The sequence below is a fragment of the Anoplolepis gracilipes genome, chromosome 14 (assembly GCF_047496725.1).
Source record: "Anoplolepis gracilipes chromosome 14, ASM4749672v1, whole genome shotgun sequence".
NCBI classification, from domain to species: Eukaryota; Metazoa; Arthropoda; class Insecta; order Hymenoptera; family Formicidae; genus Anoplolepis; species Anoplolepis gracilipes.
In genome coordinates, this window is record NC_132983.1 from 10,601,524 (window position 1) to 10,673,612 (window position 72,089).

The 72,089-nt window shown below is 40.3% G+C and overlaps 1 long non-coding RNA gene and 1 pseudogene across 1 annotated transcript; one reads left to right on the forward strand and one right to left on the reverse strand.

Annotated features, from left to right (window-relative positions):
- Positions 1–12,430: 12,430 nt before the first annotated feature.
- On the reverse strand, positions 12,431–14,363 carry LOC140673527 (uncharacterized). The gene is made up of 5 exons (XR_012048070.1): positions 14,077–14,363; positions 13,843–13,935; positions 13,325–13,475; positions 13,100–13,242; positions 12,431–12,559 (listed from the first exon to the last, which is right to left on the reverse strand). It is a non-coding gene; the product is annotated as an uncharacterized lncRNA (long non-coding RNA).
- Positions 14,364–20,283: 5,920 nt separating this feature from the next.
- On the forward strand, positions 20,284–21,802 carry LOC140673531 (uncharacterized; annotated as a pseudogene).
- The last annotated feature ends 50,287 nt before the right edge of the window (positions 21,803–72,089 follow it).

Sequence of the window (72,089 nt, forward strand, 5' to 3'; positions counted from 1 at the left end):
CCACGCTCGGCAATAGTCTGCAGAAGTAAATCCTGCGCCCGCCGAGCATGGTTAATATTTGCTTGCAGGAATTTACAAGTCCTCATTCACGCCGGTATAATGGGCCCCCGTTGTTTCAGTCCCCCCGCCACCGGGCCATGGAAGGGGAGCTCCATCAGTGTCCGATGCTGCATTACTCACGTTCTCAATTGCGCCCGGGGTAGGGGTGTCTTCTTTCTCGTTGCCTCGCTTAGTTTTACCTAAGCGTGGCTTCCTTTGGGGCTTGGGGGAGTCGGAGCATAGCTCTTTGCCCCCCGCACCCTCCTCGTTTCCTTTCCTGACCGAGTCCGCGCGCCGCTTGCGACACTCCGATGTGTCTATCGGCGCGGGCGCAGACTCGGTTGGGACCGTTTGATTCGCTTGTGGGATTTCTCCCACAACGACCTCCATCAAAAACGGACTTGGGATTTCCTTATCGATTCCCCCCTTCACCCCTCCCGCCAACGGGGTGGGTTTTTTGGAGGGAGGAATCGATTTGGCCTTCTTCCTGTTGAGTTTTTTCGGGGGGTGGCAATTCATGCCCTCCATCCTGTGCCCCGCGGGTGCCCCAAGGTCAGCACAGAGTGCGCAGTGCACTCTTTGTTCTGAGCAGGAGTTGGCCTTATGGCCCTCTGTCACGTCCAGCGCCTCCGCTTGACACCAGTCGCCGTCCGTTGACTCCATACGTCACCTGTTAAGTAGACATAGTAAGCGTTAAGCACCTATAAAATTCTTTTACTTTCCTTTTCTTTTTTATATATATATATATATATATATAGTTATTATCAAAAATAGATTAAGCCGATAAATACCTTTTATTATGTTTCCGGCTAAAACATCCTTTTCCTTTTTTTTTCTTTTTCTTCTTTTTTCCTGTTTTATCCCCATCACTGGTTCTCCCCTATCACCTACCTAAAAATGAAGGAAAATAATTAATTAATTGTCCAATGAAAATTCTCACCTATTTTCCGGCCACCCGGTATATCACCTTCTGGTCCGCCTCCTCAGCACCTGAAAAAGAGAAGAGAAACGACCCACCAAGTCGGTCGAACATCTTAATTTTATTATAATTACCCATTTAGTTTTGTCACTCTAGTTGCAGTATCTGAAAAATAAAAAGGAAACATAATATTAAGTATGCGTCAATAGAATAACGTAAATTAAGTAATAGCGATAATATAAACCAATGTTCACTCCACCTCGTCGTCATCACTCTTACTAAACACAAACATACACGTACACATCACCATAGACACACGCATCGAGAATTAACCACCACCCGGTATAACAAAAATATAAAGTAAATCTATATAACAAGCTAAAATCACTCAAGGAAAGAGATCGTAACTGCGAATGAGCGGAAATACAACTCCCGATACATGTTCACCTTAATAAATTGACACCCGGTATATAAACTAACATTGTCATATTATCCAAACATTAGTATAAAATAGTGTTTAACAACCGACCGATTCATTTGGTTAAATTCCATAAGCTTCATATAATAAACTCCGATCGGTACTTTCGGGACACCCTGTATATGAACTTTCATTAATTATTAAAACTGAGCAAGCCAAGTAACTCGTATGTGCAATTGCAACTTCCTATGCACAGTCTAAATCACTTTTCTCAATATGTCAAAAGTTGTCGCAACATCGAAAAGCACCCAATTTTTAACGATTTAAACATCACATAAAAAACCCGCCCAGTGACCTTAATTAATTATTTCCTGGCGCCTTGACTCATAAGGAACCAAAAAAGGTAGCAACTTATAGGGCTACAGCCCCGCCATAAAAAGTTAAGCGCACATTGTTATAGACCCATTTTGCTTCAGGAACACCTCATATTTTCAACTTTAATAATTTATTTATTTTAATCCGCACCTCCAATATATAATTATGCCTTCACTATTAAATGCAGTTTTATATCCCAAAGCCGAATTAATACCACAATAACGTACATGTCTAACGATTCTGTCACCCAAATATAATAACTTGTCAATTTTACTCATATTCCACCGCAGCGCAGTGATTTCAGTAAATCCAAATTTTAACAATAATAAAAGATTCGATCAAACCCATCTTCTGCATAATAATTCCTTACCATGAATCCAATTTGGTTTGCCAATAAAAATCCGGTCAGCTATCATTTATAATTATTTCATATATCAACCATGGAGATAACTTGGTGCATGCACATATACATATATATATATATATGCGACTTGCTGCAGATATCATAATCCACAGATGTTTTAAAGGCAAATTATAATGACCTGACAAGAACTCCTCGAGGCTCAGACAATATTTAAGTAATCAATTAAAACCAATAATAATTAAAATGAACCACTCATAATACATATATATATATATATATATATATTATAGTGAAAACAATATAAATATCCCATAAAGAGTTTAAAACGAATAAAGCTCTGGAAGATAACTAAAGTTAAATAGTCACACTCAATATATACAATTACTTAATTAACTCTTACTTATACAAGGTGTCTGAAATAACTTGAACGTGATAATATTCTCAAAACTTCGTTATCATTTTATTGAGGATGAATGATAATTACAATATACATATGCATAATAAACAAAATGACCATACCTATATATACGGTGGTACGATAATACACACATCATACACTACATAAACCAAGTATAAACGCATAATGAACACCCAGAAATAATTACATAGATACACGCTCCTTAACAAACACACCATAAAATTATATAACAATAGTCACTTAATATACCCGGTGATACAAAAATACGCGCGTTATAAACTTATCATCTACACAATGTTTAATCAGTATCTGACTATTATAGACATATTATCCACCCAGTAACACGCAAATACACACACTCTATAAATAATTTATATACATAGTGACCCATTAGTACGCACAAATAAAGCACTCTCAATAAACCTATTATAAACTTATTACAGGCATATTCATATATTAACATACACATAATCAATGTATCATATACATGGTAACGCAATAGTTTCGGATCTTATAACTAATTCATACATATTCCAAGCGTATCACTTAAATTACACACTCAACCTCTCACAAATATAAACTTGTCTTAAATTTATGCATTTATACACACTTACACACTCCTCATCCATCCATTGTAAATATATCACGGCATATTACATGTGCATTTATACCATTATTACATATATATAAATATATAAACCTTTACTACTAGTTATAATGATATACATACATACATATAGTTATATAATAGCGAGTTTAACGTCTGTAGACTAATTTAGATCTTGTAATCCACGAATAACATTATGCGACATCATAGATAATTGTTAATTAATAAGTTAATTAGCGTAATGCTCTCATATCTCTACAATTATTTAAGTACAACGCTATAATACAATGCGGCGATAAGTAATTAATCAGATAAGTTATCGTAACGCTAGTAATAATTGCGATATATCTAGAAATAACGATATAGATATTACATTATAATGCTAGTCCCGAAGCTTCTAGAACATTCAGGAACCGCCGGATCACGTGAAAATTTCGGACAAACACCGTGATCGCTTACTATTGCCCGGCGCGTGATACCCGTGACAAACAAGCATGACCAGGATCGGACCACGTTGCGCGCGCTATAATTCAGAAGGTGGGAGCCCTCAGCGACCACGGGTATATAAACGGGAGCACCGTGTGCTCAGACAATCAGAGTATTCAGTTCTCGCCTAGACAGTTCAGATCATTAGACAGTTCAGATCATATTTAGTATTCGGCTTTCGCCCGACAGTAAAATCTGTTGTACGGTTCGTTCCGACCATTCAGTTTTCGCATAATCAGTATTCGATCAGCAGTCAATACTCGATTCATACAGTACCCAGTAAATTCATTGTACGTACAGACAGTCATTTATACGATTTAATAATCGGTTATCCTTATAACATTCGATCATACATACGCACTCGCAAGTTTTCGCGCAGTGTAATTAATATTATATCTTCGAATCAGTGGTTTCTAGTTCATTACGGTATTATTCACACAAAATCATTAATTCAGAGAGACTTCGAGACTAGCATATCGCGAATACTATTAATTAGCCTTCAGTTCTTACGTTTACTGTCGTATAAATCTATTCTTGATTATTTGTATCCACTGTTACTATTATATTTCCTTTCTCTTTTTCGATTTCCACGGCGCTCACAATACATATCGAATTCTATCTATCACTTTTAAAGATATTTTATCTAAATTTTCGTTTGCAGTGAATTACTTCTATCAACAATATAAGCGTATTATCTTTTCCTCTCCATGCAATTGTTAATGCCGCCTATCTATAATATCGTTTACGCGTCCGAAACCAGTCTGTGCGTGAAATCATAGTCGAAGGAAAGTTCTATTAACTAATGTTGTAATACTAATATTGTAGATCCACATTCTTGTGTACACCCGCGTTACAGTGTGCTTCCCAGTGGTTCCTGTAACACATAACAATTTAGTGAAGTGAGTACGTTGTCGTAATTATTAAGATATATTCGTGTAATCATTAATCATATTGTTTACGTGTAATTACTCGAAATATACATACTTGTGTCAGTTCGCGGCCCCTGTCCATTCCGGGCGTCGGTCATCTTTTCGGTGTCAATTCTTCTCGCCGTTAACCTCTCGCGTCTATACCTGTAAATATAAAGACAAGCTTTCTATTCTAATTTTAATATTGAAATTATCGGGCAAATTAGTGCTACTTATCTGACGAGGTCATCCTTCCTTCAAGCCTACTTCGGGCTCTCTCTTTCATCCTGCGGCGACGCGCGCCTCCTCCAGGGCGTTCTTGTATTCCCTATAGCTTCTTCCTTTATATTTTTTTTTTTTCTCTTTTCTTTCTTTCTTTTTTTTTTCTTTTCTTTTTCCTTATCCGCTCACCAGTGGCAAGGTCCGCGACGTCCGCCTTGACATACCCAGAGCCTCAGATATCTGTAACTTATAATCGAAGAGATTAATATTTTATTCGGACGTCTTCATAGGGAATGTCATTAGACAGAGAGCGATAACCATTCTTACCTACACCGTAGGGCGCCTCCTCCAGGGCGACCTACATCCTTCCTACGTAGTGTGCCTTTTTCAGGGCGATTCTACGTCCCTTCTAGCAGTGCGCCTCATTCAGGGCGGCTCTGCCTTCATCCTTCGTAGTGCGCCTCCTTCAGAGCCGGACTACCCCTCTCTAGGTCGCACGCCTCTCTCAGGGCGAACGACTCTCTTCTCCGAGGAGCGCCTCTTTCAGGGCATTCCGCCTCCTAGCGTGCAGCGCGCCTCTGTCAGGGCGATCTGCCTCCTCTCAGTCCACGAACCGCGCCTCTGTCAGGGCGTCTCTCACAATTCCTCCGATCGCTCTTCTTGATCTAAAATATAGAATAAATATTAAATTAAAGTAAACTCATTAAGGTTCACCCTGTCCCCGCAACCCGTCAGATAAGGTCAAGTCAACTCGTTTACCAATTTACTTTAACGCGTATGTTTTTTTTTCTTTTTTTTCTTATCATCACTCGCGTTACTATTACTAACCCCAGTCTATACCCCTCCGCGTATTCAACTATGGCGTTGATTATGATTTCGCTTACCTCCTTAGTTGCGTCATGGGTCGGTCACGTCGAGCAGGGCGTGCTCACCAATTGAAGCGCCTCATCCGGTCACTATACCAAGGCGGCTCCTACCTGACGGTCCGAACAGCCGCGTCGCCACCAGGTAGTCAGAGCCCAGCATCCGTCGGGTATTTCACTTACCCTCCACCGGGAACCCAAACATCGGAGTCATCAACCCCTGACCAGCTACACGACGCCGTCACTCCACCGGCATCCAGTAGCGGGGTCGTCGCTTCCTCACATAGGCCCTTACCGCCTATCGAATATCGCCCGTGGCCCGTGCCCCCGCCGTTGATAGACTTCGGGATTACGCAACCGAGGATCATTTCCTCCCAGGCTTTCTTCGGGCGAGTACGCATCCTGTCGTCCGCTGAAGCACCTATCAATTCGCCTTCCGATAACCGTCTGTGATTTAATTGTCTAATCGTCTTGAAAAATATAATATAACTGTACATATATGTTTACTATAAAATAATAATAAATACATAAAAATTAGTATACGTAAATAATCTGTACTCATTGTCTACTCACTTCACATCCTCCCTATTATCCATTATGTCCCGACCTCTAGTTTCCGGTGCACCGCTACGCTGATCGTGACAGGTTTACCGCTCGGCCACCGCGATCCGCGTACACCAACCACCGTAACCGCACCTCGCTCGCGAACGCAGAGGACGTAACAACTGGTGACAGCGGCGGGACGTAACACCTCTTTGCCGCAGCGGAAGCACAGGTTGGCACAGGATCGGTCGTTGCCGCATTGCTGCTGCACATGCCCCTCCTCCATGCACTTAAAGCATCGGAAAGGAAGCTGCGGCAACAGCTCGATGGGTAACGTGTACCACGATATCGGTACCTTTCCCATCTGTATTAGTTTGTTGGCCGCGTCTATTGGACATTGCACTAACAACGTATTGAGGCCGGTGCGGGGGGCCTTCACGAACGCTCCCACTTTGACGTCCGAGAACCCGCATTTACCCTCCCCGGAGATTGCGGCAACAATCTCCGCCCGTGTAATGGAGTCCTCCAGCCTCCGAATGCGGAGGTCGGCCATTTTCTGGAGGCATGTGACTCGCACCCCTTTGTTGTCCCCAATCACCTCTCTTACACGTTCGGCGAGTTGCCCCGCCTTGCGTGCCTTGTCCTCGCCGGAAATCTCCAGGATTAAGGCTCCGGTGAGACCTTTCCTTATCTTGAAGCTTCCTTCCTTGATTCCCAATTGGTCTATAGTTTTACCTCCTTTCTGATGGCGGCCATGTTCTCGCCATATTTCTCTTCTGGGCAGATTATCATGACCGCTGAGGTTTTGGGAACCTTCATTTTACCGGGTTTCTCTCCCGCCGCTACCTGCCCCCGCTTTCGTTTATTCTGTTCACTGGGCAGTGACCGGGCCACAGCAACAGGTACAGTTTTGGGGGGGAGGGGAGTCTGTCCTACTTTTTTCTTTCCCTTGCGTCCGACCACCACGCTCCACGGAGTTTCAGTGGTCGCAGAGGGGCCATATGTCCCGGGGTCTGTCGACTTCTTGTTGAAGGGCCCTGGGCCTAATGGTCCTCCGTCAGAGGGTGGAGTTTCAGAGGGTTCCCCATCTTGGCGAGATTTCCTTTCAGGTTTCTCATCGGCTGCGTGTACCGGCAGGGAAGGGAGGGGAGAGATCTTGGTGTTAGCACGAACTTGGCTTTCTCCCTTCTTCTTTTCCTTCTTAGCCGCTTTTTTCCTCTGGCTGCTTTTGGGAACAATATCCTGCGTCTTGGGCTGAGTTGGTGAGGGGATCTTGTGACGTCCCGCCAAAAATTTCAAACTAAATTTTTAAAATATAAACGTACCGCTGGAGATATGAACATAAAGTATGAGACATATATATCTCAACTTGAACTTAATAAAATATTTAATCAAGCATAGTATTATATAGCTATTAAATTGGACATTGCTTACTTAGAAGTAATAACAAAATAATACTGACCTTATCAGAAAAAAATAAGAAAAAATATTTGTAATCATTAAACTACTATATTAATTTTCCAAATAAAAGTTAAAATTCTCTTTGCTAGAATATATGGAAATAAAATATTACTGTAACATCAGAATCGTTGAAATTCAATTACGCGATTGTAACAGAAACACTTGCAAACCAATTATATTAGAGTTAAATCATACTAACAATCGCTTTATAAATCCTACATTTCATAAGTATAATGAAAAGAAAAAATAAAGAAAAAGAAATATTATTCAGTAAAGTACATTTTGGAAGGCATATGCATACTGGCATTGAGAACCATATATATACGCCAAATAAATTAATTTATTTAATAATATTATTAAGCTGCATTTGTATAACAACATGTAAATCTAAATGGAAGACTTTCTTTTAGTGTAATTGATGAAAAAGTAATATTCTAAAAACAATAACGCATGACACGTATTATACATATATGTCTATATATATATATATATTTATATATATATATGTAAAGGAGAGTTAGTCTCCTACGCTAAAGTGAAACCATAAGGAATCACGATAGAAAGGAATTATAAATTGAAATAACAGTATTAAAATGCATCTTCCATATAGATACTATTATAAAAGCGGATAAGTTAAGATGAAATATGTGATACAACAAGAGAGAAAATTAAAGGAAATTTAAATATAAAAGCATAAATTAATAAGTGAAAAGAAAAGAAATATTAATAATGAGACATAATAACTTTGAGAACGAATAATAACTCTTGCCATAGTTAAATTAATAAGTCTCTCTTGCTGTAAAAAGAATTATAATATAAGAGTGCGAAATTATTATAATACAAAGAGCCTTTCATTCGCATGATGACGCAATAGGCGACGGCGAGAAAGACTTAGTGAAATCGAATATTATTCTTATCTCTTGACGCAGAGACCCGATGAAACCGAATATTATTCTTATCTATCGACGCAGAGACTCAGCTTGACTAAATATTATGTCAACGCAGAGACCAGTGAAATCGAATATTATGCCTATCTCTCGACGCAGCGACTCGACGAAACTAAATATTATAACAACGTGCCTTTTGATATTCACCGCTGAATATCAACTTAAGATTAAGAAGAGCTCACCGCTTCTGACGTCTTCGAAGGCGGAGAGTTCCCTCACCAAGAGCAAGAATCCATCTCCACCGGACGATTAAGCCAACCCGGAAAGTCTTGGATCCACCGGACGCCTAGAGAGAGGTGACCCGAAAGTGGGGACGGAGCGCAGAACGTCAGTCGAGTTTGCGGACGGAATCAGTCTTTTACCACCAGTCATCTAAAACAGTCGCCAACAACCTCTCATACTAAACAGTCTTTCACCACCAGTCATCTAAAACAGTCGCCAACATTCAACCTAAAAAGTCGCCTTCCTAACTTCATAAGTCACTTCAACATCTCTCCGAAACGTTAGTCCGAAGTCGTGAAAAGTCTCTGTGTCTTTATACATTCACTGCGTCCTAAAATCAATTTTAACTTAATTTTCGTCAGCTACTTTGTGTCGTCAAAGTAGATCTTTAATAATACTTTACTTTCTCGTCTTCGCGACTCGTCTTATATTATAATTTAGAGCTTAGACTCACTCTACATTATAATTTAGAATTACTACATTATTGTTAATTAATCTCCAATTTCTGGTACAGTGCGGTTGTACCTTTTTCATTTGAATTGTGAACAACATTTGTAATCATTACTTGCAACCTTTGTAAAATCTTCAAGCTTTTAAAATACATAGTCGCTTATTTCAGAATACTTACAAGCTAATTATTTTAATACAGTGTTCCTTCACCTTCAACCAGTGTTTACTATAATTAATTTAATATCGATTAAATATTTAACGTACGTCTGGATCTTGAGCGTTAGCGAGTCCCGTGCCTGGGATAGAGCAGAGTGACGTGCCCCTCGTGTTAGTTCGAGCAGAGCTGAGACTTAGACGATGAGCTGCTTGAATGTCGCTTGATCCAGATTCTCAACCTGAATTGAATAACTTTCTAAATTAGAATAAAATTTTGGTTATAATTTATAGTAAATGCCTGGTTCTCGTCGCGCCGGTAAACGACATAGACAACTACGTGCCGCTTTACGCCGACAGAGACAAATTTCGAACAGTGATAATGGTCTCAGCCAAGTAGAAAAAGACAATCCAATTGACGTACCGGACAATCAAAGAATTGTCGTAGAACTTTTCGATCAGCTTCCTGCATCTGACTCAGTAGAAGCTCCCATCTCGCGAAGAACCTTTGAATTTATTGGCTGGCCCGGACCTTTGGTTGAAATCGAGCTGCATCCTGCCTCAACCTCTACCACTGACATCCCTGAGGGAGATCCACGACGTCCAGAGTACGAGGAAAAGGCCCAGGAAAATCAGCGAAACTAGAAACATTAATAAAGGTAAATCACTATTTTAAATACATACACTCATACGCATATGATCAATCAAGAAGAATATTACCATTTTAATAAAAAGAAAACGCACTCATATTCTAACAAAACATAATAAAAAGGAAAAGAATTCTGAATTGAACTACTATTTATAACACATCGTGTTTGACACTTATATGACATCATATCACTCTAACCACTTTAATTTTGCAAAACAATTTTAATTACAATCTAGACATATGCTCTTATGACTAATGCAATAAACTGTTCCACCCTTAAGCTCCGAAATAAAAATCTTTTATACAGCTAACTAGACATACATACAAGATATATATATATATATATATCTCACTCTTTTAAATAACTTACAGCTCAGACTATTGACTCTTAAAATTACAAATTGATTCACACTCTGATACCACTCTTAAGAATTATAAAGTTAAAATACTATACCAAGAAATTTGCAAATTTAGATGAGATAAATAATCAATCTATCAATGTAAGAGAGTTAACTACTCGTTATACTTAACTTGATAATAAAAAAGGAGCATCCTTTGCTTAATCTCTTCTTCCCATTTTCCATCGGAGACAGTGATTTTTGACAACAATAAATTATATCGCTGGCCTCCACCCACCATATTCCAGTTGTACATTTCTTTATATGTCACCTCACCACACAGTGCTGAACCTGCAAAGAACAATACTTTTAGTAACATATATATATATCTACATAAGAGCAATAAAAATTTTAATGATTCTTTCTTATTACGTGAATAGATGCATCAACGATATTTATGAGAAATAAAATCATAGTGCAACAGTTGACTTTCTCCTAAAGAAAGAGATATCTACATTTAATATAAATCCAAATCATTTAAATTTCTCAATTTAACTTTGTTCTTTATATTAAAGCAGTCATTAATTACTGAGAAATTTGCTCTTACATTATAAAAGTCGTAAATTAACCTTTCAAAACCAGTATATATTTGGAATTGCTCCGACGGTGAATTCTACTATACAACAACAGTAAGTACTTAATCCCTCACCATTACTATCACAAACCACCTTAATCCCTATCTCAATTTTAATATAATTGAAAATTTGTCAAATTAATCACAATCCATTTATAATTCCAAAACTGAAATTTTCCAACTTTAAATTGAATAAATTTAAAGCTATTGCAGATATAATTTTACAATTTTATTTTCTCTTTGATTAACTCGAGTGTCATTGTGCGTCACGTTCATTGCATACGCGATAATGGTCATGGTGTCATGGAGTTCCTAGAACTTCCTCAGCCTCTCGTTAGTGCCGAGTGAATTGCATTCTGACCACCAGACTATATCAAATATACAATAACGAGATTCAACGCGTTTGCTTACCGTTTTAATCATTTTCAAATACATATGTCATAAATTTAACCTTTTTATTTTCAACTTTCTTAATTTTTCTTGTCAAATAAAATAAAATAAATGAGACCTCAGACAACTGATTCTGAATTTCAACAAAATCCTTTCGTTGACCCTGAAGTCATATTAGAAACTCTAATCCAATTTATAGAAGAAAATAAAGAAAATATTATTTACAATTTAGACAATATCATAAAAGAGTTTTTAAATCAAGCCTCTATTATCATCATCCCAGATCAGTAAAAAAATCCTCTGAATTATTAGTTCCTAGTACACATTGATCCTGCTCTCGGCGAAGCCCTGGGTATAGCCGACTTAGACAGATTACCCAAAAACTAAATAGAGAGCAACCCTGTTATTGACACCGAGGTAGACGATAACAGTGGGTCACTGCACGTGACATAAATTGGTGGCAGCGGTGGGATAGCCAAAAAGGATCAATCGTTGTTTTTTGAATAAAAATTTTTTTTTATCATTTATAACAATCTTTCATAATGAGCAAAAATATTAGTACGCGGTCACAATCTTCCAAAACCACTTCCGAGCATAGCGAGAGTGATACTACTGTCACTACTCCTTTACAAAAACAACAAGCTGAATTAGAAATCATGATGCAACAATTACAAAATAAAGAGAGACTTGTTCGGGAACAACAAGCCGCTCTGATTATACAACAAAAAGAATTTGAAATTTCTAGGGAAAGATTTGAAGCAGAGCAAAACGCTGCTGTTGATATAAATAGCCTCAGTTCGATATTAAGCTTATTACGACAAGAAGTATCTTCATTAAAAACTTTACCAAATCAATTAAATAATTTAGAACAAAAGGTATCTGAAATGCGACAACAAGGTGCATCTAATTTACACGTACAAGATTATATAAAAAATTTGCCACCCCAAGAGCCTATTAATCCCTTACCTGGCAATATAAATCTCTCTTCGACTTCCAAACCTCCAGCTGAAGATACCAATCCTCCTCCTCCACTTGCCTCTAGAAATACCCCTTTGAATGTGGATCATATCCAACTTGCTTCACCCATTCGTATTAAAGACATAATCGATTCCATTCCTAAATATGACGGTCTTAAAATGTCCGTGTTCCAATTCTGTAAAACGTGCGAACGAGCGTTAAAATTAATCCCTTCATGGCAAGAAGAATATCTGTTACCATTAATAATAAACAAATTACAAGGATATGCTTACGCGGCAATAGAAGGAATAGAATATCATAATTTAACCGATCTGACTAATCGATTAAAGAAGGTTTTTGGTCCAAATAAATCGGTCGATCAATATCGCGGGGAACTTGCCAACTTTCATTTGGTTTATATGAAACCAAATGAAAATATTTTTGACTATATTGAAAGAGTTAAAGAATTAAGATCCGCGATTATAGACGGTGAAACCACCATTCATGGTAATATGAGTGAACAACTTCGCTATAACATTGAGACGAGAGCATTAGAAAGCTTTATTAACGGCCTTCCGCCTGATTTATTGATTCGTGTAAAGCTAGAGGGATATTACAGTCTGGAAGACGCGATTGTTGGAGCTATTCAATTAAGCAAAACCTTGGAAACCGAAAATCGTCGTAGGAAAATTGCTTTTCCCACACGACCTGTTCCTGCCCCTCGTGCAGACCTTACCTACAATCCTCGTATTCTTCAAAACCCCTCGCGTAATCCAACAGCTTCTCCCATTTTCGCCCCCAGAGTACACGACACGCGTAATAACGTCGCTCCTTTTATTAAACCATTAGTTCCTGGACAACCTGGTCCAAATTTTCCCACTGAAAAAATATGTCGTTACTGCAAAACTCCTGGACATTTGATTACAGAATGCCGGAAATTAGCTTATAGAAAATCATTCACTGGAGATATGAATCCCTCTAATCAATCTTCTAACAATCAGGGAAACGGTCAGAGCGCTCCGGTACAAGGAGGCGTTCGCCGGGACGCTGCTCAACAGGAACGCCCAAACCCCTCTCGAGTCGTGCGATTCGTAGATGCCGAAAACCAAAATCTAGAAACACAAAAAATAAATAAACATCGGCTCATAGCAAGCACTTGTGCTCCTACTGTTACTTTATCTTCTCCTGATTTAAAAGACACATGCACCTTTATGATAGATTCCGGTTCCGATTTAAATTTAATTAAGAAACAATACGTCAATTCTAATATTCTTCCGGATAAAAGAAATATTCAATCATTGCAAGGAATAGCATCCGAACCTATTAATACTTTAGGTGCAATCTATATATCAGTATTAGGGAAACCAACTGAATTTCACATTGTTTCCGACGATATACTTTTCTCGCAACACGGTATTCTTGGTAATCCGTTTTTGAAAGATAGAAATGCAAATGTTGATTTTAAAACAAAACACTTACTATTTGAAAATACTTCGATTCCATTCGACGAAGTGGAATATGTTAACATTAAACCAAGAACAGTCACTCCTTTCTTCGTTAAAATCACGAATCCTGAAATAAAAACGGGATATCTTCCATCAATAACTTCCATCAAAGGAATATACCTTGGAGACGCGATAGTTTCTAATATTCATGGCAAAGCTTACTTGCCTCTTTTTAATACTAATGATGAAGAGTATAACATAGAAATACCTTCATTCACTCTGCAGGAATTTGACACCATTGATACCCAAGAGAATCTATATTCTTCTTGTGGTGCCGACGGAACCCGAGGGTTATCCAAGGCCACAGTTCGTTGTGTCTCTGATCCTGACTCTTCTTATCAACCCTCTTCTCCTTCCGAGGAAGAAGAAGATGATTTTTCTACGTCTCATAAAGGCTTCTGCAATGTCGTTGATTCCCGAGGGCATCATCGGATAAGCACGAGCCATTCTTCAACTCATAATCCGTCTCAGTTAGACGAGATCATTTTTGAAACACCGCCAGAGAGCGCGGAACTTGCTTCAAAACTCCTAAGGTTGGAACATTTAAATATGGAAGAAAGGAATAATCTTCAGACACTGGTTTATAATAATCTAGATAGATTCCATTTGCCTAATGGTAAATTGGGAACCACTCATGTAACCCATCATTCTATCTATTCTACGGATGATTCCCCGATCCACACCAAGCAATATCGCTTTCCTCCTATGCATAAAGAAGAAATTGACAAACAAGTAACTAAATTACTAAGAGACGATATGATAGAATATTCTCTCTCACCTTATAATTCGCCAGTATGGATCGTCCCTAAGAAACCCGATTCTTCTGGAAATAAAAGATGGCGAATGGTCATCGATTATCGCGCTCTTAACGAGAAAACAATTGGAGACGCTTATCCCCTTCTTAACATAACTGATATACTTGATCAATTGGGAAGCGCTAAATATTTCTCAGTTCTTGACCTCGCTTCAGGATTCCATCAAATACCAATGGATCCGAATGACGCCCACAAAACCGCATTCTCCACTCCTTACGGACATTATCAATTCAAGAGAATGCCCTTTGGATTAAAAAATGCCCCTGCAACATTTCAAAGATTAATGGACAATGTACTATCTGGATTACAAGGCAACGAGCTTTTCGTCTACATGGATGATATAGTTATATACGCTCGATTATTAAAAGAACACGAAGTGAAATTTAATAAATTAATGAAAAGATTACGTGAAGCTAATTTAAAATTACAACCCGACAAATGTGAATTTTTGCGACGAGAAGTAGCTTACCTCGGTCATATTATCGGATCCGACGGCGTACGACCAGACCCTACCAAAGTTACCGCTGTCCATGATTTTCCTCCTCCCAAAAATCCTAAAAACATAAAACAATTTCTAGGATTAGTTGGTTATTATCGACGATTTATTCCAAGTTTTTCAAAAATTGCTAAACCTCTAACTGATTTACTTAAGAAAAATAATTGTTTCAAATGGCAAAAGGATCAAGAATATGCGTTTAATAATCTTAAAGAACAACTATGTAACAAACCAATATTACAATATCCCGATTTTAGCAAACCCTTTAATTTAACTACCGATGCATCCGGATATGCAATCGGCGGAGTACTAAGTCAAGGACCAATCGGAAAAGATCTTCCAATCGCCTATACATCTAGAGTACTTAATAAAGCAGAACAAAATTATTCGACCATTGAGAAAGAATGTTTAGCTATGGTATATTGTACGAATCATTTTAGACCCTATTTATATGGCACTAAATTCACCATCGTAACAGATCATAAACCTCTAGTATGGTTACATTCTATCAAAGATCCAACTTCAAGACTTTTAAAATGGCGAATCAAATTAGCCGAATATGATTACGATATACGATACAAAAAGGGAACGTTAAATAATAATGCTGATGCATTGTCAAGAAACCCAACTGTCCAAGTCCTGCCCTTTAGAAAAAGCCCCTCTCTTCCACCCGATCCTGACTCCGACTCTGACGAATCTCTATTTTCAATGCCACAACCCCTTGGCCAAACCTCCGTGGAAATTAACCCCCATACTCCCCCACCTGTAATAACGCATCCCAATATGCCTACAAATGAACCAATTACTGATTCAATGATTATTGAAGATTACAATAGTAATGAAAGCATTATTAGTAATGAAGATTTAGAAACAAGCAGCGATGAAAGCGACACAGAGTTAATGCTAACTGATGTTTTGCCATACGTAGAAGTACCCACTGACTCTAAAGCTAAAGTTTTAATAAGCCGTGACAGATTGTTAAAACATAATGATAATTACGTAATTTTTATAACTCTGAACGGAGAACCTCTTGATAACGGCGCAAGAGAGCTACAAGAAGCCAATCTACTACCTACATATAAAGATGTAACTTATGAGAGAGCAAAAATAAATACATTGCGCTCTAAGACCTTGATATCCCTACCATTAAAACTCAATCATCGCACGTTAATAGAGCCAGACAACATTAAAAATTGTATTAAATCATTAGTAGACGTTTTAAATGAATTACAATTAGAGTCTATCTCAATCAAGAATACTAACTTTTTTGATAATATCCCTTGGGCTTATGTAGAAAAACAATTAATTAAACATTTAAACGACATTAATATTCGCGTAACTATATGCAAGGATCTTATTCAAACACCAAATACAGAAGACAGATCAGCTCTTATCCGCGAATATCACGATTCAACAATAGGTGGACATAAAGGAATAACTAAGACTTACAATCGATTACGAACCTTCTATTACTGGAGTACAATGAAAAAGGATATTCAAATTTTTATCCGGAATTGTCGAACCTGTCAATTAAAAAAATTAACTAGAAGAAAAACTAAACAACCTATGGTAATCACCGACACTCCCGGATCAGCTTTCGACAAAGTATCGATGGACATTGTAGGTCCATTACCCGTATCTGATAACGGAAACGTTTACATTCTCACCATGCAAGATTTACTAACAAAATATTCAGTCGCGGTACCATTAAAAGAAGCCACGTCATTAACAATCGCCGATGCCTTTACTAAGAATTTCATATGTATATACGGTGCCCCACAAGCCATTTTAACCGATCAAGGATCTAACTTCTTAACAGCCTTAATGAGAAATCTAGCGAAAAAGTTTAGAATCAAACAATATCATACTACCGCGTATCATCCTCAATCTAACGGATCAATAGAAAGATCTCACCACGTCCTAACAGAATATCTGAAAACACAAATTAATAAAGACTCTAATTGGGATGATCATATCTAACATGGCTTTAGCCATGTTTTCATATAATACAAGTATACATGAAAGCACTAAATTTTCTCCTTTTGAATTAATTTTTGGAAGAATAGCACGATTACCTTCATCTAACACTATAGTGGAAGAAAATATAGATCCTACATATACCGAATATTTAACAGATTTATTCAATCGATTGCGCGACACACAAGAAGAAGCGCGGCAAAATTTAATTCAATCCAAAAACAGAAGCAAGCATTACTACGATAAACGCATTCACGTACAAGAATTTAAACAGGGAGATCACGTATTCTTATTGAAAGAACCAGCTAAAGGAAAATTTTCTGATCAATATATTGGACCCTTTGAAGTACTTGGAACTTTGCCCAACAATAACATCAAAATTTTATTTAAAAACTCGTCGAAAGTTGTTCACGCAGATAAATTGAAGATAGCTCATATTGAACCAGGATGAAATGCTAAGAAAGACTTTTTGGTTTCAGATGTGTTGGCCCCGCCAACGACCAACAATAGATCCTTTGTACAAAACCTCACCCGCCTTTTCACGGGTACAACAACGATTACACATTACATGGTGCGTTAAAGCCACCGGATATACCCACACCAGACGCGGATACTTAATCTGCGCAAACTGTTACTCCTCCCTGCTGTCCGAATACTATAGATGGTTCCATAAATTCTTTTATTGTCATTATCTTGTAATCACGAAAAGCTACGAACCAATAATATGTAAAATATGTAAAATACCCCTAGTTACGCTAAGAACATTGAGACAATGCTCTTTGTGTAACGATGCATACTTGTCGTACTCGACTCGTCTAGAAGAAGAACAAATTGATACAGAAGATAATACATTAATTCGTATAAGTGGATACTTTGAATAAGCTATTAAATAGCTATCGACTTTTGTTTTGCACTACTCTTTTTCTCTTTACAGAATGAGCTCAAGAAACCATACTACTGGGCTACAATTCAACACAACATTACAACCTAGTTTCGATCCATGTCAAATACTTTCAATTGCGCGGTGCTATAAATCTTTTGCGTATAGACACATTGCGTCAGGATTCGCTTACTGTACTCAGTGTTATCACATTTATCAACCACAATATCAAAATCAATATGAGTGGATAGTATCACACCACTTGATTTCCGGCGAACAATTCCGTGAAATAATTTGCGCGCGGTGTAATGCAGATATCACCATAGTCAAACCTGTATATCAATGCGATCAATGTTTATTAAGGTTCTTAGAATTCTTATTGTATTGCGACGACAGACAAATCAATACTTTTCCTAACCCTCTCATATTACATGTAAACGGAGCTAGATATTATTAATCAAACTCAAACAACAAAATGCATCATTCATCGCACAGTCAGCCAAATTCCTCAGAACCATCCTCCTCACACCCTTCCGTAGAAGCTCTTCAAAGATTATATACCGTACATTGTTTCAAAACTTATTCCTATCAGAAGATAAATGATGTACATGTCACCTTATGCGTCGCTTATTATACTAAACTAATACCTGAAGCAGTAAAGCAATATTACCAGGAAACTAAGAGACATCAGTGCGTAGATGGCACAAAATTCTACAGAAATAAATGTTATGCATGCGAAAATCATATGGGAACTATCCAACCCATAGCTCATTGTAATCCCTGTATCAATCGGTATTTCGAATTTACTAACGAAATGGAGCAACTACACCGCACAATTAACTATTATGACGATCCTATAATATTAGCAGTCATCGACGACTGAAAGCAAAACATATAGATATAAACATATAGTAGTAATATTAATATAGGAAAGAGAAAAAGAAGAAAACACAATAAAAACCTAAAATACGAAAATACGAAAAGAAAAATCTTACATACATATATAAGGAAGAAATAGATATAAAACAATAGAGAATAGAGATATATATATATAAGTGCTTCTATTAAAGAAATATATATATACAAGTATTATCTTTTCAGCAAAGGAATCCATTCCTTGAAGACATTGACGACCTGAGCCTGGTCCAAGTTTAATAATAATAGTAATAATTTTTGAATACATATAAAATAAGTATATATATATATTTCTACTTAGAAATAGTAATTCATAAAATGTGTAGACCTAAGCCTTATAGATATAAGCCACCTTACATTCTGACGCATTGCCCTGGAATTTTCTCTTATCATTGTTATAACGTCCAGTATATTAAAATAGAAGATAATAGATATTGCGTCACCTGCTTCAGATTAATTCAACAAAATTTTCAAGCATATGGACTTATACAATTCCATGGCATATATAGTGGTATTTTTCAAGAAGAATATTGTCATATTTGCGGAAATGACATAATTACCTATACTTCTGTGAAAGAATGTTCTACTTGCTTTATGCACTATTTAGCAATATGTGTTCTCAGAGAGAGAGAGTTAGATTCAAATAATGTAGAAGAGTTATTATATGATTGCGATAATACAGAAGTAAAAATATTATTAATGCATGAACCAACAAATGAAATGGAAATACCATAAAATAAAGTAAAAATATATTATATTCGTGCAAATATACATATACAAATAATAAGTTGTATCTGCTTACTTACAGAAATGATGTATCATTTAGTATTATTATTATTCACTGCGCAATCCTCCCTCGCCCTTCTCGGCTTTGATTGCGGAGGACGACATTTAAATATTACATCAGTTTCGTTGTTGGATGTGGGAGAATGCAATCTTCCGCATAAAACATCAAACTCTACGGATACTTATATCCAACTCCTTCAATTATCTGAATATAATCATGCGTTTATAATACAGTGTAAGGTCGAAATTTCAAGAACTATATATTACTGCGGCATGCACTCGCACGTTTCAATCATGCATAACGGACGTGCTGACTATATACATGAAACCGGACACTCACAGTGCAAACGAATGTTTCGTGATGGTATTTTTTCGCTAGGAACAAGAGTTTTAATCGATGGCATCAGAATCAACCAAACCGCCTCCTACAGCATTACCATGGCCAGAAGCGTAGGCAACGATGGAAAATGCAAAGGCACCCAATATTCCGACCACTATGGAACATGGGACGACGTTGTCGTGCAAGCTGTCGCCAGAATATCTTTGAAATCAGCCTATGTCCCCGTGAAACTAAATACTGGGAAAATAATGCTAAAATCAGGAACAATTTGTACGCTCAGTGAAGGATTTTGCATCGATTCAGAGGATGGATATACCTATTGGGAACCGATGCCTACCTCTTCGTGTAATTTTCACCAATACGACGTTCTATATGAAGGACCTGCTATCAAAACTACGGACGATATCAGTGAAGAAAAATCACCTATCGTATACAGCCTGACAACGCAAGATATAACTTTCGCCCTGACAAGAACGCGAGAACAGCCATTGTGCGGGTACACGCTTCTTCGTACAGAGCATCCCAAACTCTTTATACTGGAAACTAAAAAGGGAGACGTCTTCGCCGAACGAGGAACAATTTCAATTGATAATCTTGATATTTTCGCATATATGAACTCAAAGTTTGTATATGTAGAAAAACATATACGACATCAAATGACATCTCTTTACCACAATGTCATTCAACAGAAGTGCGAGCTGGAAAAAGACGTCATAACTAACACCTTATCATTCGCCACTTTACAGCCTGATGAATTCGCCTATCGGTTAATGAAAGGACCAGGATACATGGCTGTCACTGCAGGAGAAGCCATTCATGTAATAAAATGTATTCCCGTTGACGCTATAATTCGGAGAACAAAAGAATGTTATGCCGAGCTTCCTGTAACGGTAAGGAACGCTTCACTATTTCTAACACCAAAATCAAGAATACTCACCAAATTCGGAACCCAGAAGGAATGTAGCTTTGAACTACCAACGCTCTATCGCATAGATGATACATGGATCTAGCTCACCCCTGACCCACAAGTCATACAATTACCCCCACAACGATTACGCCCGATGACCTCTTTGAGTTGGAAATACCTCACCCCAGGTCCATTAGCCATTAGTGGGATATATACGGAAAAAGATATAGAAAAGTTACGAGATCATATTATGTTTCCTGCAGAGAAACCAGCACTTCTAAATTTCATAGCCCGTGGGATGACAGGACAAGCTGTCGTACCAGGAGAAGTCTCTATATACAGTCTGCTAGACGAGAAATCACTCCAGAAAATAGCTTCGAATACTGTCTCGAGAATTTGGGGCGGATTTGTAACCTTCGGATCGGCAACAGCCGGAATTCTAGGAGTATTTCTAATTATACGACTCATTAAATTAACTATTGATACAGCAATCCATGGATACGCCCTTCACACCGTGTACGGATGCAGTCTACACCTACTAGGCGCCGTATGGAGTTCGCTCACACATCTCTTACTTCACCTAGCATGAGGACCCGTAAATCAACGAGGAATAAAACCAGAAGAAGATCAATCTCTCCAGGAGCCAACGAGTCCTCCATCAATAACACCTACAGCACCCAAAAACGAGTCAACTATCGTAAATGCAACAGCGGTAAATACAACCACCCCTATTCCCATTGTTTACACTGACCTTCGAGAACGATTGAATGATATCGAACAAATCCCTTCGATAACATCGGGAATTCGTTCTTAAATAAGGGGGGGGATGTGACGTCCCGCCAAAAATTTCAAACTAAATTTTCAAAATATAAACGTACCGCTGGAGATATGAACATAAAGTATGAGATATACATATATATCTCAACTTGAACTTAATAAAATATTTAATCAAGCATAGTATTATATAGCTATTAAATTGGACATTGCTTACTTAGAAGTAATAACAAAATAATACTGACCTTATCAGAAAAAAAATAAGAAAAAATATTTGTAATCATTAAACTACTATATTAATTTTCCAAATAAAAGTTAAAATTCTCTTTGCTAGAATATATGGAAATAAAATATTACTGTAACATCAGAATCGTTGAAATTCAATTACGCGATTGTAACAGAAACACTTGCAAACCAATTATATTAGAGTTAAATCATACTAACAATCGCTTTATAAATCCTACATTTCATAAGTATAATGAAAAGAAAAAATAAAGAAAAAGAAATATTATTCAGTAAAGTACATTTTGGAAGGCATATGCATACTGGCATTGAGAACCATATATATACGCCAAATAAATTAATTTATTTAATAATATTATTAAGCTGCATTTGTATAACAACATGTAAATCTAAATGGAAGACTTTCTTTTAGTGTAATTGATGAAAAAGTAATATTCTAAAAACAATAACGCATGACACGTATTATACATATATGTCTATATATATATATATTCATATATATATATGTAAAGGAGAGTTAGTCTCCTACGCTAAAGTGAAACCATAAGGAATCACGATAGAAAGGAATTATAAATTGAAATAACAGTATTAAAATGCATCTTCCATATAGATACTATTATAAAAGCGGATAAGTTAAGATGAAATATGTGATACAACAAGAGAGAAAATTAAAGGAAATTTAAATATAAAAGCATAAATTAATAAGTGAAAAGAAAAGAAATATTAATAATGAGACATAATAACTTTGAGAACGAATAATAACTCTTGCCATAGTTAAATTAATAAGTCTCTCTTGCTGTAAAAAGAATTATAATATAAGAGTGCGAAATTATTATAATACAAAGAGCCTTTCATTCGCATGATGACGCAATAGGCGACGGCGAGAAAGACTTAGTGAAATCGAATATTATTCTTATCTCTTGACGCAGAGACCCGATGAAACCGAATATTATTCTTATCTCTCGACGCAGCGACGAAACGAAATATTATAACAACGTGCCTTTTGATATTCGCCGCTGAATATCAACTTAAGATTAAGAAGAGCTCACCGCTTCTGACGTCTTCGAAGGCGGAGAGTTCCCTCACCAAGAGCAAGAATCCATTTCCACCGGATGAATAAGCCAACCCGGGAAGTCTTGGATCCACCGGACGCCTAGAGGGAGGTGACCCGAAAGTGGGGACGGAGCGCAGAACGTCAGTCGAGCTTGCGGACGGAGTCAGTCTTTCACCACCGGTCGTTTAAAACAGTCGCCAACAACCCATCAACCTAATAAGTCGCTTTCGTAACTTCATCTTAATAAGTCACTTCAACATCTCTCCGAAACGTTAGTCCGAAGTCGTGAAAAGTCTCTGTGTCTTTATACATTCACTGCGTCCTAAAATCAATTTTAACTTAATCTTCGTCAGCTACTTTGTGTCGTTAAGGTAGATCTTTAATAATACTTTACTTTCTCGTCTTCGCGACTCGTCTTATATTATAATTTAGAGCTTAGACTCACTCTACATTATAATTTAGAATTACTACTTTATTGTTAATTAATTTCCAATTTCTGGTACAGTGCGGTTGTACTTTTTTTATTTGAACAACATTTGTAATCATTATTTGCAACCTCTGTAAAATCTTTAAGCTTTTAAAATACATAGTCGCTTATTTCAGAATATTCACAAGTTAATTATTTTAATACAGTGTTCCCTCACCCCCAACCAGTATTTACTATAATTAATTTAATATCGATTAAATATTTAACGTACGTCTGGATCTTGAGCGTTAGCGAGACCCGTGCCTGGGATAGAGCAGTGACGTGCCCCTCGTGTTAGTTCGAGCAGAGCTGAGACTTAGTCGATGAGCTGCTTGAATGTCGCTTGATCCAGATTGTCAAACTGAAATGAATAACTTTTTAAATTAGAATAAAATTTTGGTTATAATTTATAGTAAATGCCTGGTTCTCGTCGCGCCGGTAAACGACATAGACAATTACGGGCCGCTTTACGCCGACAGAGACAAATTTCGAACAGTGATAACGGTCTCAGTCAAGTTGAAAAAGACAATCCAATTAACGTACCGGACAATCGAAGAATTGTCGTAGAACTTTTCGATCAGCTTCCTGCATCTGACTCGGTTGAAGTTCTCATCTCGCGAAGAACCTTCGAATTTATTGGCTGGCCCGAACCTTTGGTTGAAATCAAGCTGCATCCTGCCTCAACCTCTACCACTGACATCCCTGAGGGAGATCCATGACGTCCAAAGTACGAGAAAAAGGCCCAGGAAAATCAGCAAAACTAGAGACATTAATAAAGGTAAATCACTATTTTAAATACCTACACACATACGCATATGATCAATCAAGAAGAATATTACTATTTTAATAAAAAGAAAACGCACTCATATTCCAACAAAATATAATAAAAAAAAAAGAAAAGAATTCCGAATTAAACTACTATTATAACACATCGTGTTTGACATTTATATGACATCATATTACTTTAACAACTTCAATTTTGCAAAACAATTATAATTACAATCTAGATATATGCTTTTACGATTAATGCAATAAACTGTTCCACCTTCAAACTCCGAAATAAAAATCTTTTATACAGTTAACTAGACATACATATATCTTTTTTTAATAACTCACAGTTCAGACTATTGACTCTTAAAATTACAAATTGACTCACATTTTAATACCATTCTTAAGAATTATAAAGTTAAAATACTATACCAAGAAAATTGCAAATTTAGAATAAAATAAAATAATCGATCTATCAATGTAAGAGAATTAACTATCTCTCAATTCAATTTTGTTCTTCATATTAAAGCAGTCATTAATTACTGGGAAATTTGCTTTTACATTATACAAATCGTAGATTAAAACTTTCAAAATCAGTATATATTTGGAATTGCTCCGACGGTGAATTCTACTATACAACAATAGTAAGTACTTAATCCCCCACCATTCTTATCACAAACCACCTTAATCCCTATCTCAATTTTAATGTAATTGAAAATTTGTCAAATTAATCACAATCTATTTATAATTTCAAAAAAATCGAAATTCCTCAATCATTTCAACTTTAAATTGAATAAATTTAAAACTATTGTAGATATAATTTTAGATTTTATTTTCTCTTTAATTGACTCGAGTGTCATTGTGCGTCGCGTTCATTGCATACGCAATAATAGTCACGGTGTCATGGAGTTCCTAGAACTTTTTCAGCCTCTCGTAAGTGCCGAGAATTGTATTCTGACCACCAGACTATATCAAATATACAATAACGAGATTCAACGCGTTTGCTTAATATTCTTAATCATTTTCTAATACATATGTCATAAATTTAATCGCTTTATTTTCAACTTTCTTAATTTTCCTTGTCAAATAAAATAAAATAAATGGGGCCTCAGACAACTGATTCTGAATTACAACAAAATCCCTTCGTTGACCCTGAAGTCATATTAGAAACATTAATCCAATTTATAGAAGAAAATAAAGAAAATATTATTTACAATTTAGACTATATCATAAAAGAGTTTTTAAATCAAGCCTCTATTATCATTATTCCAGATCAGTAAAAAAATCTTCTGATTTATTAGTTCCTAGTACACATTGATCCTGCTCTCGGCAAAGCCCTGGGTATAGCCGATTTAGACAAATTACCCAAAAACTAAATAGAGAGCAACCCTGTTATTGACACCTAGGTAGACGATAACAGTGGGTCACAGCACGTGACACCTGCATCATCTCAACAGTCAAATATCCCTGTGTTCTTTCATCATGCGCGATTACTTCGCATTGACATCCTGAAATTCAATGGTTCTCCTTCTGACTGGCTTTCTTTCAAGGATCTTTTTAGTTTTCTGATTTTAGCCAATCCAACTTTATGTCAGTGGAGAAACTTCAATATTTGAAGACAAGTCTAGTTGGATCTGCTTCACATCTTTTAAAAAATACAACTCTCACAGCGGACAATTTTCAAAAGGCTTGGGAAGTGTCGATATCATTCTACGACTTCTAGTGAACTCTGTACTACATTCTTTGTTAACTCTCAAGTGGATGACGAAGGAATCGGCCAGTAAGATGAAATAACTGTATACCAATATAATGCAAATTCATCGTACTCTTGAAACATTAAAACGACCGATTCATCACTGGGATGATTTTTTTGTGTTTCTTGCAATGTCTAAACTCAGAATCTGTTAATGATTGGGAGTGTCACGTCCAGCGCCTCCGCTTGACACCAGTCGCCGTCCGTTGACTCCATACGTCACCTGTTAGGTAGACATAGTAAGCGTTAAGCACCTATAAAATTCTTTTATTTTCTTTTTTCTTTTTATATATATATATATATATATATATATATATATATATATATTGTTACGTCCCGCCGCTGTCACCAGTTGTTACGTCCTCTGCGTTCGCGAGCGAGGTGCGGTTACGATGGTTGGTGTACGCGGATCGCGGTGGCCGAGCGGTAAACCTGTCACGATCAGCGTAGCGGTGCACCGGAAACTAGAGGTCGGGACGTAATAGATAATAGGGAGGATGTGAAGTGAGTAGACAATGAATGCAGATTGTTTACGTATACTGATTTTTATGTATTTATCATTATTTTATAATAGACATATATGTACAGTTATATTATATTTTTCAAGACGATTAGACAATTAAATCACGGACGGTTATCAGGAGGCGAATTGATAGGTGCTTCAGCGGACGACAGGATGCATACTCGCCCGAAGAAAGCCTGGGAGGAAATGATCCTCGGTTGCGTAATCCCGAAGTCTATCAACGGCGGGGGCACGGGCCACGGACGGTATTCGATAGGCGGTAAGGGCCTATGTGAGGAAGCGACGACCCCGCTACTGGATGCCGGTGGAGTGACGGCGTCGTGTAGCTGGTCAGGGGTTGATGACTCCGATGTATGGGTTCCCGGTGGAGGGTAAGTGAAATACCCGACGGATGCTGGGCTCTGACTACCTGGTGGCGACGCAGCTGTTCGGACCGTCAGGTAGGAGCCGCCTTGGTATAGTAACCGGATGAGGCGCTTCAATTGGTGAGCACGCCCTGCTCGACGTGACCGACCCATGACGCAGCTAAGAAGGTAAGCGAAATCATAATCGACGCCATAGTTGAATACGCGGAGGGGGATAGACTGGGGTTAGTAATAGTAACGCGAGTGATGAAAAGAAAAAAAAAAACATACGCGTTAAAGTAAATTGGTAAACGAGTTGACTTGACCTTATCTGACGGGTTGCGGGGACAGGGTGAGCCTTAATGAGTTTACTTTAATTTAATATTTATTCTATATTTTAGATCAAGAAGAGCGATCGGAGGAATTGTGAGAGACGCCCTGACAGAGGCGCGGTTCGTGGACTGAGAGGAGGCAGATCGCCCTGACAGAGGCGCGCTGCACGCTAGGAGGCGGAATGCCCTGAAAGAGGCGCTCCTCGGAGAAGAGAGTCGTTCGCCCTGAGAGAGGCGTGCGACCTAGAGAGGGGTAGTCCGGCTCTGAAGGAGGCGCACTACGAAGGATGAAGGCAGAGCCGCCCTGAATGAGGCGCACTGCTAGAAGGGACGTAGAATCGCCCTGAAAGAGGCACACTACGTAGGAAGGATGTAGGTCGCCCTGGAGGAGGCGCCCTACGGTGTAGGTAAGAATGGTTATCGCTCTCTGTCTAATGACATTCCCTATGAAGACGTCCGAATAAAATATTAATCTCTTCGATTATAAGTTACAGATATCTGAGGCTCTGGGTATGTCAAGGCGGACGTCGCGGACCTTGCCACTGGTGAGCGGATAAGGGAAAAGAAAAAAAAAAAAGAAAGAAAGAAAAGAGAAAAAAAAAAATATATAGGAAGAAGCTATAGGGAATACAAGAACGCCCTGGAGGAGGCGCGCGTCGCCGCAGGATGAAAGAGAGAGCCCGAAGTAGGCTTGAAGGAAGGATGACCTCGTCAGATGAGTAGCACTAATTTGCCCGATAATTTCAATATTAAAATTAGAATAGAAAGCTTGTCTTTATATTTACAGGTATAGACGCGAGAGGTTAACGGCGAGAAGAATTGACACCGAAAAGATGACCGACGCCCGGAATGGACAGGGGCCGCGAACTGACACAAGTATGTATATTTCGAGTAATTACACGTAAACAATATGATTAATGATTACACGAATATATCTTAATAATTACGACAACGTACTCACTTCACTAAATTGTTATGTGTTACAGGAACCACTGGGAAGCACACTGTAACGCGGGTGTACACAAGAATGTGGATCTACAATATTAGTATTACAACATTAGTTAATAGAACTTTCCTTCGACTATGATTTCACGCACAGACTGGTTTCGGACGCGTAAACGATATTATAGATAGGCGGCATTAACAATTGCATGGAGAGGAAAAGATAATACGCTTATATTGTTGATAGAAGTAATTCACTGCAAACGAAAATTTAGATAAAATATCTTTAAAAGTGATAGATAGAATTCGATATGTATTGTGAGCGCCGTGGAAATCGATAAAGAGAAAGGAAATATAATAGTAACAGTAGATACAAATAATCAAGAATAGATTTATACGACAGTAAACGTAAGAACTGAAGGCTAATTAATAGTATTCGCGATATGCTAGTCTCGAAGTCTCTCTGAATTAATGATTTTGTGTGAATAATACCGTAATGAACTAGAAACCACTGATTCGAAGATATAATATTAATTACACTGCGCGAAAACTTGCGAGAGCGTATGTATGATTGAATGTTATAAGGATAACCGATTATTAAATCGTATAAATGACTGTCTGTACGTACAATGAATTTACTGGGTACTGTATGAATCGAGTATTGACTGCTGATCGAATACTGATTATGCGAAAACTGAATGGTCGGAACGAACCGTACAACAGATTTTACTGTCGGGCGAAAGCCGAATACTAAATATGATCTGAACTGTCTAATGATCTGAACTGTCTAGGCGAGAACTGAATACTCAGATTTTTGAGCACACGGTGCTCCCGTTTATATACCCGTGGTCGCTGAGGGCTCCCACCTTCTGAATTATAGCGCGCGCAACGTGGTCCGATCCTGGTCATGCTTGTTTGTCACGGGTATCACGCGCCGGGCAATAGTAAGCTATCACGGTGTTTGTCCGAAATTTTCACGTGATCCGGCGGTTCCTGAATGTTCTAGAACCTTCGGGACTAGCATTATAATGTAATATCTATATCGTTATTTCTAGATATATCGCAATTATTACTAGCGTTACGATAACTTATCTGATTAATTACTTATCGCCGCATTGTATTATAGCGTTGTACTTAAATAATTGTAGAGATATGAGAGCATTACGCTAATTAACTTATTAATTAACAATTATCTATGATGTCGCATAATGTTATTCATGGATTACAAGATCTAAATTAGTCTACAGACGTTAAACTCGCTATTATATAACTATATGTATGTATGTATATCATTATAACTAGTAGTAAAGGTTTATATATTTATATATATGTAATAATGGTATAAATGCACATGTAATATGCCGTGATATATTTACAATGGATGGATGAGGAGTGTGTAAGTGTGTATAAATGCATAAATTTAAGACAAGTTTATATTGTGAGAGGTTGAGTGTGTAATTTAAGTGATACGCTTGGAATATGTATGAATTAGTTATAAGATCCGAAACTATTGCGTTACCATGTATATGATACATTGATTATGTGTATGTTAATATATGAATATGCCTGTAATAAGTTTATAATAGGTTTATTGAGAGTGCTTTATTTGTGCGTACTAATGGGTCACTATGTATATAAATTATTTATAGAGTGTGTGTATTTGCGTGTTACTGGGTGGATAATATGTCTATAATAGTCAGATACTGATTAAACATTGTGTAGATGATAAGTTTATAACGCGCGTATTTTTGTATCACCGGGTATATTAAGTGACTATTGTTATATAATTTTATGGTGTGTTTGTTAAGGAGCGTGTATCTATGTAATTATTTCTGGGTGTTCATTATGCGTTTATACTTGGTTTATGTAGTGTGTGATGTGTGTATTATCGTACCACCGTATATATAGGTATGGTCATTTTGTTTATTATGCATATGTATATTGCAATTATCATTCATCCTCAATAAAATGATAACGAAGTTTTGAGAATATTATCACGTTCAAGTTATTTCAGACACCTTGTATAAGTAAGAGTTAATTAAGTAATTGTATATATTGAGTGTGACTATTTAACTTTAGTTATCTTCCAGAGCTTTATTCGTTTTAAACTCTTTATGGGATATTTATATTGTTTTCACTATAATATATATATATATATATATATGTATTATGAGTGGTTCATTTTAATTATTATTGGTTTTAATTGATTACTTAAATATTGTCTGAGCCTCGAGGAGTTCTTGTCAGGTCATTATAATTTGCCTTTAAAACATCTGTGGATTATGATATCTGCAGCGAGTCGCATATATATATATATATATGTATATGTGCATGCACCAAGTTATCTCCATGGTTGATATATGAAATAATTATAAATGATAGCTGACCGGATTTTTATTGGCAAACCAAATTGGATTCATGGTAAGGAATTATTATGCAGAAGATGGGTTTGATCGAATCTTTTATTATTGTTAAAATTTGGATTTAATGAAATCACTGCGCTGCGGTGGAATATGAGTAAAATTGACAAGTTATTATATTTGGGTGACAGAATCGTTAGACATGTACGTTATTGTGGTATTAATTCGGCTTTGGGATATAAAACTGCATTTAATAGTGAAGGCATAATTATATATTGGAGGTGCGGATTAAAATAAATAAATTATTAAAGTTGAAAATATGAGGTGTTCCTGAAGCAAAATGGGTCTATAACAATGTGCGCTTAACTTTTTATGGCGGGGCTGTAGCCCTATAAGTTGCTACCTTTTTTGGTTCCTTATGAGTCAAGGCGCCAGGAAATAATTAATTAAGGTCACTGGGCGGGTTTTTTATGTGATGTTTAAATCGTTAAAAATTGGGTGCTTTTCGATGTTGCGACAACTTTTGATATATTGAGAAAAGTGATTTAGACTGTGCATAGGAAGTTGCAATTGCACATACGAGTTACTTGGCTTGCTCAGTTTTAATAATTAATGAAAGTTCATATACAGGGTGTCCCGAAAGTACCGATCGGAGTTTATTATATGAAGCTTATGGAATTTAACCAAATGAATCGGTCGGTTGTTAAACACTATTTTATACTAATGTTTGGATAATATGACAATGTTAGTTTATATACCGGGTGTCAATTTATTAAGGTGAACATGTATCGGGAGTTGTATTTCCGCTCATTCGCAGTTACGATCTCTTTCCTTGAGTGATTTTAGCTTGTTATATAGATTTACTTTATATTTTTGTTATACCGGGTGGTGGTTAATTCTCGATGCGTGTGTCTATGGTGATGTGTACGTGTATGTTTGTGTTTAGTAAGAGTGATGACGACGAGGTGGAGTGAACATTGGTTTATATTATCGCTATTACTTAATTTACGTTATTCTATTGACGCATACTTAATATTATGTTTCCTTTTTATTTTTCAGATACTGCAACTAGAGTGACAAAACTAAATGGGTAATTATAATAAAATTAAGATGTTCGACCGACTTGGTGGGTCGTTTCTCTTCTCTTTTTCAGGTGCTGAGGAGGCGGACCAGAAGGTGATATACCGGGTGGCCGGAAAATAGGTGAGAATTTTCATTGGACAATTAATTAATTATTTTCCTTCATTTTTAGGTAGGTGATAGGGGAGAACCAGTGATGGGGATAAAACAGGAAAAAAGAAAAAAAAAAAAAAAAAAAGGAAAAGGATGTTTTAGCCGGAAACATAATAAAAGGTATTTATCGGCTTAATCTATTTTTGATAATAATATATATATATATATATATATATATAAAAAGAAAAGGAAAGTAAAAGAATTTTATAGGTGCTTAACGCTTACTATGTCTACTTAACAGGTGACGTATGGAGTCAACGGACGGCGACTGGTGTCAAGCGGAGGCGCTGGACGTGACACCCCCCTCCTTAAAAGTGGAGCAGCGTGAAATGATGCGACGGTGAGCTCGTTGAACTCGGCTTACGGTGCGGTTGATAGACGGTTGATCTTTCGTTCCAAGTGCAAGTAGGCTTCTCGCAGGTTGGCGATCTCTGAAGATATGGCGGGAGTCCTCTCCTTGGAAGAGTGGTGAATCGTCATCGTATCCGTGGATTCATGAGAGATGTCCTTCTGGATTCGGTGATCTATCATTGGGCGCGATAATGGAGAATTGCTGAGTGTCTTGGCAGGTGTTTCCTGTTTGGTTGGTTTTTGAGAGTTGGCACTATCATCAGTCATTAACATATCATCATTTGTTAATATGTTTTTATTTTTCAGGCTCGAGTTTCGATAGCTTAACTTTCTTGCTAGGCTTTTCAAGATGATAAATAAGGTGAGTATTATAATTCCACCAATAACTGTTGTTGTTACCGAGACCTCCACGATGTATACAGGGCTCGAGTGGTCTGGTCGTCCTGGAGAGTCGTCTGTGCTTGGATTCTGTACGTCCGAGTGCTCGTGAATCTCGTTTAACTCGTCGATATGTTGACCCCATGGTAGCGTTCTTGATTGGAGGCCTTGAGGATCGATAGCAGACACTTTCAACTCTGGAGTGAATACGTACCATTTGTTTCTCATTTTGTACATTGCCGTAGCAAGCGGATCGCATTCAATTTCTGTGCCTTCGCCAGATATAACGCGTGTTCTTGGCTTTAGGTACATGGGCTTCCCGTCTATTATTACTGGGAGCTCCTGGAAACAGCTTTCCGTGGCCCTGATCCGTGCAGGTACAGGAGTACATCGAAATACTTGTACAGCTTCCCCTCGTACGCGCGCTGAGTATCCTGGTGTTTTTGTGACGGCGTACGCAAATGATGGAGGGTCTTGGTGAGCCATGGCGGTCAAGGCGTGTAATTTTGTTACTTCCGTGAGGCATTTCCTCATGACAAGGTCTTCGTAGGTATTTTCTACGCTCAGGTCTGTCTTTGTGTTACTCTAGTACGAAAAGTACGAGTGGTGAGATCGGTGCACCTTATTTACGGATGGTTGATTCTTTACGTAAGAGTCGTTGATTTCCCGTATTACTAGTCGGGGGTTTTCGGTCTGTATCACAGTGGCGTTGCAGACGTCGTGACGCGCTCGAGCAAACGCGAGCAGGTTGGTGTTTTCTACCGTTAAGGCGTATGCCGTGGGACGTCCCGTAATTTGTAGTCTTTTGGCAATTCCTCTATACAAGACGGTATGCCGTAGTTGAGTGCATCCTCCGTGAACAAAGGGGGACCAGAAATTATGAAAGCCCTCTTCGTCGGTGCATTCAAGGTCGATGTATGTGCAACTAGCACCACTAGGTAAGAATATCTTGGTTTCCATCGTGTCGATCTTGACAATGGTCCGTTTGAACGTTATGTGCAAGTACACGTTTATGACGCGTTTTGTTTTCAGGTCGTCTGATGGCAGGTTGTGGGCGCTGACGGTTTCGGTCGGCGGAATAGTGCGGCTATTCACGCGGTTGGCGGAAAGGCCGTCAAGGGTCTGGTTCCCGAATTGCAGTTTCCCTTGTGCGTGTATGTGCATGCATACAGGAGCAGATACAGATAAGTAATGTCGTTTATTGCTGGTAGGTGTTGTAGATTCCCTCGTGGTGTGGTCCGTGTGGCTGATCACGTAGTCTATCTCTATGCGGCAGCTTAGTACGTCCGCTGTGGTGAGTCTGGGCTTCGCGAGGATCTCCACGCTCACATCTCGGGTGATTGGAAGCTTCCCGTGTAATCGACAGGCGTTGTTATCGAGCAGCGAGATTGTGGTCCCGTTGTCGCACGGCGTGTTGCAGTCGTAGCCTACGAGGGCGTTGCAGTCCTGGGTTGCCAGATACGCTAGGAAGACGATCAGTGAGGCCATTGTGAACTCTATGTTGATTCTGCTTAAGAGAAAAATGTAGAACAGTACGTTCCGGTCTGAACCAGAAAATGGAGAAGATAACTGAGTAATCCAATCTGAAACAGAAGAAAGGTAGTCATCCTGGTTCGCCGTAGTGGGCTTTCCGTAGTCTATTGACGTGTACTATTCGCGTTGATTTATTAATTTGAATTCGCACGTTTTCGTGGTCGAGGGTTTCGATAATGCGGTACGGGCCGTGATACTCTTTTCCGAATTTATCTGTTTTACTCTCGTTTAATAGAAAGACGTTATCGTTTGTGTTGAAAATCGTCGGGTTTACGCGTTTATCGTAATAATTTTTGGAGCGCTCTTTAGCCCTAATGAGATTAGCTCTAGCGACTTCCTGTATATCACAGATGTTTTCGAACAGGTTTGTTAAGTATGAGTGATATGTTTCAGACTCTTCTTCGGGGTTGTGTCCCGATGGAACTCTGGCGACACGTCCGAAGATCAATTCGTGAGGTGTGTACCCGGTACCTTCGTGTACTGAGGTATTGTACGAAAAACTGGCACGCTCAATGAGGTCGTCCCATGCTTCTTCCTTATTGACGAAGCACTTCAGGTATTCCATTAGAACGAGGTGTGACCTTTCGAGTGACCCATTAGATTGTGGATGATGAGCAGTCGTTCGGAAGTGTTGGATACGGAACCTTTTGGTTACGCTTTTCATGAGTACACCGGTGAAGTTCGTCCCTTGGTCGGTGAGTATGCTTCGGGGGCATCCAAAACGACAGATAAAATAGTGGATAAAGGCGTTCGCCGTGGTTTCGCCTCTAGCGTCTGGTAGTGGTGCGTATACTGAGTATTTTGTGAGGAGATCTTGCATCGTTAGAACGTATGAGTTGCCGCTAGGAGTGGTTCTGAGTGGTCCTACTATGTCGAGAGCCACTTTGTCGAAGGCGCGTCCAGGTGTGTCGGTCAATATCATTGGTTGTCGAGTCTTCCTTCTGACTAGTTTCATAGATTGACACGTTCGACAATTCCTGATGTAGTTTAATATATCGCCTTTCATTTTGTTCCATGTAAACCTTTGTTTAATTCGCTGGTACGTCTTCGTGACGCCCTTGTGTCCACCGACGGCAGATTCGTGATTTTCGCGGATTATCGCTGTACGGTCCTCTACCGGAGGGGTGACGGTTGGTCCATGACATATGCTGATGGTGACGGGCCTTTCGGAGAGTATCGCTTGCAGTGTCTGTAAGACTCGATCCCATGGTATCGTGTCGAGGCTGGGTGTCTCTCGTATGCTAACAGTATGTAGTTGTAATTCCGTCATCACGTCGAGGGTTGATCTGAAACATTCCTTTAGGATTTCTTCGTCCAATAATGTTGTTCTTTTCTCTTTTGCAGGTAGTATTATAATGTGTCGTCCCGCGTCTATGGACGGATAGACTCGCGCTCTTCCGAGCATTAGGTCGTCTAGCGGAGGTAGGTATCCATCTTGCTGTAATTCCAGAGCTCCTTTATCGAAGGGGTGTTTATCAACGGTGACCAGTATGATTGTGTTATCGTTGCAATTCAGTAATGGTATGTTGCGTTTTTTTATACGGCATCTTGTGCTATGGGTGGTTATTAATTCTGGTCTCATTTGCAGAGTTTCTTCTTCGGGAAGAATTTCCAAGGTATCGAATTCCTTATCGCTGTTGTCGTCAACAGTGGTTTCGTCCGGCGGTTCTGTCACGGGGTCGGGTGGAGGTTCTGGGGGTATAGAAGGTAAGTGTGATATTGTTTTTCCTCGTGACTGAAATTGCGCTACGTTATCGACGCGTTCATTGTTCGTCTGTTCGTCAAGGAGGTCCAAGAGTCCTTTCGTAATTAACGGTGGTGATTGTTGGTTATTCGTGAAACGTGGGGAAGGTGAAGGATGGGAAGATGTGGGGGGAGGTGGACCGGATGATAGAGGTTTACTGTCGAATATTTCCTCAGAAGAGTCGGAAGCTACAACATACGGCCGTGAGGTGATTATTTCACTCTCGACCGTAGACCTTCTGGTAGGTACTTTCCGACGCCTTTCATCATCAGAACTGTCATCGTCAGTGCTTGTAATTAGGTCTCGTACTTTCTGAGGGAGACGTATGCGTTTTTTTTCGATCGGGAGAATGGAAACAGTAGCGGTTATAGGATTTCTGGACAGGGCATCGGCATTTTTGTTCGTGACACCTGTCTTGTATGCGACTGTATATTCGTATTCTTCGAGTTTCAGGCGCCATCGCATAAGGCGAGAGGTCGGGTCCTTCACTCGGTTTAACCAGGCGAGCGGTTGGTGATCCGTCACGAGCGTAAACTTGCGCCCGTAGAGGTAAGGTCTGAAGTGTCCGACGCAATAAATTATGGCTAGCAGCTCTTTCTCTGTTGTCGAGTAGTTCCTTTCGGCTGAATTGAGTACTCTGGACGTGTACGCGATTGGCAAGTCTTGGCCGATTGTTCCCTGGCTTAGGACTCCAGCGATAGCGTAGTCAGATGCGTCCGTGGTGAGCAGGAATTCTCGCGTGAAATCCGGGAATTGCAGTACCGGTTCTTCGCAGAGTCGTCTTCGAAGAGTCTCAAAAGCGTGTTGTGTATTTTCGTTCCATGAGAAGGTACTGTTTTTCTTCAGGAGGTCCGACATTGGTTTAGCTATTCCTGAAAAATCGGGGATGAAGCGGCGGTAGTAGCCTGATAAGCCTAGAAATTGTCGTACGTTTTTCAGACTCCTTGGAACTGGAAAGTCTTTAACAGCTGAGACTTTCTGGGGGTCAGGGCGTACGCCAGTATCTGTAATTACGTGCCCGAGATAGACGACTTCATGTCGCAAAAACTCACATTTATCTGGTTGTAAAGTGAGATTGGCGGTTTTTAAACGTTTCATTAATTTATCCATTTTAATGTCATGTTCCCGTAACGAGCTTGCGTATATCACTATGTCGTCCATGTACACCAAAAGTTCTATACCTTGCAGTCCGGTCAATATTTGGTCCATTAATCGTTGGAAAGTGGCCGGTGCGTTTCTGAGTCCGAATGGCATCCTGGAGAATTGGTAATGGCCATGTGGTGTAGAGAAAGCTGTTTTGTGCGCATCCTTGGGATCCATTGGGATTTGATGGAACCCACTGGCGAGGTCGAGGACGGAGAAATATTTTGCACTGCCCAACTGGTCGAGGATATCGCTGATATTTGGCAGAGGGTAGGCGTCTCCTAGCGTTTTTTCGTTGAGCCTTCTGTAATCGATGACCATTCGCCATCTCTTGTTTCCAGTTGAGTCCGGTTTCTTCGGAACGATCCAGACGGGGGAACTGTACGGTGAAGTGGATGGTGTCACTATATTTTTCTGAAGGAGCTCGTTGACCTGTTTATTTATTTCTTCTCGATGTATTGGCGGAAATCTATACTGCTTCGTGTGTATAGGTATCTCGTCCGAAGTGATTATTTTATGGGTGATTGTTGAAGTTTGGTCCAGATATTCTCCTGGTACGTAGAATCTGTCATTGTGTCGTTTTATTAGTTCAAAAATATTCTCTTTTTCTAGGTCGTTAAGATGATCGAGGCGCAAGAGTCGTATTATTTGAGTAATTCTGTCCGGTGTAGAGTCTTCCTTGTGATTGTGTTCGCGCTGGGTGAGTATCTCGGGTGAGTTCCTTAAGTTTTTCCAATGTATCTTCTCGTTTACCATATTAACTATTTGCATTTTGTGTATGTCGTTGTATTTCGCAAGATTAGATGCACGCTGATCGATGAGAGTGAAATGATGTATATTATTATTTGTTTCAGGTTGCTTATTTGTAGCTACGCACAAAGGGGGTGAGTCATCCGCTTTTGCGGGGTTTAGAGGAAAGTAAGGAAGAGCAATTATAGAAGATTGACCGCCTGGGCCGAGACCAGAGGAAGGGGTTCGCACCGACGCGAGAGCGGCATCGTCGTTCGCCGGCGGAGATAAGGATCCCCTTTCTGTGTAAGTAATGTGAGAATGATTTGTGATAATAGTATTAGAATCAAGGGACGTGTGCGTAGAAACGATTGTAGCTTGAAGTGTTGCATTTTTTGTAGAAAGGGATGGGGGATAATCGGGAGAGGTATTGGGATGTCGACCTAGGTCGACGCCGCACCTTGGTGCGACAAGGGGAAGGCAGTGCTCCTGCCCGTAGAGATGATAGTCGGGATCGACGTTTTGTGTTGGTGTATTAAGAAGAGGAAGAGAGGGGGTAAATGTATTTTGGTTTTGTAGCGTATTTTGTCTGTTAAATGATGAGTTTGATTGTTTGTTGTTTTCAATGTGTATCTTGGTCTTTGTGTTATTGTGTAGTTTGTTTGGTTGTTTATTTTTGCATGTGGTAAAATTATCTTGACTCGTTGCAGGTGCAGTGCGTGCTTCTTGGGTGCGAAGGCTTTTGCTCGCTTGAATTTTGACGGGACTATTGCCCGATGGGCTAGAGGGTTGCCTCAGAGGCTCCCTGGAAGGGGGGTCCTGTGATATTTTTGTTACTTCTGTTAGCGTAACGGTAGGTATTATAATTTCTACTTCTTCGTCTAATGTATTCGTGATGCCGATATATGCCTTGTCGTTGATACACGTGACAAGTGCATCTCCGGCGAAGACCGCGTCGCGGGCGCGTATCGGGGCGAGGTAACCCGTTTTAATTTCCGGATTAGCTATGCGGACCGTGATTCCCAGCTTCATACGTGAGGGTATGACAATGGACTCCTTGTCCTTGAATGGAAACGCGCAGTCGCGCCACGTGATTAACTTATTACCGTAATTAATGCACGCGTTATGTTCAGTGAAGAACGACGAACCTAATATGCCCTGTGTGATTATAGGGAATTCGTCGGCTACCACGTGAAAAACTACTGGGGTTTCCGAAACGTATGCTATGGCGGATCCCAGAGTGGTGACAACATTTTCGGTGATACCCGTTAATTGGATAGTCTCCTTGTTGTTGATTTGAATATCGGATTTAATGCAACCTTTCTTTATTATATTAGGCTGTGCTCCTGTATCGAGCATGAAGGCTGTTGGTCCTCGGAAAGACGGTGATGCGAGCTCGACGGCCGGTACGTTTCCGTCGTCTCCTCGGAGGACGTGAAGGGATCTGGTTTCCCTTCCATGCAGAGGGTGGAGCGGATTTGGAAAGGGCCTCGGGACGCTCCGTTGACCGAGACCTCTGTTCGGTTTCCCGAATTTCGCGGAGGTGGATTATTCATATTACTATTAGCGTGCGTATTATGAGAGTTATTGGAATAATTATTATTATTATTGAAATTATTATTATTATTGTTATTGTACTTTTCGCGATACTGTCGTTTACGGCACTCGTGTATGAGGTGTCCGATCTTTTGGCAGTACCCGCAAATTTTTCGTTCGTGTGCATTCCCGGGACCGGGCGGCGTATTCGCTACCGCAGTCTGATCGCGTTGGAGAATTTGCGTCACGGGGGCCGGTGCAGCGTTACTATTGTGATTATTGTTACCGTTCGCGTTTCGAGTGCTCTTGTATCTTATCTCCTCTCTTTCTAGGCGTTTATTAATTGTGACCACTTTAGAGCAGGCGTCGGGGAGGCTACTATATCCTTCAGCGCGAAGTTCTATTCTATATTCGCGTGGAAGTCCTTCGTAAAACGCTTCTAACGCGAAACCTTCTATTCCGGCAATCTCATTTTCGGATAACGGTCTACCGAGTTGGACTTGATCTCCTTCAATTATGGCCGTTTTCAGATCCTTAACACGCCCGATGTAGTCAAGTATGTGCTCGTTCGGCTTTTTGTATGCCATGCTTAATTGTCCGCGATAATAGTTCGAGCTTCTAGCGGGACCGAAAGTTCGCCTGAGGCAGTCGAGAAATTTTTCCACGGTCGGGTGGATTTCATCCTCTACGGCTAAATATGCGTGGTGCGTTAATTTATTTCGTAGCATACGGACAAATAATGCTTCGTCTACCAACGGTACCGATTCTTTTGCCCTTTTGCATGCCCTAGCGAATTGTAGCACGGGGATGTTATGCCCGTCGTATTTCGGCACCAGTTCGAGAGCGTCGCGCAGATATGATTTCGGATATCCCATAGGATAATGAGAACCGTCGATTCCGGCGGCTGAGGTCGTGGGCTTGATATCGTTATACGAGGCGTTCGACATGTTAAACGATGGAGGCGCGTTATTTGTTACGTCCGCTGGGCTCGAGGCCTGCAAACCGGGTAGATTTTTAGCGAACGCGCGCATCATGTTTTCCAACATTTCAGTTCGGATTTTTAATTCTCTTTCTTTTTCGCGTAGATCTCTAAAAGCTTCCTCATGGTTTTCGCGTTCTATGTTCCCCGAGAGATCATCGGATTGAGCCATATTTAAAGGTAAGTATTTATTATCGATGGTATAGCAGGACTCGCGGTTGCGAACGATTGTGCGTATATAATTTCTTTTTGTTGCGGGTATGCGAAAGCGGAATCGCGTACAATCACCAGTTATCACGATTATGAACAGGTAATTATCACCTAAGAGGTTAGTGGTTAAATTAGTTTGGATACATATAACATGGATACATATATTTTACGAAGAATTTTGAAGTAGTATTAAGGTATAAGGATTGATGGACAACGACCGATTTATTTATTTATTGAGGTTTGAAAAAACTTTAATTGTAACTTTACTTTTAATTTCCTTCGAGACTAGTAAAAGAAATAATTCGCGATGATGATTTTAAGAAAGAAAGATTTTCATGAGAAAATGTACTCGTTTTCGATAACGAAGAGTAGTAACTTTTATTTTTGCACTGATTTTTAGCGGTAACATCCCACCCCGCTGTCACCAGTTGTTACGTCCCGCCGCTGTCACCAGTTGTTACGTCCTCTGCGTTCGCGAGCGAGGTGCGGTTACGATGGTTGGTGTACGCGGATCGCGGTGGCCGAGCGGTAAACCTGTCACGATCAGCGTAGCGGTGCACCGGAAACTAGAGGTCGGGACGTAATAGATAATAGGGAGGATGTGAAGTGAGTAGACAATGAATGCAGATTGTTTACGTATACTGATTTTTATGTATTTATCATTATTTTATAATAGACATATATGTACAGTTATATTATATTTTTCAAGACGATTAGACAATTAAATCACGGACGGTTATCAGGAGGCGAATTGATAGGTGCTTCAGCGGACGACAGGATGCATACTCGCCCGAAGAAAGCCTGGGAGGAAATGATCCTCGGTTGCGTAATCCCGAAGTCTATCAACGGCGGGGGCACGGGCCACGGACGGTATTCGATAGGCGGTAAGGGCCTATGTGAGGAAGCGACGACCCCGCTACTGGATGCCGGTGGAGTGACGGCGTCGTGTAGCTGGTCAGGGGTTGATGACTCCGATGTATGGGTTCCCGGTGGAGGGTAAGTGAAATACCCGACGGATGCTGGGCTCTGACTACCTGGTGGCGACGCAGCTGTTCGGACCGTCAGGTAGGAGCCGCCTTGGTATAGTGACCGGATGAGGCGCTTCAATTGGTGAGCACGCCCTGCTCGACGTGACCGACCCATGACGCAGCTAAGAAGGTAAGCGAAATCATAATCGACGCCATAGTTGAATACGCGGAGGGGTATAGACTGGGGTTAGTAATAGTAACGCGAGTGATGAAAAGAAAAAAAAAACATACGCGTTAAAGTAAATTGGTAAACGAGTTGACTTGACCTTATCTGACGGGTTGCGGGGACAGGGTGAGCCTTAATGAGTTTACTTTAATTTAATATTTATTCTATATTTTAGATCAAGAAGAGCGATCGGAGGAATTGTGAGAGACGCCCTGACAGAGGCGCGGTTCGTGGACTGAGAGGAGGCAGATCGCCCTGACAGAGGCGCGCTGCACGCTAGGAGGCGGAATGCCCTGAAAGAGGCGCTCCTCGGAGAAGAGAGTCGTTCGCCCTGAGAGAGGCGTGCGACCTAGAGAGGGGTAGTCCGGCTCTGAAGGAGGCGCACTACGAAGGATGAAGGCAGAGCCGCCCTGAATGAGGCGCACTGCTAGAAGGGACGTAGAATCGCCCTGAAAGAGGCACACTACGTAGGAAGGATGTAGGTCGCCCTGGAGGAGGCGCCCTACGGTGTAGGTAAGAATGGTTATCGCTCTCTGTCTAATGACATTCCCTATGAAGACGTCCGAATAAAATATTAATCTCTTCGATTATAAGTTACAGATATCTGAGGCTCTGGGTATGTCAAGGCGGACGTCGCGGACCTTGCCACTGGTGAGCGGATAAGGGAAAAGAAAAGAAAAAAAAAAGAAAGAAAGAAAAGAGAAAAAAAAAAAATATATAGGAAGAAGCTATAGGGAATACAAGAACGCCCTGGAGGAGGCGCGCGTCGCCGCAGGATGAAAGAGAGAGCCCGAAGTAGGCTTGAAGGAAGGATGACCTCGTCAGATAAGTAGCACTAATTTGCCCGATAATTTCAATATTAAAATTAGAATAGAAAGCTTGTCTTTATATTTACAGGTATAGACGCGAGAGGTTAACGGCGAGAAGAATTGACACCGAAAAGATGACCGACGCCCGGAATGGACAGGGGCCGCGAACTGACACAAGTATGTATATTTCGAGTAATTACACGTAAACAATATGATTAATGATTACACGAATATATCTTAATAATTACGACAACGTACTCACTTCACTAAATTGTTATGTGTTACAGGAACCACTGGGAAGCACACTGTAACGCGGGTGTACACAAGAATGTGGATCTACAATATTAGTATTACAACATTAGTTAATAGAACTTTCCTTCGACTATGATTTCACGCACAGACTGGTTTCGGACGCGTAAACGATATTATAGGTAGGCGGCATTAACAATTGCATGGAGAGGAAAAGATAATACGCTTATATTGTTGATAGAAGTAATTCACTGCAAACGAAAATTTAGATAAAATATCTTTAAAAGTGATAGATAGAATTCGATATGTATTGTGAGCGCCGTGGAAATCGATAAAGAGAAAGGAAATATAATAGTAACAGTGGATACAAATAATCAAGAATAGATTTATACGACAGTAAACGTAAGAACTGAAGGCTAATTAATAGTATTCGCGATATGCTAGTCTCGAAGTCTCTCTGAATTAATGATTTTGTGTGAATAATACCGTAATGAACTAGAAACCACTGATTCGAAGATATAATATTAATTACACTGCGCGAAAACTTGCGAGAGCCTATGTATGATTGAATGTTATAAGGATAACCGATTATTAAATCGTATAAATGACTGTCTGTACGTACAATGAATTTACTGGGTACTGTATGAATCGAGTATTGACTGCTGATCGAATACTGATTATGCGAAAACTGAATGGTCGGAACGAACCGTACAACAGATTTTACTGTCGGGCGAAAGCCGAATACTAAATATGATCTGAACTGTCTAATGATCTGAACTGTCTAGGCGAGAACTGAATACTCTGCTTTTTGAGCACACGGTGCTCCCGTTTATATACCCGTGGTCGCTGAGGGCTCCCACCTTCTGAATTATAGCGCGCGCAACGTGGTCCGATCCTGGTCATGCTTGTTTGTCACGGGTATCACGCGCCGGGCAATAGTAAGCTATCACGGTGTTTGTCCGAAATTTTCACGTGATCCGGCGGTTCCTGAATGTTCTAGAACCTTCGGGACTAGCATTATAATGTAATATCTATATCGTTATTTCTAGATATATCGCAATTATTACTAGCGTTACGATAACTTATCTGATTAATTACTTATCGCCGCATTGTATTATAGCGTTGTACTTAAATAATTGTAGAGATATGAGAGCATTACGCTAATTAACTTATTAATTAACAATTATCTATGATGTCGCATAATGTTATTCATGGATTACAAGATCTAAATTAGTCTACAGACGTTAAACTCGCTATTATATAACTATATGTATGTATGTATATCATTATAACTAGTAGTAAAGGTTTATATATTTATATATATGTAATAATGGTATAAATGCACATGTAATATGCCGTGATATATTTACAATGGATGGATGAGGAGTGTGTAAGTGTGTATAAATGCATAAATTTAAGACAAGTTTATATTGTGAGAGGTTGAGTGTGTAATTTAAGTGATACGCTTGGAATATGTATGAATTAGTTATAAGATCCGAAACTATTGCGTTACCATGTATATGATACATTGATTATGTGTATGTTAATATATGAATATGCCTGTAATAAGTTTATAATAGGTTTATTGAGAGTGCTTTATTTGTGCGTACTAATGGGTCACTATGTATATAAATTATTTATAGAGTGTGTGTATTTGCGTGTTACTGGGTGGATAATATGTCTATAATAGTCAGATACTGATTAAACATTGTGTAGATGATAAGTTTATAACGCGCGTATTTTTGTATCACCGGGTATATTAAGTGACTATTGTTATATAATTTTATGGTGTGTTTGTTAAGGAGCGTGTATCTATGTAATTATTTCTGGGTGTTCATTATGCGTTTATACTTGGTTTATGTAGTGTGTGATGTGTGTATTATCGTACCACCGTATATATAGGTATGGTCATTTTGTTTATTATGCATATGTATATTGCAATTATCATTCATCCTCAATAAAATGATAACGAAGTTTTGAGAATATTATCACGTTCAAGTTATTTCAGACACCTTGTATAAGTAAGAGTTAATTAAGTAATTGTATATATTGAGTGTGACTATTTAACTTTAGTTATCTTCCAGAGCTTTATTCGTTTTAAACTCTTTATGGGATATTTATATTGTTTTCACTATAATATATATATATATATATATATGTATTATGAGTGGTTCATTTTAATTATTATTGGTTTTAATTGATTACTTAAATATTGTCTGAGCCTCGAGGAGTTCTTGTCAGGTCATTATAATTTGCCTTTAAAACATCTGTGGATTATGATATCTGCAGCGAGTCGCATATATATATATATATATGTATATGTGCATGCACCAAGTTATCTCCATGGTTGATATATGAAATAATTATAAATGATAGCTGACCGGATTTTTATTGGCAAACCAAATTGGATTCATGGTAAGGAATTATTATGCAGAAGATGGGTTTGATCGAATCTTTTATTATTGTTAAAATTTGGATTTAATGAAATCACTGCGCTGCGGTGGAATATGAGTAAAATTGACAAGTTATTATATTTGGGTGACAGAATCGTTAGACATGTACGTTATTGTGGTATTAATTCGGCTTTGGGATATAAAACTGCATTTAATAGTGAAGGCATAATTATATATTGGAGGTGCGGATTAAAATAAATAAATTATTAAAGTTGAAAATATGAGGTGTTCCTGAAGCAAAATGGGTCTATAACAATGTGCGCTTAACTTTTTATGGCGGGGCTGTAGCCCTATAAGTTGCTACCTTTTTTGGTTCCTTATGAGTCAAGGCGCCAGGAAATAATTAATTAAGGTCACTGGGCGGGTTTTTTATGTGATGTTTAAATCGTTAAAAATTGGGTGCTTTTCGATGTTGCGACAACTTTTGATATATTGAGAAAAGTGATTTAGACTGTGCATAGGAAGTTGCAATTGCACATACGAGTTACTTGGCTTGCTCAGTTTTAATAATTAATGAAAGTTCATATACAGGGTGTCCCGAAAGTACCGATCGGAGTTTATTATATGAAGCTTATGGAATTTAACCAAATGAATCGGTCGGTTGTTAAACACTATTTTATACTAATGTTTGGATAATATGACAATGTTAGTTTATATACCGGGTGTCAATTTATTAAGGTGAACATGTATCGGGAGTTGTATTTCCGCTCATTCGCAGTTACGATCTCTTTCCTTGAGTGATTTTAGCTTGTTATATAGATTTACTTTATATTTTTGTTATACCGGGTGGTGGTTAATTCTCGATGCGTGTGTCTATGGTGATGTGTACGTGTATGTTTGTGTTTAGTAAGAGTGATGACGACGAGGTGGAGTGAACATTGGTTTATATTATCGCTATTACTTAATTTACGTTATTCTATTGACGCATACTTAATATTATGTTTCCTTTTTATTTTTCAGATACTGCAACTAGAGTGACAAAACTAAATGGGTAATTATAATAAAATTAAGATGTTCGACCGACTTGGTGGGTCGTTTCTCTTCTCTTTTTCAGGTGCTGAGGAGGCGGACCAGAAGGTGATATACCGGGTGGCCGGAAAATAGGTGAGAATTTTCATTGGACAATTAATTAATTATTTTCCTTCATTTTTAGGTAGGTGATAGGGGAGAACCAGTGATGGGGATAAAACAGGAAAAAAGAAGAAAAAAAAAAAAAAAAAAAGGAAAAGGATGTTTTAGCCGGAAACATAATAAAAGGTATTTATCGGCTTAATCTATTTTTGATAATAACTATATATATATATATATATATAAAAAAGAAAAGGAAAGTAAAAGAATTTTATAGGTGCTTAACGCTTACTATGTCTACTTAACAGGTGACGTATGGAGTCAACGGACGGCGACTGGTGTCAAGCGGAGGCGCTGGACGTGACACCCCCCTCCTTAAAAGTGGAGCAGCGTGAAATGATGCGACGGTGAGCTCGTTGAACTCGGCTTACGGTGCGGTTGATAGACGGTTGATCTTTCGTTCCAAGTGCAAGTAGGCTTCTCGCAGGTTGGCGATCTCTGAAGATATGGCGGGAGTCCTCTCCTTGGAAGAGTGGTGAATCGTCATCGTATCCGTGGATTCATGAGAGATGTCCTTCTGGATTCGGTGATCTATCATTGGGCGCGATAATGGAGAATTGCTGAGTGTCTTGGCAGGTGTTTCCTGTTTGGTTGGTTTTTGAGAGTTGGCACTATCATCAGTCATTAACATATCATCATTTGTTAATATGTTTTTATTTTTCAGGCTCGAGTTTCGATAGCTTAACTTTCTTGCTAGGCTTTTCAAGATGATAAATAAGGTGAGTATTATAATTCCACCAATAACTGTTGTTGTTACCGAGACCTCCACGATGTATACAGGGCTCGAGTGGTCTGGTCGTCCTGGAGAGTCGTCTGTGCTTGGATTCTGTACGTCCGAGTGCTCGTGAATCTCGTTTAACTCGTCGATATGTTGACCCCATGGTAGCGTTCTTGATTGGAGGCCTTGAGGATCGATAGCAGACACTTTCAACTCTGGAGTGAATACGTACCATTTGTTTCTCATTTTGTACATTGCCGTAGCAAGCGGATCGCATTCAATTTCTGTGCCTTCGCCAGATATAACGCGTGTTCTTGGCTTTAGGTACATGGGCTTCCCGTCTATTATTACTGGGAGCTCCTGGAAACAGCTTTCCGTGGCCCTGATCCGTGCAGGTACAGGAGTACATCGAAATACTTGTACAGCTTCCCCTCGTACGCGCGCTGAGTATCCTGGTGTTTTTGTGACGGCGTACGCAAATGATGGAGGGTCTTGGTGAGCCATGGCGGTCAAGGCGTGTAATTTTGTTACTTCCGTGAGGCATTTCCTCATGACAAGGTCTTCGTAGGTATTTTCTACGCTCAGGTCTGTCTTTGTGTTACTCTTGTACGAAAAGTACGAGTGGTGAGATCGGTGCACCTTATTTACGGATGGTTGATTCTTTACGTAAGAGTCGTTGATTTCCCGTATTACTAGTCGGGGGTTTTCGGTCTGTATCACAGTGGCGTTGCAGACGTCGTGACGCGCTCGAGCAAACGCGAGCAGGTTGGTGTTTTCTACCGTTAAGGCGTATGCCGTGGGACGTCCCGTAATTTGTAGTCTTTTGGCAATTCCTCTATACAAGACGGTATGCCGTAGTTGAGTGCATCCTCCGTGAACAAAGGGGGACCAGAAATTATGAAAGCCCTCTTCGTCGGTGCATTCAAGGTCGATGTATGTGCAACTAGCACCACTAGGTAAGAATATCTTGGTTTCCATCGTGTCGATCTTGACAATGGTCCGTTTGAACGTTATGTGCAAGTACACGTTTATGACGCGTTTTGTTTTCAGGTCGTCTGATGGCAGGTTGTGGGCGCTGACGGTTTCGGTCGGCGGAATAGTGCGGCTATTCACGCGGTTGGCGGAAAGGCCGTCAAGGGTCTGGTTCCCGAATTGCAGTTTCCCTTGTGCGTGTATGTGCATGCATACAGGAGCAGATACAGATAAGTAATGTCGTTTATTGCTGGTAGGTGTTGTAGATTCCCTCGTGGTGTGGTCCGTGTGGCTGATCACGTAGTCTATCTCTATGCGGCAGCTTAGTACGTCCGCTGTGGTGAGTCTGGGCTTCGCGAGGATCTCCACGCTCACATCTCGGGTGATTGGAAGCTTCCCGTGTAATCGACAGGCGTTGTTATCGAGCAGCGAGATGGTGGTCCCGTTGTCGCACGGCGTGTTGCAGTCGTAGCCTACGAGGGCGTTGCAGTCCTGGGTTGCCAGATACGCTAGGAAGACGATCAGTGAGGCCATTGTGAACTCTATGTTGATTCTGCTTAAGAGAAAAATGTAGAACAGTACGTTCCGGTCTGAACCAGAAAATGGAGAAGATAACTGAGTAATCCAATCTGAAACAGAAGAAAGGTAGTCATCCTGGTTCGCCGTAGTGGGCTTTCCGTAGTCTATTGACGTGCACTATTCGCGTTGATTTATTAATTTGAATTCGCACGTTTTCGTGGTCGAGGATTTCGATAATGCGGTACGGGCCGTGATATTCTTTTCCGAATTTATCTGTTTTACTCTCGTTTAATAGAAAGACGTTATCGTTTGCGTTGAAAGTCGTCGGGTTTACGCGTTTGTCGTAGTAATTTTTGGAGCGCTCTTTAGCCCTAATGAGATTAGCTCTAGCGACTTCCTGTATATCACAGATTTTTTCGAACAGGTTTGTTAAGTAGGAGTGATATGTTTCAGGATCTTCTTCGGGGTTGTGTCCCGATGGAACTCTGGCGACACGTCCGAAGATCAATTCGTGAGGTGTGTACCCGGTACCTTCGTGTACTGAGGTATTATACGAAAAACTGGCACGCTCAATGAGGTCGTCCCATGCTTCTTCCTTATTGACGAAGCACTTCAGGTATTCCATTAGAACGAGGTGCGACCTTTCGAGTGACCCATTAGATTGTGGATGGTGAGCAGTCGTTCGGAAGTGTTGGATACGGAACTTTTTGGTTACGCTTTTCATGAGTACACCGGTAAAGTTCGTCCCTTGGTCGGTGAGTATGCTTCGGGGGCATCCAAAACGACAGATAAAATAGTGGATAAAGGCGTTCGCCGTGGTTTCGCCTCTAGCGTCTGGTAGTGGTGCGTATACTGAGTATTTTGTGAGGAGATCTTGCATCGTTAGAACGTATGAGTTGCCGCTAGGAGTGGTTCTGAGTGGTCCTACTATGTCGAGAGCCACTTTGTCGAAGGCGCGTCCAAGTGTGTCGGTCAATATCATTGGTTGTCGAGTCTTCCTTCTGACTAGTTTCATAGATTGACACGTTCGACAATTCCTGATGTAGTTTAATATATCGCCTTTCATTTTGTTCCATGTAAACCTTTGTTTAATTCGCTGGTACGTCTTCGTGACGCCCTTGTGTCCACCGACGGCAGATTCGTGATTTTCGCGGATTATCGCTGTACGGTCCTCTACCGGAGGGGTGACGGTTGGTCCATGACATATGCTGATGGTGACGGGCCTTTCGGAGAGTATCGCTTGCAGTGTCTGTAAGACTCGATCCCATGGTATCGTGTCGAGGCTGGGTGTCTCTCGTATGCTAACAGTATGTAGTTGTAATTCCGTCATCACGTCGAGGGTTGATCTGAAACATTCCTTTAGGATTTCTTCGTCCAATAATGTTGTTCTTTTCTCTTTTGCAGGTAGTATTATAATGTGTCGTCCCGCGTCTATGGACGGATAGACTCGCGCTCTTCCGAGCATTAGGTCGTCTAGCGGAGGTAGGTATCCATCTTGCTGTAATTCCAGAGCTCCTTTATCGAAGGGGTGTTTATCAACGGTGACCAGTATGATTGTGTTATCGTTGCAATTCAGTAATGGTATGTTGCGTTTTTTTATACGGCATCTTGTGCTATGGGTGGTTATTAATTCTGGTCTCATTTGCAGAGTTTCTTCTTCGGGAAGAATTTCCAAGGTATCGAATTCCTTATCGCTGTTGTCGTCAACAGTGGTTTCGTCCGGCGGTTCTGTCACGGGGTCGGGTGGAGGTTCTGGGGGTATAGAAGGTAAGTGTGATATTGTTTTTCCTCGTGACTGAAATTGCGCTACGTTATCGACGCGTTCATTGTTCGTCTGTTCGTCAAGGAGGTCCAAGAGTCCTTTCGTAATTAACGGTGGTGATTGTTGGTTATTCGTGAAACGTGGGGAAGGTGAAGGATGGGAAGATGTGGGGGGAGGTGGACCGGATGATAGAGGTTTACTGTCGAATATTTCCTCAGAAGAGTCGGAAGCTACAACATACGGCCGTGAGGTGATTATTTCACTCTCGACCGTAGACCTTCTGGTAGGTACTTTCCGACGCCTTTCATCATCAGAACTGTCATCGTCAGTGCTTGTAATTAGGTCTCGTACTTTCTGAGGGAGACGTATGCGTTTTTTTTCGATCGGGAGAATGGAAACAGTAGCGGTTATAGGATTTCTGGACAGGGCATCGGCATTTTTGTTCGTGACACCTGTCTTGTATGCGACTGTATATTCGTATTCTTCGAGTTTCAGGCGCCATCGCATAAGGCGAGAGGTCGGGTCCTTCACTCGGTTTAACCAGGCGAGCGGTTGGTGATCCGTCACGAGCGTAAACTTGCGCCCGTAGAGGTAAGGTCTGAAGTGTCCGACGCAATAAATTATGGCTAGCAGCTCTTTCTCTGTTGTCGAGTAGTTCCTTTCGGCTGAATTGAGTACTCTGGACGTGTACGCGATTGGCAAGTCTTGGCCGATTGTTCCCTGGCTTAGGACTCCAGCGATAGCGTAGTCAGATGCGTCCGTGGTGAGCAGGAATTCTCGCGTGAAATCCGGGAATTGCAGTACCGGTTCTTCGCAGAGTCGTCTTCGAAGAGTCTCAAAAGCGTGTTGTGTATTTTCGTTCCATGAGAAGGTACTGTTTTTCTTCAGGAGGTCCGACATTGGTTTAGCTATTCCTGAAAAATCGGGGATGAAGCGGCGGTAGTAGCCTGATAAGCCTAGAAATTGTCGTACGTTTTTCAGACTCCTTGGAACTGGAAAGTCTTTAACAGCTGAGACTTTCTGGGGGTCAGGGCGTACGCCAGTATCTGTAATTACGTGCCCGAGATAGACGACTTCATGTCGCAAAAACTCACATTTATCTGGTTGTAAAGTGAGATTGGCGGTTTTTAAACGTTTCATTAATTTATCCATTTTAATGTCATGTTCCCGTAACGAGCTTGCGTATATCACTATGTCGTCCATGTACACCAAAAGTTCTATACCTTGCAGTCCGGTCAATATTTGGTCCATTAATCGTTGGAAAGTGGCCGGTGCGTTTCTGAGTCCGAATGGCATCCTGGAGAATTGGTAATGGCCATGTGGTGTAGAGAAAGCTGTTTTGTGCGCATCCTTGGGATCCATTGGGATTTGATGGAACCCACTGGCGAGGTCGAGGACGGAGAAATATTTTGCACTGCCCAACTGGTCGAGGATATCGCTGATATTTGGCAGAGGGTAGGCGTCTCCTAGCGTTTTTTCGTTGAGCCTTCTGTAATCGATGACCATTCGCCATCTCTTGTTTCCAGTTGAGTCCGGTTTCTTCGGAACGATCCAGACGGGGGAACTGTACGGTGAAGTGGATGGTGTCACTATATTTTTCTGAAGGAGCTCGTTGACCTGTTTATTTATTTCTTCTCGATGTATTGGCGGAAATCTATACTGCTTCGTGTGTATAGGTATCTCGTCCGAAGTGATTATTTTATGGGTGATTGTTGAAGTTTGGTCCAGATATTCTCCTGGTACGTAGAATCTGTCATTGTGTCGTTTTATTAGTTCAAAAATATTCTCTTTTTCTAGGTCGTTAAGATGATCGAGGCGCAAGAGTCGTATTATTTGAGTAATTCTGTCCGGTGTAGAGTCTTCCTTGTGATTGTGTTCGCGCTGGGTGAGTATCTCGGGTGAGTTCCTTAAGTTTTTCCAATGTATCTTCTCGTTTACCATATTAACTATTTGCATTTTGTGTATGTCGTTGTATTTCGCAAGATTAGATGCACGCTGATCGATGAGAGTGAAATGATGTATATTATTATTTGTTTCAGGTTGCTTATTTGTAGCTACGCACAAAGGGGGTGAGTCATCCGCTTTTGCGGGGTTTAGAGGAAAGTAAGGAAGAGCAATTATAGAAGATTGACCGCCTGGGCCGAGACCAGAGGAAGGGGTTCGCACCGACGCGAGAGCGGCATCGTCGTTCGCCGGCGGAGATAAGGATCCCCTTTCTGTGTAAGTAATGTGAGAATGATTTGTGATAATAGTATTAGAATCAAGGGACGTGTGCGTAGAAACGATTGTAGCTTGAAGTGTTGCATTTTTTGTAGAAAGGGATGGGGGATAATCGGGAGAGGTATTGGGATGTCGACCTAGGTCGACGCCGCACCTTGGTGCGACAAGGGGAAGGCAGTGCTCCTGCCCGTAGAGATGATAGTCGGGATCGACGTTTTGTGTTGGTGTATTAAGAAGAGGAAGAGAGGGGGTAAATGTATTTTGGTTTTGTAGCGTATTTTGTTTGTTAAATGATGAGTTTGATTGTTTGTTGTTTTCAATGTGTATCTTGGTCTTTGTGTTATTGTGTAGTTTGTTTGGTTGTTTATTTTTGCATGTGGTAAAATTATCTTGACTCGTTGCAGGTGCAGTGCGTGCTTCTTGGGTGCGAAGGCTTTTGCTCGCTTGAATTTTGACGGGACTATTGCCCGATGGGCTAGAGGGTTGCCTCAGAGGCTCCCTGGAAGGGGGGTCCTGTGATATTTTTGTTACTTCTGTTAGCGTAACGGTAGGTATTATAATTTCTACTTCTTCGTCTAATGTATTCGTGATGCCGATATATGCCTTGTCGTTGATACACGTGACAAGTGCATCTCCGGCGAAGACCGCGTCGCGGGCGCGTATCGGGGCGAGGTAACCCGTTTTAATTTCCGGATTAGCTATGCGGACCGTGATTCCCAGCTTCATACGTGAGGGTATGACAATGGACTCCTTGTCCTTGAATGGAAACGCGCAGTCGCGCCACGTGATTAACTTATTACCGTAATTAATGCACGCGTTATGTTCAGTGAAGAACGACGAACCTAATATGCCCTGTGTGATTATAGGGAATTCGTCGGCTACCACGTGGAAAACTACTGGGGTTTCCGAAACGTATGCTATGGCGGATCCCAGAGTGGTGACAACATTTTCGGTGATACCCGTTAATTGGATAGTCTCCTTGTTGTTGATTTGAATATCGGATTTAATGCAACCTTTCTTTATTATATTAGGCTGTGCTCCTGTATCGAGCATGAAGGCTGTTGGTCCTCGGAAAGACGGTGATGCGAGCTCGACGGCCGGTACGTTTCCGTCGTCTCCTCGGAGGACGTGAAGGGATCTGGTTTCCCTTCCATGCAGAGGGTGGAGCGGATTTGGAAAGGGCCTCGGGACGCTCCGTTGACCGAGACCTCTGTTCGGTTTCCCGAATTTCGCGGAGGTGGATTATTCATATTACTATTAGCGTGCGTATTATGAGAGTTATTGGAATAATTATTATTATTATTGAAATTATTATTATTATTGTTATTGTACTTTTCGCGATACTGTCGTTTACGGCACTCGTGTATGAGGTGTCCGATCTTTTGGCAGTACCCGCAAATTTTTCGTTCGTGTGCATTCCCGGGACCGGGCGGCGTATTCGCTACCGCAGTCTGATCGCGTTGGAGAATTTGCGTCACGGGGGCCGGTGCAGCGTTACTATTGTGATTATTGTTACCGTTCGCGTTTCGAGTGCTCTTGTATCTTATCTCCTCTCTTTCTAGGCGTTTATTAATTGTGACCACTTTAGAGCAGGCGTCGGGGAGGCTACTATATCCTTCAGCGCGAAGTTCTATTCTATATTCGCGTGGAAGTCCTTCGTAAAACGCTTCTAACGCGAAACCTTCTATTCCGGCAATCTCATTTTCGGATAACGGTCTACCGAGTTGGACTTGATCTCCTTCAATTATGGCCGTTTTCAGATCCTTAACACGCCCGATGTAGTCAAGTATGTGCTCGTTTGGCTTTTTGTATGCCATGCTTAATTGTCCGCGATAATAGTTCGAGCTTCTAGCGGGACCGAAAGTTCGCCTGAGGCAGTCGAGAAATTTTTCCACGGTCGGGTGGATTTCATCCTCTACGGCTAAATATGCGTGGTGCGTTAATTTATTTCGTAGCATACGGACAAATAATGCTTCGTCTACCAACGGTACCGATTCTTTTGCCCTTTTGCATGCCCTAGCGAATTGTAGCACGGGGATGTTATGCCCGTCGTATTTCGGCACCAGTTCGAGAGCGTCGCGCAGATATGATTTCGGATATCCCATAGGATAATGAGAGCCGTCGATTCCGGCGGCTGAGGTCGTGGGCTTGATATCGTTATACGAGGCGTTCGACATGTTAAACGATGGAGGCGCGTTATTTGTTACGTCCGCTGGGCTCGAGGCCTGCAAACCGGGTAGATTTTTAGCGAACGCGCGCATCATGTTTTCCAACATTTCAGTTCGGATTTTTAATTCTCTTTCTTTTTCGCGTAGATCTCTAAAAGCTTCCTCATGGTTTTCGCGTTCTATGTTCCCCGAGAGATCATCGGATTGAGCCATATTTAAAGGTAAGTATTTATTATCGATGGTATAGCAGGACTCGCGGTTGCGAACGATTGTGCGTATATAATTTCTTTTTGTTGCGGGTATGCGAAAGCGGAATCGCGTACAATCACCAGTTATCACGATTATGAACAGGTAATTATCACCTAAGAGGTTAGTGGTTAAATTAGTTTGGATACATATAACATGGATACATATATTTTACGAAGAATTTTGAAGTAGTATTAAGGTATAAGGATTGATGGACAACGACCGATTTATTTATTTATTGAGGTTTGAAAAAACTTTAATTGTAACTTTACTTTTAATTTCCTTCGAGACTAGTAAAAGAAATAATTCGCGATGATGATTTTAAGAAAGAAAGATTTTCATGAGAAAATGTACTCGTTTTCGATAACGAAGAGTAGTAACTTTTATTTTTGCACTGATTTTTAGCGGTAACATCCCACCGCTGTCACCAGTTGTTACGTCCCGCCGCTGTCACCAGTTGTTACGTCCTCTGCGTTCGCGAGCGAGGTGCGGTTACGATGGTTGGTGTACGCGGATCGCGGTGGCCGAGCGGTAAACCTGTCACGATCAGCGTAGCGGTGCACCGGAAACTAGAGGTCGGGACGTAATAGATAATAGGGAGGATGTGAAGTGAGTAGACAATGAATGCAGATTGTTTACGTATACTGATTTTTATGTATTTATCATTATTTTATAATAGACATATATGTACAGTTATATTATATTTTTCAAGACGATTAGACAATTAAATCACGGACGGTTATCAGGAGGCGAATTGATAGGTGCTTCAGCGGACGACAGGATGCATACTCGCCCGAAGAAAGCCTGGGAGGAAATGATCCTCGGTTGCGTAATCCCGAAGTCTATCAACGGCGGGGGCACGGGCCACGGACGGTATTCGATAGGCGGTAAGGGCCTATGTGAGGAAGCGACGACCCCGCTACTGGATGCCGGTGGAGTGACGGCGTCGTGTAGCTGGTCAGGGGTTGATGACTCCGATGTATGGGTTCCCGGTGGAGGGTAAGTGAAATACCCGACGGATGCTGGGCTCTGACTACCTGGTGGCGACGCAGCTGTTCGGACAGTCAGGTAGGAGCCGCCTTGGTATAGTGACCGGATGAGGCGCTTCAATTGGTGAGCACGCCCTGCTCGACGTGACCGACCCATGACGCAGCTAAGAAGGTAAGCGAAATCATAATCGACGCCATAGTTGAATACGCGGAGGGGTATAGACTGGGGTTAGTAATAGTAACGCGAGTGATGAAAAGGAAAAAAAAAAAAAAAAAAAAAAAAAAAAACATACGCGTTAAAGTAAATTGGTAAACGAGTTGACTTGACCTTATCTGACGGGTTGCGGGGACAGGGTGAGCCTTAATGAGTTTACTTTAATTTAATATTTATTCTATATTTTAGATCAAGAAGAGCGATCGGAGGAATTGTGAGAGACGCCCTGACAGAGGCGCGGTTCGTGGACTGAGAGGAGGCAGATCGCCCTGACAGAGGCGCGCTGCACGCTAGGAGGCGGAATGCCCTGAAAGAGGCGCTCCTCGGAGAAGAGAGTCGTTCGCCCTGAGAGAGGCGTGCGACCTAGAGAGGGGTAGTCCGGCTCTGAAGGAGGCGCACTACGAAGGATGAAGGCAGAGCCGCCCTGAATGAGGCGCACTGCTAGAAGGGACGTAGAATCGCCCTGAAAGAGGCACACTACGTAGGAAGGATGTAGGTCGCCCTGGAGGAGGCGCCCTACGGTGTAGGTAAGAATGGTTATCGCTCTCTGTCTAATGACATTCCCTATGAAGACGTCCGAATAAAATATTAATCTCTTCGATTATAAGTTACAGATATCTGAGGCTCTGGGTATGTCAAGGCGGACGTCGCGGACCTTGCCACTGGTGAGCGGATAAGGGAAAAGAAAAGAAAAAAAAAGAAAGAAAGAAAAGAGAAAAAAAAAAAATATATAGGAAGAAGCTATAGGGAATACAAGAACGCCCTGGAGGAGGCGCGCGTCGCCGCAGGATGAAAGAGAGAGCCCGAAGTAGGCTTGAAGGAAGGATGACCTCGTCAGATAAGTAGCACTAATTTGCCCGATAATTTCAATATTAAAATTAGAATAGAAAGCTTGTCTTTATATTTACAGGTATAGACGCGAGAGGTTAACGGCGAGAAGAATTGACACCGAAAAGATGACCGACGCCCGGAATGGACAGGGGCCGCGAACTGACACAAGTATGTATATTTCGAGTAATTACACGTAAACAATATGATTAATGATTACACGAATATATCTTAATAATTACGACAACGTACTCACTTCACTAAATTGTTATGTGTTACAGGAACCACTGGGAAGCACACTGTAACGCGGGTGTACACAAGAATGTGGATCTACAATATTAGTATTACAACATTAGTTAATAGAACTTTCCTTCGACTATGATTTCACGCACAGACTGGTTTCGGACGCGTAAACGATATTATAGGTAGGCGGCATTAACAATTGCATGGAGAGGAAAAGATAATACGCTTATATTGTTGATAGAAGTAATTCACTGCAAACGAAAATTTAGATAAAATATCTTTAAAAGTGATAGATAGAATTCGATATGTATTGTGAGCGCCGTGGAAATCGATAAAGAGAAAGGAAATATAATAGTAACAGTGGATACAAATAATCAAGAATAGATTTATACGACAGTAAACGTAAGAACTGAAGGCTAATTAATAGTATTCGCGATATGCTAGTCTCGAAGTCTCTCTGAATTAATGATTTTGTGTGAATAATACCGTAATGAACTAGAAACCACTGATTCGAAGATATAATATTAATTACACTGCGCGAAAACTTGCGAGAGCCTATGTATGATTGAATGTTATAAGGATAACCGATTATTAAATCGTATAAATGACTGTCTGTACGTACAATGAATTTACTGGGTACTGTATGAATCGAGTATTGACTGCTGATCGAATACTGATTATGCGAAAACTGAATGGTCGGAACGAACCGTACAACAGATTTTACTGTCGGGCGAAAGCCGAATACTAAATATGATCTGAACTGTCTAATGATCTGAACTGTCTAGGCGAGAACTGAATACTCTGCTTTTTGAGCACACGGTGCTCCCGTTTATATACCCGTGGTCGCTGAGGGCTCCCACCTTCTGAATTATAGCGCGCGCAACGTGGTCCGATCCTGGTCATGCTTGTTTGTCACGGGTATCACGCGCCGGGCAATAGTAAGCTATCACGGTGTTTGTCCGAAATTTTCACGTGATCCGGCGGTTCCTGAATGTTCTAGAACCTTCGGGACTAGCATTATAATGTAATATCTATAATTTCTAGATATATCGCAATTATTACTAGCGTTACGATAACTTATCTGATTAATTACTTATCGCCGCATTGTATTATAGCGTTGTACTTAAATAATTGTAGAGATATGAGAGCATTACGCTAATTAACTTATTAATTAACAATTATCTATGATGTCGCATAATGTTATTCGTGGATTACAAGATCTAAATTAGTCTACAGACGTTAAACTCGCTATTATATAACTATATGTATGTATGTATATCATTATAACTAGTAGTAAAGGTTTATATATTTATATATATGTAATAATGGTATAAATGCACATGTAATATGCCGTGATATATTTACAATGGATGGATGAGGAGTGTGTAAGTGTGTATAAATGCATAAATTTAAGACAAGTTTATATTGTGAGAGGTTGAGTGTGTAATTTAAGTGATACGCTTGGAATATGTATGAATTAGTTATAAGATCCGAAACTATTGCGTTACCATGTATATGATACATTGATTATGTGTATGTTAATATATGAATATGCCTGTAATAAGTTTATAATAGGTTTATTGAGAGTGCTTTATTTGTGCGTACTAATGGGTCACTATGTATATAAATTATTTATAGAGTGTGTGTATTTGCGTGTTACTGGGTGGATAATATGTCTATAATAGTCAGATACTGATTAAACATTGTGTAGATGATAAGTTTATAACGCGCGTATTTTTGTATCACCGGGTATATTAAGTGACTATTGTTATATAATTTTATGGTGTGTTTGTTAAGGAGCGTGTATCTATGTAATTATTTCTGGGTGTTCATTATGCGTTTATACTTGGTTTATGTAGTGTATGATGTGTGTATTATCGTACCACCGTATATATAGGTATGGTCATTTTGTTTATTATGCATATGTATATTGTAATTATCATTCATCCTCAATAAAATGATAACGAAGTTTTGAGAATATTATCACGTTCAAGTTATTTCAGACACCTTGTATAAGTAAGAGTTAATTAAGTAATTGTATATATTGAGTGTGACTATTTAACTTTAGTTATCTTCCAGAGCTTTATTCGTTTTAAACTCTTTATGGGATATTTATATTGTTTTCACTATAATATATATATATATATATATGTATTATGAGTGGTTCATTTTAATTATTATTGGTTTTAATTGATTACTTAAATATTGTCTGAGCCTCGAGGAGTTCTTGTCAGGTCATTATAATTTGCCTTTAAAACATCTGTGGATTATGATATCTGCAGCGAGTCGCATATATATATATATATATGTATATGTGCATGCACCAAGTTATCTCCATGGTTGATATATGAAATAATTATAAATGATAGCTGACCGGATTTTTATTGGCAAACCAAATTGGATTCATGGTAAGGAATTATTATGCAGAAGATGGGTTTGATCGAATCTTTTATTATTGTTAAAATTTGGATTTAATGAAATCACTGCGCTGCGGTGGAATATGAGTAAAATTGACAAGTTATTATATTTGGGTGACAGAATCGTTAGACATGTACGTTATTGTGGTATTAATTCGGCTTTGGGATATAAAACTGCATTTAATAGTGAAGGCATAATTATATATTGGAGGTGCGGATTAAAATAAATAAATTATTAAAGTTGAAAATATGAGGTGTTCCTGAAGCAAAATGGGTCTATAACAATGTGCGCTTAACTTTTTATGGCGGGGCTGTAGCCCTATAAGTTGCTACCTTTTTTGGTTCCTTATGAGTCAAGGCGCCAGGAAATAATTAATTAAGGTCACTGGGCGGGTTTTTTATGTGATGTTTAAATCGTTAAAAATTGGGTGCTTTTCGATGTTGCGACAACTTTTGATATATTGAGAAAAGTGATTTAGACTGTGCATAGGAAGTTGCAATTGCACATACGAGTTACTTGGCTTGCTCAGTTTTAATAATTAATGAAAGTTCATATACAGGGTGTCCCGAAAGTACCGATCGGAGTTTATTATATGAAGCTTATGGAATTTAACCAAATGAATCGGTCGGTTGTTAAACACTATTTTATACTAATGTTTGGATAATATGACAATGTTAGTTTATATACCGGGTGTCAATTTATTAAGGTGAACATGTATCGGGAGTTGTATTTCCGCTCATTCGCAGTTACGATCTCTTTCCTTGAGTGATTTTAGCTTGTTATATAGATTTACTTTATATTTTTGTTATACCGGGTGGTGGTTAATTCATGGTGATGTGTACGTGTATGTTTGTGTTTAGTAAGAGTGATGACGACGAGGTGGAGTGAACATTGGTTTATATTATCGCTATTACTTAATTTACGTTATTCTATTGACGCATACTTTAATATTATGTTTCCTTTTTATTTTTCAGATACTGCAACTAGAGTGACAAAACTAAATGGGTAATTATAATAAAATTAAGATGTTCGACCGACTTGGTGGGTCGTTTCTCTTCTCTTTTTCAGGTGCTGAGGAGGCGGACCAGAAGGTGATATACCGGGTGGCCGGAAAATAGGTGAGAATTTTCATTGGACAATTAATTAATTATTTTCCTTCATTTTTAGGTAGGTGATAGGGGAGAACCAGTGATGGGGATAAAACAGGAAAAAAGAAGAAAAAGAAAAAAAAAAAAAGGAAAAGGATGTTTTAGCCGGAAACATAATAAAAGGTATTTATCGGCTTAATCTATTTTTGATAATAACTATATATATATATATATATATAAAAAAGAAAAGGAAAGTAAAAGAATTTTATAGGTGCTTAACGCTTACTATGTCTACTTAACAGGTGACGTATGGAGTCAACGGACGGCGACTGGTGTCAAGCGGAGGCGCTGGACGTGACAGTACTTTCGGGACACCCTTGTTACGTCCTCTGCGTTCGCGAGCGAGGTGCGGTTACGATGGTTGGTGTACGCGGATCGCGGTGGCCGAGCGGTAAACCTGTCACGATCAGCGTAGCGGTGCACCGGAAACTAGAGGTCGGGACGTAATAGATAATAGGGAGGATGTGAAGTGAGTAGACAATGAATGCAGATTGTTTACGTATACTGATTTTTATGTATTTATCATTATTTTATAATAAACATATATGTACAGTTATATTATATTTTTCAAGACGATTAGACAATTAAATCACGGACGGTTATCAGGAGGCGAATTGATAGGTGCTTCAGCGGACGACAGGATGCATACTCGCCCGAAGAAAGCCTGGGAGGAAATGATCCTCGGTTGCGTAATCCCGAAGTCTATCAACGGCGGGGGCACGGGCCACGGACGGTATTCGATAGGCGGTAAGGGCCTATGTGAGGAAGCGACGACCCCGCTACTGGATGCCGGTGGAGTGACGGCGTCGTGTAGCTGGTCAGGGGTTGATGACTCCGATGTATGGGTTCCCGGTGGAGGGTAAGTGAAATACCCGACGGATGCTGGGCTCTGACTACCTGGTGGCGACGCAGCTGTTCGGACCGTCAGGTAGGAGCCGCCTTGGTATAGTGACCGGATGAGGCGCTTCAATTGGTGAGCACGCCCTGCTCGACGTGACCGACCCATGACGCAGCTAAGAAGGTAAGCGAAATCATAATCGACGCCATAGTTGAATACGCGGAGGGGTATAGACTGGGGTTAGTAATAGTAACGCGAGTGATGAAAAGGAAAAAAAAAACATACGCGTTAAAGTAAATTGGTAAACGAGTTGACTTGACCTTATCTGACGGGTTGCGGGGACAGGGTGAGCCTTAATGAGTTTACTTTAATTTAATATTTATTCTATATTTTAGATCAAGAAGAGCGATCGGAGGAATTGTGAGAGACGCCCTGACAGAGGCGCGGTTCGTGGACTGAGAGGAGGCAGATCGCCCTGACAGAGGCGCGCTGCACGCTAGGAGGCGGAATGCCCTGAAAGAGGCGCTCCTCGGAGAAGAGAGTCGTTCGCCCTGAGAGAGGCGTGCGACCTAGAGAGGGGTAGTCCGGCTCTGAAGGAGGCGCACTACGAAGGATGAAGGCAGAGCCGCCCTGAATGAGGCGCACTGCTAGAAGGGACGTAGAATCGCCCTGAAAGAGGCACACTACGTAGGAAGGATGTAGGTCGCCCTGGAGGAGGCGCCCTACGGTGTAGGTAAGAATGGTTATCGCTCTCTGTCTAATGACATTCCCTATGAAGACGTCCGAATAAAATATTAATCTCTTCGATTATAAGTTACAGATATCTGAGGCTCTGGGTATGTCAAGGCGGACGTCGCGGACCTTGCCACTGGTGAGCGGATAAGGGAAAAGAAAAGAAAAAAGAAAGAAAGAAAAGAAAAAAAAAAAAATTATATAGGAAGAAGCTATAGGGAATACAAGAACGCCCTGGAGGAGGCGCGCGTCGCCGCAGGATGAAAGAGAGAGCCCGAAGTAGGCTTGAAGGAAGGATGACCTCGTCAGATAAGTAGCACTAATTTGCCCGATAATTTCAATATTAAAATTAGAATAGAAAGCTTGTCTTTATATTTACAGGTATAGACGCGAGAGGTTAACGGCGAGAAGAATTGACACCGAAAAGATGACCGACGCCCGGAATGGACAGGGGCCGCGAACTGACACAAGTATGTATATTTCGAGTAATTACACGTAAACAATATGATTAATGATTACACGAATATATCTTAATAATTACGACAACGTACTCACTTCACTAAATTGTTATGTGTTACAGGAACCACTGGGAAGCACACTGTAACGCGGGTGTACACAAGAATGTGGATCTACAATATTAGTATTACAACATTAGTTAATAGAACTTTCCTTCGACTATGATTTCACGCACAGACTGGTTTCGGACGCGTAAACGATATTATAGATAGGCGGCATTAACAATTGCATGGAGAGGAAAAGATAATACGCTTATATTGTTGATAGAAGTAATTCACTGCAAACGAAAATTTAGATAAAATATCTTTAAAAGTGATAGATAGAATTCGATATGTATTGTGAGCGCCGTGGAAATCGATAAAGAGAAAGGAAATATAATAGTAACAGTGGATACAAATAATCAAGAATAGATTTATACGACAGTAAACGTAAGAACTGAAGGCTAATTAATAGTATTCGCGATATGCTAGTCTCGAAGTCTCTCTGAATTAATGATTTTGTGTGAATAATACCGTAATGAACTAGAAACCACTGATTCGAAGATATAATATTAATTACACTGCGCGAAAACTTGCGAGAGCGTATGTATGATTGAATGTTATAAGGATAACCGATTATTAAATCGTATAAATGACTGTCTGTACGTACAATGAATTTACTGGGTACTGTATGAATCGAGTATTGACTGCTGATCGAATACTGATTATGCGAAAACTGAATGGTCGGAACGAACCGTACAACAGATTTTACTGTCGGGCGAAAGCCGAATACTAAATATGATCTGAACTGTCTAATGATCTGAACTGTCTAGGCGAGAACTGAATACTCTGATTTTTGAGCACACGGTGCTCCCGTTTATATACCCGTGGTCGCTGAGGGCTCCCACCTTCTGAATTATAGCGCGCGCAACGTGGTCCGATCCTGGTCATGCTTGTTTGTCACGGGTATCACGCGCCGGGCAATAGTAAGCTATCACGGTGTTTGTCCGAAATTTTCACGTGATCCGGCGGTTCCTGAATGTTCTAGAACCTTCGGGACTAGCATTATAATGTAATATCTATATCGTTATTTCTAGATATATCGCAATTATTACTAGCGTTACGATAACTTATCTGATTAATTACTTATCGCCGCATTGTATTATAGCGTTGTACTTAAATAATTGTAGAGATATGAGAGCATTACGCTAATTAACTTATTAATTAACAATTATCTATGATGTCGCATAATGTTATTCGTGGATTACAAGATCTAAATTAGTCTACAGACGTTAAACTCGCTATTATATAACTATATGTATGTATGTATATCATTATAACTAGTAGTAAAGGTTTATATATTTATATATATGTAATAATGGTATAAATGCACATGTAATATGCCGTGATATATTTACAATGGATGGATGAGGAGTGTGTAAGTGTGTATAAATGCATAAATTTAAGACAAGTTTATATTGTGAGAGGTTGAGTGTGTAATTTAAGTGATACGCTTGGAATATGTATGAATTAGTTATAAGATCCGAAACTATTGCGTTACCATGTATATGATACATTGATTATGTGTATGTTAATATATGAATATGCCTGTAATAAGTTTATAATAGGTTTATTGAGAGTGCTTTATTTGTGCGTACTAATGGGTCACTATGTATATAAATTATTTATAGAGTGTGTGTATTTGCGTGTTACTGGGTGGATAATATGTCTATAATAGTCAGATACTGATTAAACATTGTGTAGATGATAAGTTTATAACGCGCGTATTTTTGTATCACCGGGTATATTAAGTGACTATTGTTATATAATTTTATGGTGTGTTTGTTAAGGAGCGTGTATCTATGTAATTATTTCTGGGTGTTCATTATGCGTTTATACTTGGTTTATGTAGTGTATGATGTGTGTATTATCGTACCACCGTATATATAGGTATGGTCATTTTGTTTATTATGCATATGTATATTGCAATTATCATTCATCCTCAATAAAATGATAACGAAGTTTTGAGAATATTATCACGTTCAAGTTATTTCAGACACCTTGTATAAGTAAGAGTTAATTAAGTAATTGTATATATTGAGTGTGACTATTTAACTTTAGTTATCTTCCAGAGCTTTATTCGTTTTAAACTCTTTATGGGATATTTATATTGTTTTCACTATATATATATATATATATATATATGTATTATGAGTGGTTCATTTTAATTATTATTGGTTTTAATTGATTACTTAAATATTGTCTGAGCCTCGAGGAGTTCTTGTCAGGTCATTATAATTTGCCTTTAAAACATCTGTGGATTATGATATCTGCAGCGAGTCGCATATATATATATATATATGTATATGTGCATGCACCAAGTTATCTCCATGGTTGATATATGAAATAATTATAAATGATAGCTGACCGGATTTTTATTGGCAAACCAAATTGGATTCATGGTAAGGAATTATTATGCAGAAGATGGGTTTGATCGAATCTTTTATTATTGTTAAAATTTGGATTTAATGAAATCACTGCGCTGCGGTGGAATATGAGTAAAATTGACAAGTTATTATATTTGGGTGACAGAATCGTTAGACATGTACGTTATTGTGGTATTAATTCGGCTTTGGGATATAAAACTGCATTTAATAGTGAAGGCATAATTATATATTGGAGGTGCGGATTAAAATAAATAAATTATTAAAGTTGAAAATATGAGGTGTTCCTGAAGCAAAATGGGTCTATAACAATGTGCGCTTAACTTTTTATGGCGGGGCTGTAGCCCTATAAGTTGCTACCTTTTTTGGTTCCTTATGAGTCAAGGCGCCAGGAAATAATTAATTAAGGTCACTGGGCGGGTTTTTTATGTGATGTTTAAATCGTTAAAAATTGGGTGCTTTTCGATGTTGCGACAACTTTTGATATATTGAGAAAAGTGATTTAGACTGTGCATAGGAAGTTGCAATTGCACATACGAGTTACTTGGCTTGCTCAGTTTTAATAATTAATGAAAGTTCATATACAGGGTGTCCCGAAAGTACCGATCGGAGTTTATTATATGAAGCTTATGGAATTTAACCAAATGAATCGGTCGGTTGTTAAACACTATTTTATACTAATGTTTGGATAATATGACAATGTTAGTTCATATACCGGGTGTCAATTTATTAAGGTGAACATGTATCGGGAGTTGTATTTCCGCTCATTCGCAGTTACGATCTCTTTCCTTGAGTGATTTTAGCTTGTTATATAGATTTACTTTATATTTTTGTTATACCGGGTGGTGGTTAATTCTCGATGCGTGTGTCTATGGTGATGTGTACGTGTATGTTTGTGTTTAGTAAGAGTGATGACGACGAGGTGGAGTGAACATTGGTTTATATTATCGCTATTACTTAATTTACGTTATTCTATTGACGCATACTTAATATTATGTTTCCTTTTTATTTTTCAGATACTGCAACTAGAGTGACAAAACTAAATGGGTAATTATAATAAAATTAAGATGTTCGACCGACTTGGTGGGTCGTTTCTCTTCTCTTTTTCAGGTGCTGAGGAGGCGGACCAGAAGGTGATATACCGGGTGGCCGGAAAATAGGTGAGAATTTTCATTGGACAATTAATTAATTATTTTCCTTCATTTTTAGGTAGGTGATAGGGGAGAACCAGTGATGGGGATAAAACAGGAAAAAAAAAAGAAAAAAAAAGAAAAGGATGTTTTAGCCGGAAACATAATAAAAGGTATTTATCGGCTTAATCGATTCTTAATAATAACTATATATATATATTTATAAAAAGAAAAAGAAAATAAAAGAATTTTATAGGTGCTTAACGCTTACTATGTCTACTTAACAGGTGACGTATGGAGTCAACGGACGGCGACTGGTGTCAAGCGGAGGCGCTGGACGTGACACCCCCCTCCTTAAAAGTGGAGCAGCGTGAAATGATGCGACGGTGAGCTCGTTGAACTCGGCTTACGGTGCGGTTGATAGACGGTTGATCTTTCGTTCCAAGTGCAAGTAGGCTTCTCGCAGGTTGGCGATCTCTGAAGATATGGCGGGAGTCCTCTCCTTGGAAGAGTGGTGAATCGTCATCGTATCCGTGGATTCATGAGAGATGTCCTTCTGGATTCGGTGATCTATCATTGGGCGCGATAATGGAGAATTGCTGAGTGTCTTGGCAGGTGTTTCCTGTTTGGTTGGTTTTTGAGAGTTGGCACTATCATCAGTCATTAACATATCATCATTTGTTAATATGTTTTTATTTTCCAGGCTCGAGTTTCGATAGCTTAACTTTCTTGCTAGGCTTTTCAAGATGATAAATAAGGTGAGTATTATAATTCCACCAATAACTGTTGTTGTTACCGAGACCTCCACGATGTATACAGGGCTCGAGTGGTCTGGTCGTCCTGGAGAGTCGTCTGTGCTTGGATTCTGTACGTCCGAGTGCTCGTGAATCTCGTTTAACTCGTCGATATGTTGACCCCATGGTAGCGTTCTTGATTGGAGGCCTTGAGGATCGATAGCAGACACTTTCAACTCTGGAGTGAATACGTACCATTTGTTTCTCATTTTGTACATTGCCGTAGCAAGCGGATCGCATTCAATTTCTGTGCCTTCGCCAGATATAACGCGTGTTCTTGGCTTTAGGTACATGGGCTTCCCGTCTATTATTACTGGGAGCTCCTGGAAACAGCTTTCCGTGGCCCTGATCCGTGCAGGTACAGGAGTACATCGAAATACTTGTACAGCTTCTCCTCGTACGCGCGCTGAGTATCCTGGTGTTTTTGTGACGGCGTACGCAAATGATGGAGGGTCTTGGTGAGCCATGGCGGTCAAGGCGTGTAATTTTGTTACTTCCGTGAGGCATTTCCTCATGACAAGGTCTTCGTAGGTATTTTCTACGCTCAGGTCTGTCTTTGTGTTACTCTTGTACGAAAAGTACGAGTGGTGAGATCGGTGCACCTTATTTACGGATGGTTGATTCTTTACGTAAGAGTCGTTGATTTCCCGTATTACTAGTCGGGGGTTTTCGGTCTGTATCACAGTGGCGTTGCAGACGTCGTGACGCGCTCGAGCAAACGCGAGCAGGTTGGTGTTTTCTACCGTTAAGGCGTATGCCGTGGGACGTCCCGTAATTTGTAGTCTTTTGGCAATTCCTCTATACAAGACGGTATGCCGTAGTTGAGTGCATCCTCCGTGAACAAAGGGGGACCAGAAATTATGAAAGCCCTCTTCGTCGGTGCATTCAAGGTCGATGTATGTGCAACTAGCACCACTAGGTAAGAATATCTTGGTTTCCATCGTGTCGATCTTGACAATGGTCCGTTTGAACGTTATGTGCAAGTACACGTTTATGACGCGTTTTGTTTTCAGGTCGTCTGATGGCAGGTTGTGGGCGCTGACGGTTTCGGTCGGCGGAATAGTGCGGCTATTCACGCGGTTGGCGGAAAGGCCGTCAAGGGTCTGGTTCCCGAATTGCAGTTTCCCTTGTGCGTGTATGTGCATGCATACAGGAGCAGATACAGATAAGTAATGTCGTTTATTGCTGGTAGGTGTTGTAGATTCCCTCGTGGTGTGGTCCGTGTGGCTGATCACGTAGTCTATCTCTATGCGGCAGCTTAGTACGTCCGCTGTGGTGAGTCTGGGCTTCGCGAGGATCTCCACGCTCACATCTCGGGTGATTGGAAGCTTCCCGTGTAATCGACAGGCGTTGTTATCGAGCAGCGAGATTGTGGTCCCGTTGTCGCACGGCGTGTTGCAGTCGTAGCCTACGAGGGCGTTGCAGTCCTGGGTTGCCAGATACGCTAGGAAGACGATCAGTGAGGCCATTGTGAACTCTATGTTGATTCTGCTTAAGAGAAAAATGTAGAACAGTACGTTCCGGTCTGAACCAGAAAATGGAGAAGATAACTGAGTAATCCAATCTGAAACAGAAGAAAGGTAGTCATCCTGGTTCGCCGTAGTGGGCTTTCCGTAGTCTATTGACGTGTACTATTCGCGTTGATTTATTAATTTGAATTCGCACGTTTTCGTGGTCGAGGGTTTCGATAATGCGGTACGGGCCGTGATACTCTTTTCCGAATTTATCTGTTTTACTCTCGTTTAATAGAAAGACGTTATCGTTTGTGTTGAAAATCGTCGGGTTTACGCGTTTATCGTAATAATTTTTGGAGCGCTCTTTAGCCCTAATGAGATTAGCTCTAGCGACTTCCTGTATATCACAGATGTTTTCGAACAGGTTTGTTAAGTATGAGTGATATGTTTCAGACTCTTCTTCGGGGTTGTGTCCCGATGGAACTCTGGCGACACGTCCGAAGATCAATTCGTGAGGTGTGTACCCGGTACCTTCGTGTACTGAGGTATTGTACGAAAACTGGCACGCTCAATGAGGTCGTCCCATGCTTCTTCCTTATTGACGAAGCACTTCAGGTATTCCATTAGAACGAGGTGTGACCTTTCGAGTGACCCATTAGATTGTGGATGATGAGCAGTCGTTCGGAAGTGTTGGATACGGAACCTTTTGGTTACGCTTTTCATGAGTACACCGGTGAAGTTCGTCCCTTGGTCGGTGAGTATGCTTCGGGGGCATCCAAAACGACAGATAAAATAGTGGATAAAGGCGTTCGCCGTGGTTTCGCCTCTAGCGTCTGGTAGTGGTGCGTATACTGAGTATTTTGTGAGGAGATCTTGCATCGTTAGAACGTATGAGTTGCCGCTAGGAGTGGTTCTGAGTGGTCCTACTATGTCGAGAGCCACTTTGTCGAAGGCGCGTCCAGGTGTGTCGGTCAATATCATTGGTTGTCGAGTCTTCCTTCTGACTAGTTTCATAGATTGACACGTTCGACAATTCCTGATGTAGTTTAATATATCGCCTTTCATTTTGTTCCATGTAAACCTTTGTTTAATTCGCTGGTACGTCTTCGTGACGCCCTTGTGTCCACCGACGGCAGATTCGTGATTTTCGCGGATTATCGCTGTACGGTCCTCTACCGGAGGGGTGACGGTTGGTCCATGACATATGCTGATGGTGACGGGCCTTTCGGAGAGTATCGCTTGCAGTGTCTGTAAGACTCGATCCCATGGTATCGTGTCGAGGCTGGGTGTCTCTCGTATGCTAACAGTATGTAGTTGTAATTCCGTCATCACGTCGAGGGTTGATCTGAAACATTCCTTTAGGATTTCTTCGTCCAATAATGTTGTTCTTTTCTCTTTTGCAGGTAGTATTATAATGTGTCGTCCCGCGTCTATGGACGGATAGACTCGCGCTCTTCCGAGCATTAGGTCGTCTAGCGGAGGTAGGTATCCATCTTGCTGTAATTCCAGAGCTCCTTTATCGAAGGGGTGTTTATCAACGGTGACCAGTATGATTGTGTTATCGTTGCAATTCAGTAATGGTATGTTGCGTTTTTTTATACGGCATCTTGTGCTATGGGTGGTTATTAATTCTGGTCTCATTTGCAGAGTTTCTTCTTCGGGAAGAATTTCCAAGGTATCGAATTCCTTATCGCTGTTGTCGTCAACAGTGGTTTCGTCCGGCGGTTCTGTCACGGGGTCGGGTGGAGGTTCTGGGGGTATAGAAGGTAAGTGTGATATTGTTTTTCCTCGTGACTGAAATTGCGCTACGTTATCGACGCGTTCATTGTTCGTCTGTTCGTCAAGGAGGTCCAAGAGTCCTTTCGTAATTAACGGTGGTGATTGTTGGTTATTCGTGAAACGTGGGGAAGGTGAAGGATGGGAAGATGTGGGGGGAGGTGGACCGGATGATAGAGGTTTACTGTCGAATATTTCCTCAGAAGAGTCGGAAGCTACAACATACGGCCGTGAGGTGATTATTTCACTCTCGACCGTAGACCTTCTGGTAGGTACTTTCCGACGCCTTTCATCATCAGAACTGTCATCGTCAGTGCTTGTAATTAGGTCTCGTACTTTCTGAGGGAGACGTATGCGTTTTTTTTCGATCGGGAGAATGGAAACAGTAGCGGTTATAGGATTTCTGGACAGGGCATCGGCATTTTTGTTCGTGACACCTGTCTTGTATGCGACTGTATATTCGTATTCTTCGAGTTTCAGGCGCCATCGCATAAGGCGAGAGGTCGGGTCCTTCACTCGGTTTAACCAGGCGAGCGGTTGGTGATCCGTCACGAGCGTAAACTTGCGCCCGTAGAGGTAAGGTCTGAAGTGTCCGACGCAATAAATTATGGCTAGCAGCTCTTTCTCTGTTGTCGAGTAGTTCCTTTCGGCTGAATTGAGTACTCTGGACGTGTACGCGATTGGCAAGTCTTGGCCGATTGTTCCCTGGCTTAGGACTCCAGCGATAGCGTAGTCAGATGCGTCCGTGGTGAGCAGGAATTCTCGCGTGAAATCCGGGAATTGCAGTACCGGTTCTTCGCAGAGTCGTCTTCGAAGAGTCTCAAAAGCGTGTTGTGTATTTTCGTTCCATGAGAAGGTACTGTTTTTCTTCAGGAGGTCCGACATTGGTTTAGCTATTCCTGAAAAATCGGGGATGAAGCGGCGGTAGTAGCCTGATAAGCCTAGAAATTGTCGTACGTTTTTCAGACTCCTTGGAACTGGAAAGTCTTTAACAGCTGAGACTTTCTGGGGGTCAGGGCGTACGCCAGTATCTGTAATTACGTGCCCGAGATAGACGACTTCATGTCGCAAAAACTCACATTTATCTGGTTGTAAAGTGAGATTGGCGGTTTTTAAACGTTTCATTAATTTATCCATTTTAATGTCATGTTCCCGTAACGAGCTTGCGTATATCACTATGTCGTCCATGTACACCAAAAGTTCTATACCTTGCAGTCCGGTCAATATTTGGTCCATTAATCGTTGGAAAGTGGCCGGTGCGTTTCTGAGTCCGAATGGCATCCTGGAGAATTGGTAATGGCCATGTGGTGTAGAGAAAGCTGTTTTGTGCGCATCCTTGGGATCCATTGGGATTTGATGGAACCCACTGGCGAGGTCGAGGACGGAGAAATATTTTGCACTGCCCAACTGGTCGAGGATATCGCTGATATTTGGCAGAGGGTAGGCGTCTCCTAGCGTTTTTTCGTTGAGCCTTCTGTAATCGATGACCATTCGCCATCTCTTGTTTCCAGTTGAGTCCGGTTTCTTCGGAACGATCCAGACGGGGGAACTGTACGGTGAAGTGGATGGTGTCACTATATTTTTCTGAAGGAGCTCGTTGACCTGTTTATTTATTTCTTCTCGATGTATTGGCGGAAATCTATACTGCTTCGTGTGTATAGGTATCTCGTCCGAAGTGATTATTTTATGGGTGATTGTTGAAGTTTGGTCCAGATATTCTCCTGGTACGTAGAATCTGTCATTGTGTCGTTTTATTAGTTCAAAAATATT